General features: G+C 36.7%; 2 protein-coding genes and 1 pseudogene across 2 annotated transcripts; 1 reads left to right on the top strand and 2 right to left on the bottom strand.

The window, feature by feature from the left end:
* Positions 1-12,468: 12,468 nt before the first annotated feature.
* Positions 12,469-15,836, top strand: LOC149828806 (uncharacterized; annotated as a pseudogene).
* An 18,506-nt stretch (positions 15,837-34,342) lies between these two features.
* Positions 34,343-36,939, bottom strand: LOC149828805 (photosystem I reaction center subunit VI-1, chloroplastic-like). The gene is made up of 3 exons (XM_090017736.1): positions 36,653-36,939; positions 36,266-36,404; positions 34,343-34,648 (listed from the first exon to the last, which is right to left on the bottom strand). The coding sequence occupies exons 1-3, from the start codon at positions 36,934-36,936 to the stop codon at positions 34,469-34,471; spliced, it is 603 nt and encodes a 200-aa protein (XP_089873862.1). The 5' UTR covers positions 36,937-36,939; the 3' UTR covers positions 34,343-34,468.
* Positions 36,940-38,556: 1,617 nt separating this feature from the next.
* On the bottom strand, positions 38,557-48,747 carry LOC149828804 (aspartate aminotransferase, cytoplasmic-like). The gene is made up of 12 exons (XM_090017735.1): positions 48,513-48,747; positions 45,766-45,837; positions 45,494-45,555; positions 45,323-45,406; positions 44,032-44,131; positions 43,834-43,954; positions 43,154-43,317; positions 42,063-42,200; positions 40,729-40,850; positions 40,556-40,650; positions 39,595-39,715; positions 38,557-38,942 (listed from the first exon to the last, which is right to left on the bottom strand). Exons 1-12 carry the CDS (start codon positions 48,729-48,731, stop codon positions 38,855-38,857), a joined length of 1,386 nt encoding a protein of 461 aa, XP_089873861.1. The 5' UTR covers positions 48,732-48,747; the 3' UTR covers positions 38,557-38,854.
* Positions 48,748-72,089: the final 23,342 nt, after the last annotated feature.

Raw genomic sequence — 72,089 nt, 5'->3', positions numbered from 1 at the left:
AAATTGTTTTTTTAAGTTATCATTATAAATAGGTTAAGAAACCTAAGGAGAGGGGTTCTTCTCCTTAAGAGCTGCTGCCCCCCCTTCTTTCCTCCTTTACTTTCCCAACATGGGGAAACTCTCTCTCTGTCCCTCTTTCTTCTTCTTTCTTTTTTTCTTCTTCTCTTCTCTTCTTTCTTCTTCCTTCTTCCCTTCTTCCTCTCCACGTGAGTTTCATGTGCAGTAGCCATCTGGCATCACTCCTCACATTGTGGGCAACCTCCGGGATGCAACACCATCATAGGAGAGATCAGCTCTTTTCTCAACCTAATAAAAAATCAGGAACCGCAACCAGTAAGTTCCTTCGTCTACCTCTTCTTTAGATATTAGGGTGTCTTACATGTAGATCAGATTTTTTTTTAAAATTTTTCTTGCATATTTATATCTACTATCTGAGATTTTTGTGTATTAAGATTGTTTAGGATCATTTAGAATCATTGTTTTATGTTTTAAAATTTTATTTTTGTCAAAAAACTCTTTTCTTCACCGACAAATTTTTTGTGTTAGGCCTGAATTTTTTAGTCTGATAAACAGACTGTTCCACCCGATCCAGAAAGAGTTTAAGACTAAAATTTTAGTATGTGTTAGTCATACGTGTCTAGAGTATTATTTTCAAATTTCAACACAATCCGACTAGGGTTGGGATTTTATTGCCATTTTACCGATGCTGGTTTTCTAGCTTTGCAGAAATCTGACCTCCAGTTTTGAATTTTTTGGTCTAAAAAATAGATTATTCCAGTCGATCCAAAAAGAGTTTAAGGCTAAAATTTTAGTATGTGTTAGTTGTATATGTCTAGAGTATTCTCTTCAAATTTTAGCTCAATCCGACTAGAGGTTAGGATTTTATGACCATTATACTGAATCCAGTTTTTTGGCCTTACAGAAATCCAACTTTCAGTTTTAGTTGCAACAATTTTTGAAAATTAATTTTATTTTTTATTTTTTTTAATTAAGTGTCTTGGAGTGTATTTGGTGAGTGTTTAGTGTCTTAATTGAGTTGATTTTTATGTGTCAGGTGCTCATTTTCTTTAGAAAATCAGAATCTAAAGTTAAGTTTTGAATGCTTAAGTGAAGTCTAGTTGAGTCTTTGTCGAGACACTAACATAGTATAAAAATAGTTTTGTCTTTCGGGTTTCCATTTTGTGTGATTGCAGGTAGTGGCCTTGATGAGCACCAAGGTGGTTGAAGTGGATGTACTAAAGTTCCTTGCACACAGGTTGAAGGAAGCTAGCTCGCAGCTATATTTGGAGTTTTTATAGTTAGGGCATTAGACCATTTCTATCATTTTTGGGTTATAGTTCATTTAAATTTTATTTCTACTTGTACTTTTGTAATAGGCTTTGTGCAGTTTGCTTTCGCATTTTTTTTTATTTTTGAGGCAATAAAGAGTGTGATTTATTTGGAATACTTGTTCTTATCTCGTTCCCTGTGATTCAACCCAGACTTCACCACTTTTGTGTGAGCCAATTATTTAGATTTGATGTGCGGTTTACACTTGATTTTTAATAAAAATATCTTTTAAAATATTTTAAAAAAAGTAGACACCAAATTTTTGGTGCCATTGCCATATAACGGCGATTAAGGTCTAAGTATTCACTTTATTGCCTAGTGTTTGTTCACATTTACCTATGATTGCTAGTTTGTTTTGATTTATTACATAGGATTATTTAGTTTACTTTCTTGTTTTATATATTAGGAGTGTTTAAATTGATTTGGTTAAATTAACTATGATTGTTAGATCCACGCTTGGTTGTAAACTTTAGGGCTATTTTACTTTTGTTGTCTGGCCCACCTAAATAGGGTACCCAAACTATAGGTGATCGAGCATCTAGTTTGATTATTGTTAAGATAACTCAATTGTTGCAAGTGCGTAGTTGCGTATTTATTTGCTTTAGTAGCACTTGCTTTGCGTGTTTTGGCTTGATTGCGCTTGTACATTAGGTTAGGTAGAAAGCCTTTAGGACACGTGCCACATCGGCTCCAACTCAACGGTGTATGCAAGGGCAACACTCTCTAGGCTTTGAGCTTTTTGATCAAGTCGATAACCCTGAAGTAATCCTCAAGAGATCCTGTAGAGCGAAACCCATGGCGGAAGATCCTGCCCAAATCCGTCCTTTAAGGGAGTACTTTGTTCCTACCAAGTATACTCCCACCTCCTGCATTGCAAGATCTAACGTAGAAGTGAACTAATATGAAATCAAGGCCATTGTTATTCAAATGCTCTTATCCTATTATGGCCTTAGCAACAACGATCCCTATCGTCATCTCAATGAATTCCTAGAGATATGTTCCATTGTTAGGATCAACAACTTTGGAGATGACGCACTTAAGCTAACCTTATTCCCATTTTCCCTCAAAGACAAACCCAAGCACTGGTTGAAGTCTCTGAATATGGTTTAGATTGCCACCTAGGATCAGATGCAAAAGAAATTTTTGAAAAAATATTTCTTGATTGGTAAAACGAATCAATTATGGAAGGCTACCACCAATTTTAACCAACTGGAGGAAGAACAATTTCACGAGACCTAAAAGAGGTTAAAGGATCTTCTCAGGAAGTGCCCCCATCACCAGGTGCCTAAATGGCAACTGGTTCAGTACTTTTATGATAGGATGATGGAGAAGAACCATCAAATGGTTGATGCAGCCTGTGGGAGTATGTTTATGATCAAGAGTGAGGATGAGGCATGGACGCTGTTTGAAGCTCTGAGTGAAAACTCCATACACTATGCTTCCGCTTCACGAGCAAAAAAGGTGACACCAATGCCTGAGGTCCAAAAAAAGGGGATGTATGAAGTAGGAGCCTCCCTTGAGTTACAAAACAAGGTTGATATTCTTACCCATAAATCGGATTAATTATTGTCAAGCTCCTAACCAGTGCAGCAGGTGTGTGCATTGTGTGCTAGCCCAGCACATCATGTGAATGAATGTCTATCCGCGCCGCACTATCCTGAGTTTGTTCAGGAAGATATTCAGGTGGCATAGGATTTTGCCAGACTCGCAAACAATCCATTTTCAAACACTTATAACCTAGGCTTGCGAAACCACCCCAATTTCTCATAGAGAAATCCATAAAACCAAGCCCTCATTCTAGTCTAGACTTAGGCTCGACCAGATGGCTACCAACAAGGCTACCAAAAACTCACTTTTTTTCCTAGTCAGCCTTTGTTTATCTAGGCCCCTCACCCAAAGACTTCAATAAGTCAATCTTTTGAGGAGAAGCTCCTTTAAGCCTTTTCAGATATAAAGGCTAATCTGAACTCCCATACACAGTCGATAGCGAAGCTTGAGACTCAAATAGAACCGTTGGCCAAGGCGTAAAGCAGGCACAATGAGCGAGCTTTACCTAGTTACCCTGTAGTCAACCCTAGAGGTAAGAAACCCATGCACTTTGGCCTGCATATGACAGAGACTCACCAAGAGCAGGCCAAATCTGTTATGACCCTACGGAGTGGGCAGAAGTATCACCCTATCGAGGAGACGATTGTGGAACCTAAGAGTCAGACTAATGACCAGTCAAACTCTATAGAAAGGCCCAAGGAAAGTGGCAAGGCTCCTCAACTTGAGCCATCCACTTCGTATATCCCTAGAGCCCCCTTTCCTAAAGCCGTAGAGAAGCCCAAGTCTCTTGGTAAGCAGGGAATCAAGATGCAAGAAATACTTGAGTTATTCAAGTAGGTACACATTAATCTTCCCTTGCTTGATGCCATTCAGCAGGTTCTCGCCTATGCGAAGTTCCTGAAGGAGCTTTGCACTCAGAAGACAAAGTCTAGGTCTAATGTACCTAAGCGAGTTTATCTCACAGAGCACGTGAGTACAGTACTTCAGCACTAGACTCCACCTAAGCTCAAGGACCCAAGGACCCCCATTATTTTATGTGTCATAGGGAATATCACTACCGAGCATGTCCTAATCAATCTTAGGGCAAGTGTTAATATCTTGCTGGGTTTCTTTTATAACACATTTAGGATTGGGGGGATGAAGCCTATACTAATGACCCTACAACTTGCAGATCAATCCATAAAGGTCCCACGAGGGATTTTGAAGATGTTTTGGTCAAGGTGAAGGACTTTTACTTTCCCGTTGATTTCATTATTCTAGACATGGAGGGCATGGATCATGTTAGGCAGATGCCCATTATTTTGGAATGACCTTTCTTGGCTACAGTTAATGCATGCATCAATTGCCACACTTGGGCCATGGACGTGTCCTTTGGCAACAAAAAGATAAGACTGAACATCTTCAATGCTGCCATGGTGCCGACTAGTGAGGATGCTTGATTCTAGGTAGACATAGTCCAGGACCTGGTTGAAGTTGCACCCCTTTGGACGTTGAGCGGTCCACCTTAAGATAAGGATAATGAATTGCTCAGAGAAGATAGTACATATATCATGAAAAGGTTATTGGTCTCACCAGGCAAGCTTAATTGGACCTGAAAGTTTGAGCATCTTTCGAACCTGGCAGAGAAACCTGTCAAACCCTCAGTACAGTATCTGTTTGAGCTTGAGTTGAAGCCTTTATCGACTTCACCCAAGTATGCCTTCTTAGGCGACAAACAGACACTACCCATGATTATTGCTGCAGATCTGATGAGCACTGAAGAGCACCAATTGCTTCAAGTTTTGTAAGAGCATAAAACAAAGATAGGGTGGTTCATGGTCGACCTGAAGGGTATGGACTCGTCCTTCTGCATGCACAGAATCATAATAGAAGAGGGTGCAAAACCCTAACACGAAGGAGGTGGTAAAGAAAGAAGTGGTCAAGTGGTTGGACATAGGGATTATATATCATCTTTGACAGTTAGTGAGTGAGCTCGACTTAGGTTGTTCCTAAGAAATCAGGACTCACCGTGATCATTAATTAATGAGAAAGGGAATAGTGTCCCAATGAGAACCACTATGGGGTAGCGAGTTTGCATCGATTATAGAAAGGTGAACGCTATAATAAGGAATGACCACTTTCCATTGCCATTTATTGACCAGATTCATGAGCGACTCGTAGGCCAAAACTATTTATGTTTCTTGGATGGATATTCAAGATTAGGGGTGGCAATCGGGAAAGGTTGGCGGGTCGGGTTGGCAGGTCAGCATACCTCAACATGAACCTGACCCTTTTATTAAACAGGTTGGTTGTGGCAAACATAAACCCGATCCATTTGTTAAACAGGTAACCCAACATGACACAATTAACTCATTTAATAAATGGGTTGGGTCGGGTAAACGGGTTGGCGGGTTAGCGGGTGGGTTGGCGGGTCGGGTTTGAGTAAACAGGTTGGCGGGCGGGTCGGGTAAATGGGTTGGCGGGTCGGGTTTGGGTAAACGGGTTGACCCGCCCACCTAACCCGTTTATTAAACGGGTCAACCGGGTTGGCGAGTTGGCATACCCTTAACACGAACCTGACCCGTTTAATAAACGGGTTAGGTGGGTCGACCTGTTTACAACATGAACCCGTTTAAGCCAAACCCGAACCCGGCTAAGAAATGGGTTGGCAGGTTGTGTAAGATTTTGCCACCCCTATTCAAGATACAATTAAGTGACCATACATCCCGAGGACCAGAAGAAGACCACTTTCACCTGTCCTTATGACATCGTCGCCTTTAGACGTATGTCATTCGGGCTTTGTAATGCCTCAGCTACTTTTCAAAGGTGCATGATGGCCATCCTCTTGGACATGTGGGATGACATCCTAGAGATTTTTATAGATGATTTTTCTGTATATGGTTCTTCTTTTGAGGATTGTCACAAAAAGCTGACTCATGTACTTAAACGATGCATGAAGACAAATCTGGTGCTGAGTTGAGAAAAGAGTCATTTCATGGTAAAGAAGAGCATTGTGTTGGTACACATTGTATCCAAACATGGTATTGAGGTAGACAAGGCAAAAGTGGATTCAATCGCCAAACTTTCTCTGCCTACCTTAGTGAGGCAAGTGTGATCCTTTCTTGGGCATGTTGGCTTTTATAGACGGTTCATAAAGGATTTCAGTAAGATTTTCATACCGTTGTGAGCATTGCTAGCCAAGGAGCGGCCCTTTCATTTTGATGAGGATTGCATGAAGGCATTCTTAACTCTTAAGAATGACTTGATTTCTGCCCCTATTCTCTGGTCTCCAGACTGAGTATTGCCCATTGAGATCATATGTGACACTTCCGATTACGCAGTGGGAGCCATTCTTGGGCAAATGGTTGATCGAAAGTCATATGTCATTTACTATGCCAGTAAGTCCCTCTCTGATGTTGTAAAACCCAAGATTTTCTTGATAATTAAAATGAATATATGATGGAATTGATGTAAATATGATTATTATTGTGCATTCCGGATTTTCTTTATCTTCTTGAAAACCTTGAATTCATGATATTCTTGATTTCCTTAAGTTTCTTGGTTTTCTTGATTTCGATGAATTATGAATCTTTGTCTTAAGAAATGAATGACATTTCAAGAATAATAAAAAATGATAAATTGTAAAGATTTTATGAGTTTGATGTGGTTTGGATCTTGAATTCTGGTTCTTTATCCAAAATCTCTATCTAGATCCAAGTTGGATCTGAAGTTTAATTTGGTTTGGATCCAATTCAAATTGGTATTTGGATCCAATGGATGTATTTTGGACCCTCATAGGGGATGTTCAATGTGGATCTCCATTTGGATCCATGAGCCCATATGGATTTCATTAACCTTTAGTTTTAAATTTATAGTAGATTTAATTAAGAAAAATAAAGAGGAGATAATTAAAGATTTTAAATTAAATATTTCTAAAGTTTTAAATAGAGGGGATGTCCCACACATCTAGAAGAGTCCACACGTGTTCCATAGCTAGAATTAAAGGTTGAAAAGTCAAACTTTATTCTCTCACAAAGGAATAAAATATAAAAAAAAATCAAAATAATTAATAATTAGGAGTCTAGAAGATTGTTTTTTTTGGAATGGTCTTCTCTCCCTCTCCACACATTTTTGGAGAGGGAGAGTCCAGATCTGATTGATCTAGGGCTGAGAAGGGTATTTAAACACACCCCTCTCACACGCCCCTCACTTTTGAGAAAAAAACTCTCTCTCTTCTTCTCTCTCTTTTTCTTTTTACTTCTTGCTTGTGGTTTCTTCTCTCCTCCAAAACATCTAGGAGGCTTGAAGGACCCTTGTGCAACCATTAGATCTATACTTAGTTGTTGGATGGTGGTGAAATAGGAGTCAGATTGTTAATTTTCTTTGTTCTAACCATAAAAATCTATCATTGACAAGATTTATATAGCCAATGTTTTTTACATACTTGGATCATGCATGATTGAATTATTTTGATTTCCAACAGCATTGAACTTATTTTTGATCTGTTCTACATATTTTTTTGGTTGAAAAAATCATTTCTTGAATCAAAAAACACAAATAATAAGTTTTCCCTAAAAACAATTTTGAGGAACATACGAAATTAGGGCTTTATTGTTATTATATATTAGATCTAATCATAATATGATTTTTTATAGTGTGATGATGCATACATTTTGCTTTTTATTCATACTATTTTATGCATGATCCAGTTGAAAATTTTGTTAAAAACCCATTTTTATTGTTAGTTTCAAGAAACTGCATTGAAAATAAAATTATCAGAAAATTATGTATTTCAAAGCTTGCCCTATGTTTAATATTTTTTTTATTGGTTTAGGATTTTCTTAATTGTAGTTTAGTTAGATTAGGTTGTAATTAGCTAATTGTAATTAGTTTAGGAATAGTTATTTTAGAGAAACATGTTTTTCTAAGTAGAGCCCTTTTTGGAAATTATTGAAAATTCTTTGGAATTGTTTTGAAAAAATTGTTTTAACCTAATTATAATAATATAAATAGGATTCTTTCAGCATGAGGTGACATTTTTCCCTCTTCTGAAAAAATGTCCTTTTTACTCCCTCCCTCTCTTCTCTCTCTCCCTTGTCGATTTTTGTCTCTTTCTTCTTCTTCTTCTTCTTCTTCTTCTTCTTCTTCTTCTTCTTCTTCTTCTTCTTCTTCTTCTTCTTCTTCTTCTTCTTGCTTTGAACCCTTCATATCGTTGACAACCTTTTCTTTTTATCAGGGAGGCGTGTGTTCAGTTGGGATTAGCCATCTTCTCTTCTCATCCAATCCGTTGAAATTGGATCGTCAGGTTTGCTTCTTCTCCCTCGTTTCACCGTAGCTTTAGGTTTTGCATGGCATAAAGCATAGCATCACATCATCTGCATATTTAGATTAGTTTAGTTTAGTTTTCTTGCATCAGAAAAAAAAAATATAGATTTCGTATTAAGTAGTTCAACCATTTCTTGATTTAAGCATAGGATAATGTTAATTTAGGTAGATCGTTAGTTTTAATATAGGTTTGTATATTTTGTTTTCTTGATTCTTGATTAGTTTTAGATTAGTTTAGGATTAGAGTTAGTTTAGAAAAGTCTGCAGCACAGCTTTTTTGTATTTATTATTGTTTTTAGATCAAGTAAATAGAATTTGTTTTTTTATTAGCCGATTAGTTTTTTATCATTTTGCTGAAATCGTGTTTTGACGTTAGGTAGAGCATAGTTTCTGTAATTAAAGAAGTCTGAGTTAGTTGATCAATACCTGCCATCAAGTTAGTGAAGATTAGTTTTTTTGGTTAGATAGATTTGTTATTAGATTAAAAAGAAAAGAAAAAAAATGGTAGAACATAGTGTAGTTTTCTTCTTCTTTTTTGCAAGTAGTCAATTAATGTGGATTCAATTGCTGCTTTGTTTTACCAGTTAGTGCTTTATTTCCAGAATTGGAGTAGTCACGTTAGAGTCAATGTTTGTGCATCCCAGCGTTTGATGTTAACCCAGTCTACGTAGGAAAGTAACATAGCAGATCTCTTTCGTATTAGCGTTTTTCTTGAGCATAGGTTAGATTAGTTTTTATTATTGCATAATGTTATAGTTAGTCTTTATTATTCCCAATATGCATTAATTAACCTAGGGTTGTGTGATTCACGTAAGCTTGTTCAGTTTTTATATTTCCATCTGTAAGTTAGAATTAGATTTAGTTTGGTAATAGGAATAGCTGATTCTTTCTTTTTTTTAGTTTTTAGTCCATTAATAAGTAGTAAGTTAGGTAGTTTTATATGGTTTCAGATATGTTATTCGTTTAAGATTTCTTAATCCATATAGCATCTTCCATTATGTCTCAGTCATTAGTTAGTTAGTTTTTTCTTTGTCTTGCATATAGATTAATAGTTTTACTTGATTCAGGTTAGCCGATTAGCATACTTTATTAATAACCGATTTTCTTTCTTAGTCTTGTTAATTTTTAATTAATTAGTTTGTTATGTTCAGCTGATTGTCTTCTTGATCTTTAGAGTTAATTAGTTCTTGATTTCTTGAATTAGTTAATCATTAGTTTGTTACAAATTAGTTTCTTGATTTGTTAGTTAGGTTGTTTTACTATTTTGTCTTTTAGTGTTAGTTTGTTCAAAGTTAGTTTATATAGTTAATTTGTTTAATGTTAATTAATTCATGTTTTTGTGATTTTTTCACATATTTGCCTTTGATTTTCACATAGATTTCTTTTTCTACTTGGTGTTTTGTGTTTATGTTTTTGCAGGGAAGCGTGTAGATGTATGGTGAACCCCTTTTCGTACCCCTAAAGTACCCTCTGACATCCCTAAAAGGTCCCCTCAAAAGTTTCCTTAGGGAGCCCTCAGAGAACAAAAAGAAAACATGCCTACACATAGAGGGACTAAAAGACTCGAAGCACTGAAGCCTTTTCTTTTCTTTTTAGATTAGGATTTTATTTCATTTAATTGGGTCTATAATAAAACTATTTAATTATTTGTTTAAGTCCTCTACAGGGGCAACACTCTTAGTTAAATTAATTAATTAATTGCTTTTTATTTTTGGCAATAAAGAGTAGTTAGTTGTGTCTGAATACAAAGTATTTCCCGTTCCCTGAGTTCGACCCAGACTCCACCACTCATGCGAGCTGGTTTTTATTCTTTGGTGTATGGCTTTCACATTGTTTTTATATAAAAATATTATTTTTAAAAATTGTTTTCATAAAACTCACACCAAATTTTTGACACCGTTGCCAGAGAACGACGATTAATACGAGTATTCACTTTATTGCCAGTGTGTATTCTTGTTTTACTTAGGCTGCTAGTTTACTTTATGTTTATTGTTTAGGTTGCTTAGTTTAATCCTGCTTCATATTTAGGATTGTTTAGTTTTCATTATGTACTTAGGTTTAGAACCACGTGCTTGCGAGCCCTAGATACCAACTTACCTTTTCTGCATGGCCCACCTATTAGGATACCCTTAGAGGTGACTGTGCATGATTGGTATCGTACTCATAGTTTATTTTCCCCATACTATCTGTTTGGGTGCAAGTGTGTGGTGTGTGTTTATTGCTTTTTAGTTATTTTTATTTTACCTACTTTGTGGTTTGTTGTGGTTTGACTGCACAGAGCGTTAGTTAGGTAGAAAACCAGTGTCTTAGGATGATTGATGCACTGATCTACCCTCATGTACATGTAAGGGCGATGCTCGCTTGACCCCGAGCTTGCTGAGTTAGTTGAGGACCCTGAGTCCCTTATTAGGAGAGCTCATCTATCCGGCCCCATGGCTCAGGATCAGCAGTTAATCCGTCCTCTCAGGGAATACTTCATGCCCAATACTTACACTCCTGACTCCTGCATTACGAGACCTGATGTGGGAGCAAACTATTTTGAGATCAAAGCCAGTGTCATCCAAATGTTACCATCCTTTTACGGCCTTAGCAACAAAGACCCCTACCGTCATCTCGATGAATTCCTCGAGATCTACTCTATGAAGCGGATCAATAATTCCAAGGATGATGTATTGAGGTTGACATTGTTTTCTTTCTCCCTCAAGGACAAAGATAAGCATTGGCTGAAGGCTCTAGATACGGTTCAAATTACCACTTGGGAACACATGTAAAGAGAGTCCCTCAAGAAATATTTCTTGATTGGTAAGATGAACCATTATCAAAAAGCCATCACCAGCTTTTCACAAATTGAGGGAGAAATATTTTATGAGACGTGGGAGAGAATGAAATATTTTCTCTAGAAGTATCTTTATCACTAGGTGCCGTGTTGGCAACTAGTGCAATATTTTTATAACGGGCTGACTGAGAAGAATCGTCAAATGGTCAATGTTGTCTGTGGGGCACTTTCATGTTGAAGAGTGAGGATGAGGCATGGGCTCTATTTGAGATCCTAAGTGAGAATTTGATGCATCACGCTTCAGCATCACAAGCTGAGAGGGCTATACCTGCCCCTGTTGGAGCCAAAAAGGCTGGTATCTTCGAGTTAGGGAAGAACCTTGAGTTGCATAACAAGGTCGACTTGCTAACCCAGAAATTGGATAAGTTGTTGTTGATTCCCTCCCCAACCACGCAGGTGTATGTGTTGTATGCTAGCCCAGTACACCATATCTTTGACTGTCTCGTGGTGCCACAGTACCCTGAGTTTGTCAAGGAACAAGCTCAGATGGCATAAGGTTTCGCCAAGCCCATATCGAACCCATATTCCAACACTTATAACTCGGGTTGGCCTAACCATCCTAATTTTTCATGGAGAAATCCACAAGTCGAACCCCCCATCCCTTCCCAGAACCAACCCAGGCAAGGCAATTATGCGTCTAGTTTTTAGAGACCTAGTTACCCCCCAGCCCAGCCCTCAGATAGCCAGTCTCTGTCCCAGAAGCCTGCTCCTAGCCAGTCCTTTGAGGACAAGTTGTTGCAGGCGAACTTGAGTTCCCAGCAAAACTTGAGACGCAAATGGGACAACTCGTCGAGACGCTTAGCAGGCAAAGTGAGGGGGCATTACCTAGCCAACCGTTGGTTAACCCTAGGGGTAAGAAGCCGATGCATGACCTTCACATGACAGATGCCCATCAAGAGCAGGCTCAAGCGGTTATAACTCTTAGAAGTGGAAAGTAGTACCAGCCAAGGGAGGCTGCAGAAGAAAGCAAAAGACATAGTGAACAACAACCAGTCCCTATTGTCATACCTCAAGAAAGCGAGAAGGCTCTCCCATCTGAGCCTTCCAAGTCCTATATCCCTAAAGCCCCCTTTTTTGAGGCGTTAGAGAGACCAAAGTCATTCGGCAAGTAGGGAGTGAACATGAAAGAGATCCTTGAGATATTCAAGCACGTTCAGATAAACCTCTCATTGCTAGATGTCATTCAACAAGTCCCTGCATACACAAAGTTCTTAAAGGAGCATTGTACGTAGAAGAGAAAGTTGAGGTCCCATGTGCCGAAGAAGATCTATCTTACAGAGCAGGTGAGTGTGATGTTATAGCATCAAACCTCACCGAAGCTCAAGGACCCAAGGGCTCCTATTATTTTGTGTGTCATCGAAGACATCACTATTGAGCGTGCCTTGCTCGACCTTGGGGCAAGTGTGAATATCTTGCTGGGTTTCTTTTATGACAAATTTGGATTGAAGGAGATGAAGCCAACACCCATGACTCTGCAGCTGGCAAACAGATCGATCAAGGTCCTGCGAGAGATTCTTGAGGATGTTTTGGTCAAGGTGGAAGACTTTTGCTTCCTTGTTGACTTTATCATCTTGGATACGGAGGGAGTGGATGATATGAGGCAGACCCCCATCATTTTAGGTCGCCTCTTCCTGGCCACCGCCAATGCATGCATCAATTGCCGCACAGGCGCTATAGATATTTTATTCAGCAACAAGAATATGAGGCTGAACATTTTTCATGTCGCGGTGGGAAGTGCAGGCGATGAGGCTTCTTTCAAGGTTGATCGCATTCAAGACCTCATAGAGGTAGAGCATGTTTGGATGTTGAGTGATCCATTTCAAGAGGAGGTTGATGCATCACTAGAGGGAGAGAGCTCGAGATTGATTGATAGACGATCAGGTGAGCTGATGTGGACCTGGCACTTTGAACTGCTCCCTGAGTTAGCAGAGAAGTCAGCCCAACCTTCCATTGAGAGTCTGCTCGAACTTGAGTTAAAGCCCTTACAGACTTCGCTCAAGTATTCCTTTTTAGGCAAAGATTGGACTCACTTTGTCATTATTTCCGCAAACCTAACTGACACTCAGGAGTGTCAACTTTTGCAGGTTCTGCATGAGCATAAGGAGGCGATTGGATGGTCAGTAGTTGATCTGAATGGGATAGACCCCTCCTTTTGCATACATCAAATTATCATGGATGAGGGTGCCAAGCCCTCAAGAGAGATGCAAAGGAAGTTAAATCCTCATATGAAGAAAGTCGTGAAGAATGAGGTAGTCAAATGGTTAGACGCAGGGATCATTTATCTCATCTTCGATAGTCAGTAGGTGAGCCCCACCCAAGTTGTCCCCAAGAAGTTTGGGCTCACCGTTGAACTAAATGAGAAGAGAGAGAACATCCCCATGCAGACTACTACGGAGTGACGAGTGTGCATTGATTATAGAAAGTTGAACAGTGCAACACAAAAGGATCATTTTTCGTTGTCATTCATAGATTAAATTTTGGAGAGACTCGCAGACCAACATTATTTTTGTTTTCTTGATGGATGTTCAGGATACAATCAGGTGGTTGTTCACCCCGAAGACCAGGAGAAGACAACGTTCATTTGTCCATATGGCACCTTTGCATTTAGGAGAATGTTGTTTGGGCTCTACAATGCCTCGACAACATTTCAACTGTGTATGATGGTGATCTTTTATTATATGGTAGATAACGTCCTTGAGATTTTTATGGATGATTTTTTGGTTTATGGCTCTTTATTAGATGATTGTCTCTAGAAGTTGTCGAGAGTGTTGAAGCATTGTATGGAGACAAATCTTTTGCTTAGCTGAGAGAAGAGTCATTTTATGGTGCATCAGGAGATTATTCTTGGACATATTGTGTCCGAGAAAGGGATTAAGGTCGATAAGGCCAAAGTAGAGTCGATTGCTAGATTATCTCCACCAACCTCTATACGGTAGGTGCGTTCATTTTTAGGGCATGCAGGTTTCTATCAGCGGTTCATCAAGAATTTTAGTAGGATTTCTAGACCGCTATATAACCTTCTGTCAAAAGATCAGCTATTTGTTTTTTATGATGTCTGTCTGAAGGTATTTGTGTCTCTAAAAGCGGCTCTGACCACAACCCCCATTCTTCGTTCCCTTGATTGGTCTGTGCCTTTTGAGATCATGTGTGACGCTTCTGATTACGCGGTTGGAGTCATTCTGGGCCAGAAGATAGAACAGAAGTCTCACGTCATTTATTACACTAGTAGGACCCTCTCTGATGCTCAAATGAATTTTGCCCTTGAGAAGTTTCATTCATATTTATTAGGCTCCAAAGTCATCATTTACTCAGATCATGCCGCTCTGTGGTACTTAATGAGTAAAAAGGATGCCAAGTTGTGCCTTATTTGTTGGATTCTTCTGCTATAAAAAATTGATCTCGAGATTTGAGATAAGAGTGGCTACGAGAATCTTATAGCAGATCATCTGTCCAGATTGATCGTGGAGAGATCCACTGATCAAGGACAGATTGATGATTCCTTCTCGGATGAGCAACTTCTTCGTATCAAGCGTTTGTTCTAGTTCATGCATATCATCAACTTCTTGGTGACTGGAGAGTTCCCTACGTATTAGAACCAGAATGAGAGAGATCACTTTTTCTTGCAGGTGAGACATTATTTTTTGGAGGATCCAGAGTTGTTTTGATTATGTCCTGACCAGGTGATTCGGAGGTGCATCTCTGAGGAGGAGTATAATTTTATCCTTTCTTTCTATCATTTTATGGCCTGTAGAGGCCACTTTTCTAGTCGAAAAACCGATGTGAAGGTCCTCTAGTCTGGATTTTAGGGGTCGACACTTCATAGAGATGCTCACATTTTTTATCGGAGGTGTTATTGTTGTTAGCAGACATGTAGCGTTTCCAAGCATGACATGATGCCACTGTCGCCCATTCTTGTCGTAAAGATTTTTTATGTCTGGGGCATCGACTTTATGGGCCCCTTCCCGCCCTCGTTTGGCTTTGTTTACATCTTAGTAGCAGTTGATTATGTCTCCAAGTGGGTCGAGGTCGTGACTCGAACCAATGATCATAAAGAGATGCTTTGATTTATCAAGCATAATATCTTTGGTAGGTTCAGTGCTCCGAGAGCGATGCTTAGTGATGGCGGTATGCATTTTTGGAATGTGCAGGTTGCTTCCTTATAAAGTATTTTGTGTATCACCGGATTGCTATACCATACCATCCACAAACGAGTGGTCAGGTCAAGGTCACCAAAAGAAATATCAAGCGAATTCTTGAAAAGACAGTCCGACCAAACCGCAAGGATTGGTCCTAGCACCTTGATGATGCATTATGAACATATAGGATTGCTTTCAAGACCCCGATTGGCATGTCCCTCTACCGATTGGTTTTTGGGAAGCCATGTCATCTCCCTGTTGAGTTGGAGCATAGGGAATATTGGGATATCAAAAAGTTTAATTTTGATATGGCCCAAGTTGGTGCATAGAAGAAATTGCAGATGAGTGAACTTGAGGAGTTGTGAAATGAGGCTTACGAGAATGCCAAGATCTACAAGGCTCGAACAAAGCATTTTCATGATCAGCATATTTTGAGGAAGTAGTTTGAGCCTGGTCAGAAGATCTGGCTATATAATTCATGTCTCCATCTTTTTCCAGGGAAGCTGAAGTCTAGATGGGATGGCTTGTTCATAGTATGAGAGGTGTTTACACATGGAGCAGTTGTTATTTTTTATTCTCGTACGAATGGGACCTTCAAGGTCAATGAGCAACGGCTGAAGCCTTATATTTTTTTTGTCGTGGTTAGTCAAGACATCGAGGTCATTGACCTCGTAGATGAGTGAGGCAGCACACAAGGTTTGTATATTAAATTTTTAGGATTAGATTTTTGCTTCTTTTCTTATTTTCTTAGGATGTATTTGTTTATGTCTTGGTTCATGAGTATGAATGATAGACCATGTATGCATTGCATTTGGTATATTTTTATGAGTTATCTACATTGAGACAGGTGAAATCTCTACAAAGTCATTCACATGCTGCATCAGGTAAGGTTCCACAGTGTGGATCAGGTGACTTCTACTCCTTTTCTCCCATTTATTTTCGTTCTTATATGTATTCACTCAGTTTCATGCAAGCATGGGGGAGTGTCACTGAGGACAGTGTCATTCAAGTATGGGGGAGGGTATAGTTTGCACACCTTAACTTTTTTTGTCTTTGTACTTGTACTTTTGATGTCAACTCATAAAAATTGAGCTTTTAAGGAATGAGTTTGATCTTATATGAATGCTTTACACAATCTAATGTTTTTAAAGAATTTTTAAGCCCCAAAAAAAAAATCTGACACTGATCTAGAAAAGCATGGTTATTTATGTAGATTTCAAAGAAATGATGATAGATGCATGTTAGAGTTTATTTTGAATCATAAGTATGAATATGCACAGTTTTATCTTTTAAAACTAGCAAATGAACAAACATTGAAAATAAGAGCTCAAAAAGGAAAAAGCACATACGTTTAGTTGTTGATGTCTTTGTATTCTCCAGTAGCTGGGCTCAGACACAAGTTGAAGTGTTTGATTCTCGTGTTGAAAAGGATAATGAAGGAAATCACTTCTATGTCTAGTTGATATCTGTGGCCTATTTTATTCGAGCAAGTAGAGCATGCGGGGTGTTTACACCTGGTGCCCTAAAGCCATCTGGTTTGGGAGCCATCGGCCCGAAAACCCGTTACATAAACATTATAGAGAGCCTAATATATGTTGACATTGCACATGACAGAGAAGCAAACTATAAGTAAAACTATGAAAATTGAAGGTCTAGTGACTTGAGCAATTAAGTCTGAGGGATACTTTGTATCTAGTGCCTTAAGGTCGTCTAGCCTGGCAGTCACTGACCCAAATCTCGTTATAAGAGCCATGAAAACTGAAAATTTGAAATAGTGCTCAACAAAAGAAAGATAGAAAAAGTATGAAAATTTGAAAATCAAGAAAAAGAAAAGAACATAAAAAAAAAGTTCACTGCTTAGCAGCAAATATTGAGAAAACCTATGCAGAAAACATGAATGAGGATTAGTAAATAATGACATGCACATATTTGATTTTCTAAGAATAAATCATAATGATGATGATATTTAGAAAAGTAAAAGAAAAAGTTTTATTCTGTAATGGTGTGTAAACGACTCTAATCATGTTTTGATAATGTAATATCATAAAATATTTGTGAAAACAAACTACTTAACTGCCCAATGATTTGTGACTGAAATTTTTATACATACATGACAGAGATGTTTGTGGGTAGCATCACTGCAAACCCTCACAAGACCTTACTCGTCCACTAGGGTAACCCAGGGGTTTAAAGGGCATGTTGCATATGCTAAATGCAACCGTAATTCCTATGAAAGTGAGTTAGGTTTTTGTTCGAGTTAATTTTTTATTTTTGCTTTTTGCTTCAGTTTGCTCGAGGACTAGCGATCGATAAGCATGGAAAAATTTGATCATGCAAACATTTTGCATTTTATTCATACTATTTTATGCAAAATCCAGTAGAAAATTGTGTTAAAAACTTATTTTTATCATTAGTTTCGAGAAACTGCATTGAAAATAAAATTATCAAAAAATTATGTATTTCAAAGTTCGCCCTGCGTTTTTTGATATTTTTTTATTAATTTGGGATTTTTTTAATTGTAGTTTAGTTAGATTAGGTTGTAATTAGCTAATTGTAATTAGTTTAGGAATAGTTATTTTAGAGAAACATGTTTTTCTAAGCAGAGCCCTTTTTGGAAATTATTGAAAATTTTTTGGACTTGTTTTAAAAAAATTGTTTTAACCTAATTATAATAATATAAATAGGATTCTTTCAGCATGAGGGGACATTTTTTCCTCTTCTGAAAAAATGCCCCCTTTGCTCCCACACTCTCTTCTCCCTCTCCCTTGTTCTCTCTCCTTGCTGATTTCTCCTCTTTCTTCTATTTCTTCTTCTTCTTCTTTTTCTTTCTCTTTTTCTTTTTCTTCTTGCTTTGAACCCTTCTCGTTGTCGACAACCTTTTCTTTTCGTCGGGGAGGCGTGTGTTCAGTTGGGATTAGCCATCTTCTCTTCTCTTCTCATCCAATCCGTCGGAAGCGGATCGTCAGGTTTGCTTTTTCTCCCCCATTTCACCGTAGCTTTAGGTTTTGCATGGCATAAAGCATAGCATCGCATCATCTGCATATTTAGATTAGTTTAGTTTAGTTTTCTTGCATCAAAAAAAAATATAGATTTTGTATTAAGTAGTTCAATTGTTTCTTGATTTAAGCGTAGGATAATGTTGATGTAGGTAGATCGTTAGTTTTAATATAGGCTTGTATATTTTGTTTTCTTGATTCTTGATTAGTTTTAGATTAGCTTAGGATTAGAGTTAGTTTAGGAAAGTCTGCAGCACATTTTTTTTTTTGTATTCATTATTGTTTTTAGATCAAGTAAATAGAATTTGTTTTTTTATTAGCCGATTAGTTTTTTTATCGTTTTGCTGAAATCGTGTTTTGACGTTAGGTAGAGCATAGTTTCTGTAATTAAAGAAGTCTGAGTTAGTTGATCAATACCTGCCATCAAGTTAGTGAAGATTAGTTTTTTTGGTTAGATAGATTTGTTATTAGATTAAAAAGAAAAGAAAAAAATTCGGTAGAACATAGTGTAGTTTTCTTCTTCTTCTTTTTTGCATGTAGTCAATTAATATGGATTCAATTGCTGCTTTGTTTTACCAGTTAATTAGAGTAGTCACGTTAAAGTCAATGTTTGTGCATCCCAGCGTTTGATGTTAATCCAGTCTACGTAGGAAAGTAACATAGCCGATCTCTTTCGTATTAGCGTTTTCTTGAGCATAGGTTAGATTAGTTTTTATTATTGCATAATGTTGTAGTTAGTCTTTAATATTCCCAGCATGCATTAATTAACCTAGGGTTGTGTGATTCATGTAAGTTCATTTAGTTTTTCTATTTTCATCTGTAAGTTAGAATTAGATTTAGCGTGGTAATAGGAATAGCCGATTCTTGTTTTTTTTTTGTTTTTAGTCCATTAATAAGTAGTAAGTTAGGTAGTTTTATATGGTTTCAGATATGTGATTAGTTTTAAATTTGTTAATCCATATAGCATCTTCCATTATGTCTTAGTTATTAGTGAGTTAGTTTTTTTATTATTATCTTGCATATAGATTAATAACTAGCTTTACTTGATTTGGGTTAGCAAATTAGCATACTTTATTAGTAACCGATTTTCTTTCTTAGTCTTGTTAATTTTTAATTAATTTGTTTGTTATGTTCAGTTGATTGTCTTCTTGATCTTTAGAGTTAATTAGTTCTTGATTTCTTGAATTAGTTAATCATTAGTTTGTTACAAATTAGTTTCTTGATTTGTTAGTTAGGTTGTTTTACTATTTTATCTTTTAGTGTTAGTTTGTTCAAAGTTAGTTCATATAGTTAGTTTGTTTCATGTTAATTAATTCATGTTTTGTGATTTTTTCACATATTTGCCTTTGATTTTCTCATAGATTTCTTTTTCTGCTTGGTGTTTTGTGTTTGTGTTTTTGCAGGGAAGCGTGTAGATGTGTGATGAGCCCCTTTTCGTACCCCTAAAGTACCCTCTGAGGTCCCTAAAAGGTCCCCTTAAAAAACCCTTCAGGCTTTCAAAAGTGCCCTCAGGGAGCCCTTAGAGAACAAAAAGAAAACATGGTCTATACAAAAAGGGACTAAAAGACTTGAAACACTGAATCCCTTTCTTTTCTTTTTAGATTAGGATTTTATTTCATTTTATTGGGTCTATAATAAATCCATTTAATTATTTGTTTAATCCCTCTGCAGAGGCAGCACTCTTAGTTAAATTAATTAATTAATTGCTTTTTATTTTTGGCAATAAAGAGTAGTTAGTTGTGTGTCTAAATACAAAGTATTTTTCATTCTCTGAGTTCGACCCAGACTCCACTACTCATGCGAGCCAGTTATTATTCTTTGGTGTCTGGCTTTCACATTGTTTTTACATAAAATTATTGTTTTTAAAAATCATTTTCATAAAACTCACACCATAGTGTTATTCATGTATTAATCCATATCAAGTAAGATCAAACTGAAAATAATCATATTCTAAAGGATTTATAATCTTAAAAAGGGTTTTTACAAAATCATTTTTTGAGAAACCTAAAATTGTGAAGTTTGATATATATTTTTTGACCAGTTTTAGAAATAAATCAATAACTCTATGAATACCAGTCTGAAAAATCTAAATAAAATCATCACGATCATCTAAACATTTTGATCTTAAATTTAGAGTTTTGCTTCACTCATTTTGGATAAATATTGTTGAAGTCATGCTCGTTTTAATAGAGTCCCAATTTTTGGCCATGTTTACATGATGATTTTGTCCCATTTTTTATAAAAGTTGTAAACGCCTTTGAAAAATGACTCCAAATATTTTATAAAAAATTTAAATCAATCTTAATACATGATAACAAACTGTGTAAAAAGGGTTTTGTCAAAAAATGTTCTGTATAAATTTCAAAAAATACCTTAATCTAATTAAAATCTTGTGGATTACTAATTCTGGATCAAAGCTCTATCAGAACAGGGTTTTGTAAATGATTTTAAGTTATTTTTATATTCATTATTTTTTAAAACGGTTTATTTTGTTGTATTCTTAACATGTATAGGTAGTCATGGTAAAAATACCAAGATTTTATAAGTGTACTACTATTTTTCACAGATTTTATAAAATCGGGTCACCAGAGATCCGAATTTGCCCAAGAAACTTATACTTATTTTTATTTAGCAACATGTAAGAGACTTATGATTTTAATATATTTTTTTAACATGTATTGCATATTATTACTAATTATATGTCATATTGCATTAATATTAATGAGATAGACATGTGAGAAGATCTGAACTAGACGTTTTCGCATTATTTTACAAATATATTATTCTGATTGATTCCAAAGGCATATTCAATTGAGATATGAATTGATTATAGTTTGAATAGAATGAATTGAGTTTAAGTAATGTATATTCATCTTTTTTAAGCATGATTACAATTGAACGTAACTAGCAAAATGTGGGTTTGTTCGGTTTAGGCTTGAATCTGGGAAAAAAAACTATGTGTTTTTAGTTACGGGCCTGTTGTAGTGAGTTCTTATGTGTATACTATCATGAATATTTTAATTAGGTCTAATATGATTTGAGAACTGAAAGGTCAAGATATTAATTAGAGTCATATTGATTTGATCGATAAGGGTTTATGGAAGCTCTTATCGAGAAAGTCGAGTTTATGGCTTTGATTATGTTTTGATGTTTTCTTTAAACTCTTCATAAATTCAGTTTTAAATCATATTAGATCTTATATAAATATTTGTGATAGAGATAATGGTGAGATTTATTGTTTATATACATGTTGCGATTGAGATTTGTGGATTTGTTCAAGTATGGCAGTTTGATCATGGAGCTTTTTATGATAAACAGATTATGAGCATGATTGTAAATGCAAAGCATGTGAAAAAAATGAATATGAGCATGTTAATGTTATTTGATATAGTCCATATATGCGGATGCAAAATGAGGTATATGTGATATTACTGCAGGTTTATTCATAAATATTTGAAATAATATGATATTGCATGAATGAATTGTTAAATAACATGTTAACATGATTCCTGATTTTGAGGATGCATGTTATGCTTTGATATGCGGTATTGTTAAATACATGTAGGAATTATGAAATCCCACAGGGTTTGAAGGCCACTTGGTGTGCTTGCTGAAATTAAAATGATTAATGGTTCCATAAGAGGGAACAATGAGATGGGAGTACACTAGCCCAAATGGTAGTTGCATATGTTACCTATAGCTTAATTTAAAGGTACCCTGTGATAGCTCTTCCGGGTATGCCTTGTTTTACTGAGGTATGTTGAACCGGTTGCTTGACAGTGATCTACCTTAGAGAGGGTAGAAGGTATGAAACTCTCTAGACCTTATTATTTTGAGTTGCAAGGAATAATACCTCGACAGTCCTCCAGCTAGAGAAGTTAGGGGGACCAAGACTATCACTTTGTCCTAGGTGGGCAGTTCCAGGGTACTTCTGCAGAAGTGAGTGATCATGATCATCGTATGACGCAAGCATCACTCCCCCAAGTAGAGTTCTCTCGGAGCAGTCATTTTCTCACATGGTTTGGGCTCCGTCGTTAGAGGGTATGACTCAAGGGGCTTCTCGGACATAATAAAATATATAGCATAATAAACACTCGAGATAGTCAGCCTGTTTTGGGTTGGTCTACGTCATACCCAAGTAGACTAAGTAATTAAGAGAAAACATAAAATACTTGCTCACATTACTTTACTGTACTTTACTTTACTTTATATTATTGCAAATTATTCTTATTTTCTAAAAGTTAATAAATTCATTCACATTGATGTATATCTTGTTCTCATCTGGAGTTGATGTTAGCATGCTTAAGATTGTTATTCCATACTTGCTTATAAATTTTGAATTCGTGAATAGCTTGCAGAAATTTTATATATGCCTTGTTGGTAATTGATGCAAACTTTGAGATTTATATCAAGCAAGCTCTATATGTTGCATTTTGCATTAGCTATGTGAATTTTAGTACGACTTTTCAAAGTCTCATTCTTTCAATATAAAATATTTTTCAGAAGATATGTGATGGCTAGAACGAGTGCAGGAGGCTAGAGAGGGGTAATGCACACTGATGTTTTAGATGATTTCAAGGGATTCTTATTTCATTTAAATTTTAATACTTTTTTATTAGTTAAAGGACTATTTAATTGAATAATTAATTATTAGTTTAATTCTGAATTTTAATTACTTTATACATAATCAATTTCTATTTGGGTATAAGATGGTAGTAGTTCTTATAATGTAATTTGTCTCGAGATTTAGCCAAGAAACCAGTTTATGAAATTGATTTTCAAAATCAATATTTTTTCGTTGTGTTTACTTACATGATAATAACATAAGGATTTTGTCATTTGGATGCCTTAACTTTGAATTTTGTTCTACGGAGCTACTAAATGCCGGTGCATACGCAGGCTGACTCCCTAGAGCTTAATTCGATTAAGGTGATGTCAATGATGAAAACTTGGTATAATAATAATTTCTGTTATGTAATAGTTCAATCAGATTCTTTAATGGTAGTTTTGTACTAGATCTGGTACTAGGAGGCTAAGACACGCATGTGCTTATGCTCAAGCGGACGGTCTAGTGCTCGGTATGGTTGGAACGAGTCCATTGATGAGACTGTTGCATTATTACTTTTTAGAAGAAAAAAAATCCTGATATTTTTGGTTTGAAATTTGTCGAGCCATTACAGATGCACAGTTGAACTACACTACCACGGAGAAGGAACTCCTGGCCGTAGTATTTGCATTAGAGAAGTTTTGGTCATATCTGCTAGGCTCCAAAGTCGTTGTCTACTCAGATCATGCCACTTTGCGGTACCTGATGAGTAATAAAGATACAAAAGTGTGACTCATCCGATGGATTTTTCTATTATAGGAGTTTGATCTCGAGATTCAAGATAAAAGTGGAAGTCAGAATGTAGTAGCAGACCATCTGTCTAGACTGGTTGTAGATCCGTCTATTAATCGGGGACAGATTGATTATTCATTTCTGGATTATCAGATCTTGCATGTCAAGCGTCTTTTGTAGTTTGCCAATATTACAAATTATCTCATGATCGGAAAGCTCCCTGTGTATTGGAGCAAATCTGAGAGAAATTAGTTTATGGTGCAGGTAAAGTACTATTTCTGAGAGGATCTAGAGCTATTCAAGCTTGGAGCAGACCATGTTATTTGGAGGTGTGTCCCAGAGGAAGAAGTCGAGTCCATTCTAACCTTTTGTCATTCCCTGCCATGTGGAGGTCACTTTTCCAGTAGAAAGACCGCTGCCAAGGTCTTGCAATCTGGATTTTGGTGGCCCACATTGCATAAGGACTCGCATGAGTTTCATCATAGATGCTTGCGATATCAGCAATTAGGAAACATGTTTAGGAGAGACATAATGCCCTTAATCCCCATTTTGATTGTTGAGATTTTTTATGTCTGAGGGATAGACTTCATGGCCCCTTTTCCACCATCATTTGGTTATATGTATATCATTGTTGCGGTGGACTATGTCTCCAAGTGGGTGGAGGTTGTGGCTACCTGGACCAATGATCATAAAGTGATGCTTCTTTTTATTAGGCACAATATCTTCAGTAGGTTCAGAGTTCTACGTGCCTTGATTAGTGACGAGGGTGAGCACTTCAAGAACGTACAGGTCGCGTTCCTTCTACGAAAGTACTCGGTACATCATAAAATAGCCACCCCCTATCACCTATAGACTAGTGGTCAAGTTGAGGTTTCCAACAGGAAAATTAAGAGGATCTTAGAGACGACGGTTCAGCCTGACCCCAAGGATTGGTCCCCACGATTGGATGATGCTTTGTGGGCCTATCAGACCACTTACAAGACCCCCATTAGCATGTCTCCCTACTGTTTGGTATTTGGGAAACCATGTCATCTCCCTATTGAGTTGGACCACAGAGTCTATTGGGCAATCAAGACTTTTAATTTTAATTTGGCCCAGGCTAGCAAAGAACACAAGCTACAGCTGAGCGAGCTCGATGAGCTACGAAATGAAGCATATGAGAATGCCAAAATCTACAAATCTCAAACTAAGGCCTTCCATGACAAGCATATTCTTAGAAAGGAATTCGAGCCTAGGCAGAAAGTTTGGACTTTCAATTCATGACTTCAACTATTTTCAGAGAAACTAAGGTCCAAGTGAGATGGCCCGTTTGAGATCCTTGAGGTATTCCCGCATAGTGCAGTAACTTTGAGGGATCCCAAAATGGGTGGGGATTTCAAAGTAAATGGGTAAAGATTAAAGCCCTATATCTCAAGCCTCACAGATGCACAGGACATTGAGTCCATTAATATGATTGACTGCAAGGGCTAGCAGTCTCTTTGTCTAGCTGTCAACAATAAATGCAGCACTTTGTGAGAGGCAACTCATGGTAGATAGAAACAAAATTTCTTTTCTTTTTATTATTTGTTTTTGTCATATATATACTGACTACTCACCTTGAGTTTTGAGTGTTTATGAGCATTTCAGGTGAAGTAGGTGGATTTAGCAGGGTCGCCATGGTTAAAATAAGCAATATGAACTCCTAAGAGCATTGGGCAGACCCAATCGTATCTTGACAAATAAACCAGTCATATCTATTCCTTTCTCTTCTGTTGCTTTCCCTCATAGTGTCTATTGTCATGTGTATGTCAGTCTTATTTTTCCATGTCATACCACTAAGGACAGTGAATTTCACTTATGGGAGAGGGTGTGATACATTTGAAGCATGCTTTCCATTTTATATGTTGCTAAAATTCACAGTTAGGTTCTAGGATGCACATTTGAACTTGTTTCATTTTTATGCTAAGGGTTAAAAGCAGGTTAGACATTTTGAACACCCATGATCTTTCTTAGACAAATCGGATTGGAATTGAATGTCTGAATATATTTATAAGATTGTATGCTCTAGAGTGTTAAAGTAAAGAAGGTTATGACCCCTTAAAAAAATATAAAAAAAAGTGTGAAATACAAGATAAAAATATAGAGCATTGTAGACCATAAAGTTGCATGCATAATAAGTCATTGTAAACACCCCAAATTTTCCTCCTCATTCAGTATTCATCCATTTCATGTGTCATTGCTTATCATTGCATGAATTCAGCATATCATTTCATTGCATTGCATAGCATTGCATGTCATTACATCTCATTTTCGAGATCTAGCACTCATGTTTTCAAAATATTCAATCCAGATTTGAGTTTTAAAACTTTTCTTTCAAAAATCAATTTTAAAACCTGGGTTTTTAATCAACATTGTGTCATTTGCCAACCCCCAGGACCTTATATTTTGAAGTATTTTCTCATAAAACAATCTGGATTCATTTCAAACTCAATTTCAATTGATTTCAATTCTCAGATGAGACCCATTTAGGTGGTGTCGCTTCTGGATTCCTTCATTTATCAAAAATCTCAAAAAATTTAGAGTCCTAATTGGATCAGGACTCTTTTTCCAGAGTCCTAGTCGGATTAAAACTCTACTTTTCACTACCTTTTTACCTGTTTTCGGAGAAAACCTTTTAAAATCTTCTGTTTTGGCCAAAATCTTAGAGTCCTAGTTGGATCAGGACTCTTCTTCAAGAGTCCAGTCGGATCAGGACTCTTCTTCAGAGTTTTAATCGGATTAGAACTCTAATCTTTCACAACCATTTTCAATCAAATCTTTCAAAATGAGTCAGAAACTCAGAGTTTTAGTCAAAACAGGACTCTGTTCAGAGAGTCCTAGTTGGATCAGGACTCCGATCCTGATTTCAAATTTTGAAAGAATCTTTCAAAAATCTTTTCATCTATCAAAACTGTTGCGCTTTTATCAAAGAATTTTAAAATTCTGAGGTTTTATCTCAGAGTCCTGATCAAATCAGGACTCTACCCCAGAGTCCTGATTGAAGTAGGATTCTATCCAAAATTGATTTTCTCACTTCATTTTCACTGGTTTTCAAAAGCTTTGCTTAAATTCCATCACTTATCAGAAAATCCAACAATATAAGAGTCCTAGTTCAATCAGGACTCTGTTCTTAGAGTCTCAGTTGAATCAGAACTCTGATTTATTCCAATATTTGTTATTATTTTAACTGTTTTCACAAGTTCTTTCAACTGTTTTTCAGAAAATACCAAAAAAATCTAGAGTTTTAGTCCGATCAGGACTTTGTCCCAGTCCAGTCAGAAGTCTGTTTTGAAGTCTATTTTTATTCCATTTTCATTTGTTTCCATTCGTTTTCAAAAAAATTAGGTCATTTTGCAGAGTCCAGTTAGTTCAGGACTCTATGTCAGAGTTCTGATCTAGTTAGGAGTCTAACCCTGGCTGTATTTTCTGACTTGTTTCACCATTTTCTGATAAAATCTTTCAAAAACCTTTCATTTGGCTTTTTAAAATCTAAAATTTCAGAATCCTAAGAGTTCAGGACTCTAACTCAGAGTTCCAGTTCGCCTGAGACTCTGTTTTCAAAAATCTTGAATTTCAATTATTGATTTTAACCCCTTTTCAAAGTTGTTTTAGTGTTTATTTCAAAATTTGCAAAAATCGATGTGGGCCCACTCAGTTGGAACTATATCCAGAGGGGTTTTGACCCAGTTAGAACCCTATGTCATTTCAAAACTTTTAATTTCAAGCTTATTTTTGAAAATCTTTTGAAAACTCCTTCAATTTCAAGTTTTAAAATTGCTTTTTGAAAAACTCAAGTAGGGCCCACTCGGAGTGGCGCCACATCCGAGTAAGTCAGGGCTAGACTAGGGTTAGTCAGTGTCTTGGTTAGTGTTAGGGGTTTAGAAGAGTTAATATCATTTTGAAAACCCATTTTGAAGTTTAGTTTTTAAAACTAGTGTTTTTAAAGGTTTTTAAAAAACCAAATGTGGAAGATGCCAAGTGGCATCACATTTGGGGGTTTTCTAGGTTTAGTTAGGGGCTAATTAGGGATTAATTAGAGTCCCACCTAGGCTATAATTCTCCAAAAAATTGTTTCCCTTAGTGGATTTATTAGAAAGAGTCCTGAAAAAATGAAAAACCTCTTAATTAACTCTAATTAAGGAGGTTTTGAAAACCTATAAATAGGGGACTTCAAGAGGTCAAAAGGGGCTCTTTTTCTCTCAAATTTTCGTGGCCTCTCTCTCTTCTCTAGCACCTCTACCTTCCTCCATTGCAGCTGCAGCCCCAAGGTGAGTTTATTTAATATTATTTTTTAATTATTTTATTAGTTTTTTATGATTTTTCAATAGATTTCACCATGAAAACTCTTGTGTTCATGGATTTAACCATGGATTTCATCCAAGAACCCCAAAATCGACCCAAGAAGATGATCTAACTCAGTTTGAGGGTGATTTCAAGGATTCTAATCCATTAGAATCGATGAGAGGTACGTTTTTCATATTCTTAACCGACGAAACGTGAGATTTACCCGTTAAATGGGTTAAATCCATGATTTCAAAGGTGAAAGCAAATTCCAGCCATTGATTCCATGATTTTTTATTTATTTAATGGTTTATTCATGTTTATGTTACGTCATATAGCATAGAAATAATTTTTATTTACTGTTTTAATGTTTATTTTATTGTTTTTCATTAGTTAATGCATGTTTTCTCAAGTTTATTAGATTTCTGTGTGTTTTTTAATTTAGAACAAAAAAGAGCATGCTGTTTCGGATTGAAATATGTGTTTTTAATTTCTGATTTTTTTATATGTGATGCATGCATATGTGATTGAACTACTGTAAAAAAATCAGAGGTTTTGGATCTCGGGAACCCTGTCAGAAAAATCGGACATCGAATCGGGTTTTTAAAACTTTAAAATCGTTGTTAAAATCAAGAAGGTAACTTACTGTTATGATATTTTTCTCATCTTATATCCGATTTTTGATCTGTAAATTGACATGTATTCACAATGATTAGATATATCTACTGTGAAATTTTGGAAATTTTTAACTACTGTTTAATATTTTTCCTCTGTCAGAGACTCTGATTTTCAATTTAAAACTCGTTAGGGTTTACCAAAACCCTAATCAGACTTGTGTTGTTTATAAATCCCAAACCATAGATTTGATTCATAATCTGTAAAAAGTGAGTATTATTATTTTTCTGTCAACTATTTACTGTGAAAATCTCAGATATTTTGGAATAGCACTGATATTTATCCCAGAATTTGTAATATGCAGTGTCTGTTTTAACTCATGTTTGGTTTGCAATATTCAAGCCCGGATTGCCGGAAAGGGATCTCCCTGATCCTAAGTGCTTTTTCAGATCTGTAAAAAGGAAAAGTTCTGTTGTTCTGTCTGTTTGGTCTCTGTAAAATTTCATAGATTTTAATGGAGGTTTGACCCCTAGTTCAGGTCTTGGACTGAGACTGGTTGATGAACTAGGTCAAAAATAGCATATTTTTAGGGTTTGATGCTATTTTCGGATTAAATTACTGCCAAAAATTTATTTTTATAATTCCAATCCACTATTAGGGTTATAATAAGTGCAGGTACCAAATTTGATGAATTTTGGAATCTGATTGATGGCTGAATTAAGCAAATTGCAAAACAGGGTACCCGAAGAATTCCAAAACACTGCAAAAATCACAAAATTTGTGATATTCTTGGATTTTTGTGTATAAGCATATATTTTTAGGGTTTAATCATATTCATAATCATATTAGGATGCTTTAGGTTTAATTTGATGTTCATTTGATTTCATTTAGTACATAAAACCTAAGTTTTACCAAAATATTTTCTAAAAACTCTGATTTCAAGGCCATAGTCTTGCTATCGGGGGCAATTTGGTCATTTAACCTAAATTTCGAAATCCCTAACCCTAGTTTTCATATTTTTAATCATGTCATAACATATTTAGTTTGATTTATTTTCATTTGAATTTCAAAACTTGCATTTTATCAAAATATCTTTCTGAAAACCCTAATTTCAAGGCCATAGTCTTGTTATTAGGGGTATTTTGGTCATTTTGACCCCAATTTCGAAATTTCATATCTTATCTTCCTTATTTATTCAATTTTATTTCATACTTTATCATTTTGATTTAAGGGAATCATGGCAAAAAAAAGGCTTATATCTAGCAAAATCCAGCAATTTCCTGATATTGCTGGATAAATCTAGAAAAGCCAACATATCATCACTAACAAAGTTTTCTAGTTTTGCAGGTACATTGAAGACTTTATTTTTCATGTATTTAAATTTCAATAGTGATGTAAACTAAATTAAACTTTGGAATAAGAATTTACATTTCCTGCTTAGCTTAGACATCATTGCATATAGTTTATTTTTTTAAAATAATGTTAATGTGTGATGGATGATGATTCATGCATATTCAAACTCACTATGGTTTACACGAATGGCACATACACTAGATTTTATGAAGTTTATAAACTTTGTGAAATTCGTATTTATGGCCATAGTCAGAATATGAAGGATATCTAGATTTATGATCTTCACATTAGCCACATTCAGCCTACACTCTTAGGCTAATTTCAAAATGCACTGCATTTCTCAAAAATACAAAGAGTTTTTCCCAATTCCTCAAAATCATATTCATTCATTTCATGAATTTTCCAATTCCAATTCCAATTCAAATTCCAAGTCAAAGGAATCAAATTCTTCAAAATTTCCTAAGTATTATTCAAAAATCGATTTTCTCAAAATATGGATTTTCCAATGATATTTCAAGTATTTCCCAAGTTCCAAATTCGATTTTCTAAGTTAGATTTTCAATTTCAAAGTTTGAATTCAAAGAAATCGAGTTTTTCAAAGTTATTTCACATTTCTCAAAATCGATTTTCACAAAATCCTTATATTTCTTCAGAAATCGATTTTCACTTTCTCAAATATAGCATCTCAAAAATAATTCACAATTTTCAAAGAGTTTATTTTCCAAGAATCTTCCAAATATTTTTCAATCTTTGAAGCAAACATCATGTTTTCAAATGTGCATTTTTAGAAATTCATAGCACATGCCTGATTCTTTGTGCATTTAGGAATTAGAATATGGTTTAGACAAGTTGAACAAAGCAAAGCATTTGATTGATCCTTGGTTCAATTACCCCTGGTAAAGGCGCCAGGAACGGTTGAATCTCGTACCGACAGGCGAGTCTCATTCTTCGGAATAATCCCGCATTTTAAAAACGGAGGCGAGTTATTTTCAAAATCTTTTTCAAAGGTCAGTTTGACTCGCAAAAAGTAAAAATTTTGCGATGATAACAGTCATGCAATCGGAGTAGCTGGGTTCAGGCACTCTATAAAGTGTTCGCATTCACGCAAAAAAAGGAACAAAGTGAAACTAAGCATCAGGCTTAGTCAGTGGTCGTGGTCTACTTAGTTCGAGTAATTAAGTGTGAGGAGTGCTCTGCACTTGGTGTCCTAAGGTCGTCTGATTTGGGAGTTGTTGGCCCAAAGCTCGCTACATGGACCATGTAGAAAGCCTAAGAAACACTGACATTGCATAAAGCATGGACGAAAGTATATGTGGCAAAAGAAAAGGGTCAAGGTATGATCAGTTGACATCAAGGTGTCTATATGAGGGGCATATCTGAAACTACTTAAGCATTCAATTGTATTATAATCTTTATGAGTATATGATAAATATTGATTTTAATTACATGTGTCTTAAGGTTTGTGTTGTGGTGGCTAGTCATTATATTTAACAAGCTCCAATAAAGCATAAGATGAATGATGGTGTAATGTATACTCTATGGACCTATGTTTTGAATTAAGTATACACAGGGTGTGGATGTTTGTGAGTAGCATCATTGCAAACCCCCACGAGACCTTATTCGTCTACTAGGATAACCTAGGGGTTTAAAGGACTTATTGCATATGCTAAATGCAACGGTGATTCTTACAAAAGTGAGTTAGGCTAGTTAGTTGTTTTGATTACTTTATTTATGATTTTTGGTAGTTTAGAGTAGTTTTCTTGAGGACTAGCAAACATTAAGCATGGGAGAATTTGATCATACGTAAATTACATATATTTTTATATAATGTATGCATGAATTTCATTGATTTTAATGTTAAAATACACATGGTTGAGGAATTTTGGTATGCAAGGAGTTTTTGGTGCGAATTTCATCCAAATTAGGTGCATATTGAGCATTCTAGAGTTATTTTAAAGCAGTTGGAGTGAAGATTTGGAGTCAATATCTAAATCTTATATGCTCCAATCTCAAATCCAACTGGGCAAAGGTTAAAAAGTCTAAAATATCTCTCCACATGGGACACCACCTTGGAATTGTTATGAAATAATGGTATTTGTAGTGTAGTTTTAGAAAAAAGTATTACTTTAAGTTATCATTATAAATAGGTTAGGAAACCTAAGGAGAGGAGTTCTTCTCCTTAGGAGCTGCCCCCCCCCCCCCCTTCTTTCCTCCTCTTCTTTTCCAACGTTGGGGAACTCTCTCTCCCTCTTTTTTCTTTTCCCTTCTTCATCTCTATGTGAGTTTCATATGCAACAACCATCTGACATGACTCCTCACATTGTGTGAAACCTCTGGGATGCAGCACCATCATAGGGGAGATCCACACTTTTCTCAACCTAATCCAAAATCAGGAACCGTTGTCGGTAAGTTCCTTCTACCTCTTCTTTAGATTTTTAGGGTATTTTGTATATAGAGCAGATTTTATCTTTTTTATTTTTCTTGCATATTTAGATTTACTATCTAGGATTTTTTATGATCGTTTAGAATCATTGTTTTATGTTTTAGAATTTTTTTTTTGCCAGAAAACTAAGTTCTTCATCGGTCAAATTTTTTGTGTCAGGCCTGAATTTTTTGGTTTGATAAATAAATTATTCTGGCCGATCCAGAAAATGTTTAAGGATGAAATTTTAGTATGTGTTAGTTGTATGTGTTTAGAGTATTTTTTCCAAGTTTCAGCTCAATCCGACTAAGAATTGAGATTTTACGAACATTTTATCGAAACCAGTTTTCTGGCTTTGCAGAAATCTGACCTCTAATTCTAAAATTTATGGTTTGATAAATAGACTATTTCGGATGATCTAGAAAAAGTTTAAGGCTGAAAATTTAGTATGTGTTAGTTGTATGTGTCTGAAGTATTCTCTCTAAATTTTAGCTCAATTCGACCAGAGGTTAGGATTTTACGACCATTATACTGAAGCTGGTTTTTTAGCCCTGTAGAAATCTAACTTTCGATATTAATTGCAGCGATTCTTGAAAATTAATTTTATTTTTAAATTTTTTAAATTAAATGTCTTAGAGTGTATTTGGTGAGTTTTTGGTGTCTTAATTGAGTTGCTTTATATGTGTCAGGTACTAGTTTTCATAAAAAAATTGGAACCTAAAGTTAAGTTTTAAGTGCTTAAGTTAAGTCTAATTGAGTCTTTGTCAGGTCACTAACATAGTATAGAAATAGTTTTGTTTTTTGGGTTTTCGTTTTATGTGATTACAGGTATGGCATCGATGAGCACCAAGGTGGTTGAAGTGAACGCACTAAAGTTTCTTTTACAAAGGTTGAAGTAAGCTAGCTCGTAATTATATTTGGAGTTTTTATAGTCAGGGCATTAGGTTATTTCTATCATTTTCAGGTTATGGTCTTTTTAAATTTTATTTTCACTCATGCTTTTGTAATAGGCATTGTGCACGTTTGTTTTCATATTTTTTTCTATTTTTAAGGCAATAAAGAGTGTGATTTGTTTGGAATACTTGTTCTTATTCTGTTCCTTATGATTCGATCTGAATTTCATTACTTTTATGTAAGTCAATTATTTAGATTTGGTGAGAGATTTACACTTAATTTTTATTGAAAATATCTTTTAAAATATTTTGAAAAAAATTTAACACCAGCAGGCAAAATCAGGTATACCCCATTCAGTATGCTCCTAAACCTACGGTAGACACAAAAGCTTGAGCACGATTCTCTTTTTATGGTGGTTTAAGTTAAAGTAAGTTGATATAGCCTTGTGCTTTATTATTATTTTTTTTTTAATTAACATGGATTAAAAAGTTTCTTACTGATAAAAGGTACATTTTCTCTTTCTCTCTTTATTGATATTATTATTATTAATTTATGTATATTAAATTTGTGCTTCAAACATATATTTGGGTTAGATCATACCTAAAATCAGATAGTACTTGACATAGTCTGCTTGCAAAATCCATAACTTTGCAACAATATATTAGAATTAAATGATTTTTTATGCGTTAGAAAGCTTATTCAATTCTATAAATTTTATTTTTATGCCAAAAGCAAATTTCTCTATTTTATATTCAATCTTTCATGTCAATCAAAGGGTTTCTATTTTGGCATATTCAGTTGCTTATTTAAATAAGCTTGATCTTATTTATGATTTTAACTAAAATCATATTTATGATTATTGGTTATAATTATATATTTATTTTTCATTGCAAATATCTATTATTTGAAATTTGATTCATTTATATAAGCTTAGATATTTCATTTGATTATTTATGATCATATACACTAATTTAAAACATTGATTTGGTCAGAGAGATTTAATTTGCATATTTAAATTAACATGTCATATGAATCATGTATAGAGTGTATAACCACAAGAAAAACTTAATTGTGAATCTGAAAGCCTCCCTCAGACAATGTTTTCGTGCAAGATAGTGTGGGAACAGGTTGTTTCTCGAGAGGAGCACCTCTCGTACTAAAGGCACTTCTCTTCCCACTCCATGAGACAAACATGCCTTTAGTAAAAAGGCAACCTTTTGGAAATCAGAAGAAACCAAAAATATGGAAGCTACCATTTCAAGTCGGTGCATATGGGAGTTCGATTTAATTTTCATCAACAAAGCTCAAAGAAGTTACAAACATACATGGAGCCCAAGGGTAAGCTTACATAGATTCAACAAGAATACAAGAGGAAGTATAATGCATCAAGGGGTTCGATTAGATCTTGCCACGAGGACCAAGCTTAGGTGGCAATTGAGGGCCCTTCTTGATGGGGAGTATGTCACCCGTGGCTGTCGAACTGAGGTAAGCCAGACTAAAGCCTCCACCCAATATCAAGAACTTGAGCAACAAACCTCTCTTGGTGAACGGAGCAGCAAATGTCTCAAAGAATTTGCTCTGCATGTCCCCAAACCAGATATCAATAAGTGTCCAACTAAAATTTCATCACAGAGGCAATGTATGTAGGGCTGTCAACGGATCGGGTTTGTATCAGATACCCGATCCGATCTGAATCTGAATTCTCGGGTATGGGCATAAAAAGTGCCAACTCAAATAATATTTGGGTCGACCTGAACCCAATCCGAGCAATATGCAAGCTGGGTTTGGGTCATGATTTTTGTCAGATACCCTACCTGATCTGAGTATTTTATATGTATTTTTAAAAAAAATTATGCATTTCCGGGTTCAGGATTCCATTTTCGTGACTCAACAAAACCCAAACCCGGCAATTTGTTATTTTGGCAGGTTCAGGTATACCCTGACGGTTGGATGACAGCCCAAAATGTATGACTATTGTTGAATTCATGAAATAAAAATCATGTTTGGCTATTGACTTCCACATTCAAAGAGAATGAGGAAAATCCATTCCTAACCAATTATAACAATGACATTTCTTTAAAATTTGTGGAATATGGATTGTGCATTTCATGCAGATGGGAAATAAAAGCTTAGAGCTTGTGTTGACTCCAAAATTGTCTGGTGAGATGGGTGGTTCATGAGTTGGGGTGACTAATTTTGACTAAGTAGAGATGTTTTTCTTTGGTCCACTCGAATACAAAGCAGAGGAACATGAGAGTCCATGCTTGTCAAGGAAATTGAGAATATGAAAATCCATATTGTTTTCCATTGATCAAGGGAGCCAAAGGAAGACTATAACCAAATTCTCACATTTTTCCAAAGCTGTCCATCATATCTTGGTCCAAACAGCCCACAAGGGCTCCACTCATCTGTTAGGGACCACTTGTGAATGTCACCAAGTTGATGGGATGTCACAAGTTCAAAACCGAGATTGGTTAAAGCTAACCATCTCCTCTTTGTTGAGCCACATACCAATAAGCAGGTCCTAAGCCATTGGGCTCGGCCACTGTCCGAATGCTTATGTCAAAATGAGCCTGTGAGTCGGTCAACTTGATCGAGCCTTCCTGTGCTCGACTTGATCAAGCCTGTGAGTAGGTCGGTCGACTTGTCTATCTAAGGCTACTACAACCTGCTTTGTGGTCACAGGTTCAGCCTTGGCATGACTCGGATCAAAGACTCCATTCGCTCTATCAAAACTTAAGTGCTCCCACTAAGCTACTTTTTCTTTTTCTTTTTTGATAACCAAGGAAAACTCTTACTGAGAATAGGGTCACTTAATGGGCCCGACTCCTGCAAGGTAAAACTCAGGGTTAAGGACGTTGCAGGTTCAAAAACCAATGGTATAGTTGTACAACGGGTAGGGGTCTGCCTAACCCCAGCTTGCCTTCTGAAAAAAAAAATCCCGGTTGAGGACACCACCACCCAACCTTACGTGCCCCATGATAAAGCAACAGCAGCCCCCATGGCACCAAGGGAATTCGATCCTGGGCCTTCAGCCTGACACAGGACCTGGCCGACCACATGGGTAACTACCGCGGTGGTGACTGAGCCTCTTAAGCCATAGTCGACACGAAACATATGCTTTACATGTATAACAATGCTTAATTCCGGAATGGGGGGACAAGTAAGGCCGTTTTGTGCGTAGAGCAGACTTGCCTGCAAGGGGTTGTAGGGAGAGGGTGCGTCGGAGCCGTACAGGTCCCATGCTCCGGTGGTGTTACCCAAGTCCTCGAGATCGAAGTAAACGCTCTTATCCCCGTATTTTGCCACTGTCCTTAAGCCGAGTCCACCGGATCTGCAAAATTCCATATGTAAACTACGCTTAGCAGCAACTCTAGAGTTGGGGAGTTGCAGCTCATAAATCTGGTGTTTGGATGAGGGAAAAGTTGCAAAACGAAGTATTGCAAATGACCACCCTAACAAATCTCAGCTTTACAACGCCAGATCGAACAGTCGACCATTGGAAAGCCAGGTCTTGAGACGTTCTTAACACCATTCTGACAAACAACACTGCCAATACCAGTTAAGTTAAGCCTATCTTACCTCTGGTGCCTGGACTTGGGCAGGCTCACGCGGGCGGTGGGAACTCTAACGCCATATAGAGAGGTGTTGCCGAGGCCCTTGACGGCAGCAGGCTGTGCAGTAACAGCGCTGGTGGCTAGAGAGGCCATTGTTGTTGCTCTTCTTCCCCTCCTTGCACGCCTTGTGATAATCCTCGTTTCCTTATTCACACAGTCCTTTTGTGCTTGCTTGCCAGACTGCCATGTGGCAGATTTGATCTTGGGAAATGGATGGCAGTTTGCCAATACGAGTTTTACACGTGGCATACCTTATCTTACCCAACGGGATGGAAGGAGTAGGAATGGCAGTGGACCGGGGCAGGGGACAAGATCTCCACCCCAGCCCCATTTCAAAATCCGAACCTCCATCCCCCACACGGGGATGGATTTTAACCTTCACCCTCACCTCCATCCCCGTTTCATGTCTGCCATCCCCAGTCCAAACGGGGGCGAGGCGGGGTGGGGCCCGTTTCCCCTTTGTCTATAGTCATCCCTTGAAGGATTGGGGATGGGACGGGGCTGGGCAAGGCCGGGATTGAGATGGGGGTGGAGGAAAGCGTAAGTCCATCCCCACACGGGAATAGATTTTAACCTTCATCCCCGCCTCCGTCCCCGTTTCTTGCCCTTCAACCCCGGTCCAAACGGGGCGAGGCAGGGCGGGGGCCCGTTGTCCCCCGGTCCACTGCCATCCCTAGGAAGGAGGGGTTTGGATGAGGTGCACTCGTTCTTGGGCTCATTTTCACGGTTGGCACGGACCCAACGAGAGGATCAAGTCAACCAACCAGTCAGTAGTCACCAAGGTATGGACGGTAATGGTGTTTGGGAAATCAAATTTACAGCCTTGTTCATCACCACCAACTAATGGGTATTGAATATAAAAATTATATCAAAAGAAAAGAATGGCAAAACAAAGGCACGCAGAAAGGATTTTGGTTCTCAAAGATTTTTCCTTCTCATGCATACTTGACGCTGGCCCACATGGGCTCAGCTCACGTGGTTAGAAGCGTGTATCTTCTCCAACATCCTGCATTAGAAACCCCCGTGTGCACCATGAGCAGGCTTGATGTAGCGGCATTGTGGGTTTACTGCCGAACAGGAGGTCAGTCTGGGTAAGGCCCACCTGAGGCCTACTCATGGGCGAAACTGGGTGAATCCGCCATGGAGAGATCTTACAACCTGGCAGGTCCATCATCATAAAAACAAAAAGAGAAAAACAATCCCAAGCAATGTCACCAGGTTGTTGACACGATGTTACAAGTTCGAAACCCACAAGTGGCATCCCTTGCCATAAGGTCGAAAGTACTCACCACCGAGGCGGTATCCCATGTGGTAAGCAGGGTCCTCTGCCAAGCTGAAGACCCAGGTTCGAATCCCTCTACCACATGGGGCTTAATCCAATATAAGTAGGGGTCTGCCTAACCCCAGCTAGACTTTTAAGAAAAAAAAGGTCGAAAGCACTCTCAGGTAGGCAAGGAGTGACCTCAAGGGCTTTACCAACTGAAGCAGCTAAAGTGGAAAATCTAAATTAAAGTGTTTTTTTTATAGTCAAGCTGGGGTTAGGCAGATCCCCTACCCGTTCATTAATCAGTTAAGAAGTAAACCTTGTACAAAAAAAATGACCCTTCTAACAGAGGGTGCCAGTCTTTGGGGGTGATCTTTCCATGTGTAACTCATCCCCGCTCTAGCTAACTTAGCTAAAGTTTTTACATGATCCAAGGAGAGCTGACAAGTGCATTAAAACTCCAGTATCGTAATAACCCTGGAGTGAATGCAGCTTATCCGCATTGCTTGCTCAAGCCAAAAAACCAGCAGCAGAAGTATTACTATAATTCACAACATAGTCTAGGGCAAAAACATCTAATTACTGTTCTTGTTTTACCAACCAAATTTGTTAAAGAAACAATATCTTGCGCCATTTCTTTTTGGATGCACTGTGTCCATTACAGAAAGTTTCCAGAGGCAACCAACAGAATATAAAAGTGCATGCGGTAGATAACTCAAGCAAGCGCAAAATATTTCCAGTCAAAATCGATATACTGCTTATCCTATGAGGTCTAAATGGCAATGAGAAAAACCAGTCTGATTTCTCTTCTTAATAGTTAATCGCAAGAGCTTCAAAAAGGTAGGAACCTCGGGCACAGAGCGAACATACCCTGCCTTATTGACCCAAGCAGTTCATTCACGATTAAGCGATACTCTTTGTGACTGCAGCGTGTATAGCATCAGCAAGATGAGGAACAGTCCTTGAGCTCAACCCTGCCATGCTGATGCGCCTGCACAATGCAGCATGCCGAAATTGAGTCACTACAAACAATAAAGCATCTTAAAAGAACAAAAATTATCCCAGTTCTTTCCTTTTTTTTTCTTTGAGGTGAGGGATAAAGTTTGGGTTTTCTGATCCAGTCGAGAACATTTCAACATTTGTCCCAGACAACAAGCCTGAAACATTATTAAAAACTGACAATCGCAGTCTAAAGAGTTTCTGTGCAAAGGTTCTCCACTTGGTGGAATAATGCAAGAGTACTTGAGCGGTAGTTCTAAATTTATGGTTTTTGAGCAAACTCTACAAGAGATTTCAAGGGTCGGTCTCTGGGAATGTTTTTCTTGCAGCTGCCTGTATCCCTTTCCAGTTACAAGCCTGCTCAAAAAGCAGAATGGAATCCAATGTAACACAGTTTTTACTGTGTTTTTCATAATATACTACAAGGGCAAAAGTGGGGTTTCCTCATCTTTTAAGAGAATTGTTGGGGAAAAAAAGTAAACTGGAGATAACACTAGATAAGTGCTGAAAATCATGAATCCCTAAGACAGACTATGTTCAACGCTCTATCTTGGAGATCTATACACAAATGTCATCTAAAAAAATGCTACCATTTGTTATCATACAATAAAAAGAATGCAAAAATAATCCCATAGAATGCTTACCCATCTGATGTCATGTAAATGTGGTACTCCCTAGTCATGAATGCCACCTGTTCGGAGTTTAGTCCTGTAAAAGTGAACATGCCAATCTGTTTGACAATGTGACTCCAATCACCAGGAGTACCTGCCATGAAATACATACATTTTCAGAAGCAATCAGATATTAATAGTTTTATCGTTCAAAGAACAAGGTTAAACTATGAAGAATATTATCTGGATGAGCACCTACTCCGATACCTCCTCGACAATCAGAAGAATGGACCAAATGAAACTACTTTCAGTACAAAATCATTGAATCTTACCTCTGAATATAGAAGACTGTAAAATTCAGACCCTACTTAATGGCAACTAACTACCAGTTTACCACTATAACACAGGAAAATCCATGTGTTTACCAGTTTACCACTACTTGTGGCCCACCAAGAGCTGTAAGCATTAACTACTCCTGTACAAGCATGTGCACATGCATCTGTGTCTGTCTGAACCCAGAATTACCAACATTGGGGTAAAATTGATAAGGTAATTTGTCTAAACAATTTTAAAGGATGGCTCTCTTAGGAAAATAGCAGCAACATTTTCAACAGAAAAAGAAATTATAAAAATCCTGTGAAAGTGAACCATTTATCCCTTGACACTTTAAAATGACATGGTCTTCACCAATGTTCACAGACCTGCAAGCACACGCACGTGCACAAGCTCAACCAGGAAAAAGTGCACCCACTACAAAGATCACATTCTATGAGCATGCTACCATCATATAAACAACAAAGAGAGTCAGGACACCAAATTCACACAGCACACTTGGCCAACTAAGACCATGGAAACTTTGGAAGGCTCCGTACAGCACAAGATTTCCTGATACTACTAGAGTGGATTGCCTTTCAAGTTCAAATCCATTTGACAAGTTAGCCAGAAGTTTTAGACCCTTGCTCAAAACAATGAGGAAAGAGCAGCAGTAGCATACCCCTTTCACGTAAAGCATCAAAGAGCTTCTGACGCATGCTAATGATCCGATCAGCCATGGCTTTTAACTCGACCGTCCACTGATTATACATTTCACTGTCATGGTTTCTGTAAATTAGATTTCTGACTGCAATTAGAATTAGAAAATAATTTATCAGGAAATATCTTATTTACCTGTTTCCGAGAATAGTTGCCACAATGGAAGCCCCGTGAATTGGTGGGTTAGAATACATGGGTCTGATCACTAGTTTCAGCTGACTCTCAACCCTGATGGCAACAGCATTTGACTTCAAAACCTGAAAGAGGAACTCCCACAGGTAAGACATAATGAATTGGTAAAGTGCAGCTCCTAAGCATGTGACAATCTAGATAGTCATATTCTTCCAGCAGACGTATATACAAGTAATTAAAAAGTACACTACTGACTTGAAGTCAGCACCTGAAAGTCATTGAAATCCTCAGATTCAGACGATAAAAATAATGGACCAGTCATATTCACTGAACGAATAGCTCCAACATACAAGGGAACAGAAAACTAAAATAAAGCCAATTGATACATAATAAAACACAACTGCAGTTGTCAAAACCCACATGTGGATTTGTGTCAGGTGAAACTTTACACAGATGGCATCATCAAACTCTGCCCCCTTATTTCACAGACGTATATACAAGTATTTAAAAAGTACACTACTGACTTGAAGTCAGCACCTGAAAGTTATTGAAATCCTCAGATTCAGACGATAAAAATAATGGACCAGTCATATTCACTGAACGAATAGCTCCAACATACAAAGGAACAGAAAACTAAAATAAAGCCAATTGATACATAATAAAACACAACTGCAGTTGTCAAAACCCACATGTGGATTTGTGTCAGGTGAAACTTTACACAGATGGCATCATCAAACTCTGCTCACAGACGTACATACAAGTATTTAAAAAGTACACTACTGACTTGAAGTCAGCACCTGAAAGTTATTGAAATCCTCAGATTCAGACGATAAAAATAATGGACCAGTCATATTCACTGAACGAATAGCTCCAACATACAAGAGAACAGAAAAACTAAAATAAAACCAATTGATACATAATAAAACACAACTGCAGTTGTCAAAACCCACATGTGGATTTGTCTCAGGTGAAACTTTACATAGATGGCATCATCAAACTCTGCCTCCATAGATATTGGTCTTGTAAAATACAAATGAGAAGAACTACACTGTTTTTTTGGTCATGCATAGAAAATAAAAGTTTCTTTTTATGAGTTCATTACATCCAAGGTAATGACCATGGACAAAACATGTTAACTTCTCAAAGATATTCCCTTTTTGATAGTAGTCTTAAACAATGTTTTAAAGACGAAAAGGAAATTGTGGAAGAAAATCAAACCAAAACATTTATGGAAAAACACAGGACCCTACTGGCAACATCTACCACAGCCAGCACATGCAAAATGGAATACGAACCATCTGTTAAGTAATTAAAAATTAAAGGTCCATCAGTCTTACAATGCTGAGTGCTCCAACACGTTCTCCATAGAGTCCCATGTTCTTTGCATAACTTTGAGCAACAAGACATTCACCTCCATCTGCAACAAACATGCGAACAGACTGTGCATCTTCATCCAAGCTTCCACTAGCAAACCCCTGAAAAAGGAAATGTTTCTCCAGTATAATGAGAAGTACAAGGGCAACTGAGAAAATTGATTCGGCCAAATGAAGAGGTAGAAAATGAATGAAGTTCTGAAAAATTCTATGAACCCTCATTACATTTAGAAGACAATCAATCTTCACGTCCTTATAAAAAGGAAAACAAATGAAAAAATTCTACTGTTGATTAAGAAATGTAAATACCAGTGAAATTATGGAGCATAGTTGCACTGGTACTCAGTACACCCTAGCACATCGTGTATTGGGTGTACTTGTACTGGTACAGAAATCATTTCGGAAACCACAAATGGAAGTACCAGATGTTCAAGAAACTCATCACAATTACTTGGGAAACTCATAGAATCTCCAGTATGAGCTCACTTCCATTATATCACAAATAAGTACCGAAACTTATTCCTATTAAGATTGTTACATGTAAATAACAATGTCATTACTATAAAGACACTATTTTTCAATAAGCCTTGTAATGTTATGATATAGAAAAGTTAAAAGTATAATAATGTTTGATTAAATTTGCATGTTTAGCTATTTTCATTCATAGGTATCTTTATGAAAACATATACAGAAATATCATTTTATGATGTATTAATTTTTTAGAAACTCATATTTGATTATTTTAAAAATTGTATCAATGTTTAGTACAAGCACATATCAAATTTTTTTGAAATCATACTAGTATGCATTTCAAGTAAAAACGTAGCTGAAATTTCTTAAATCCTCACGTACAATTACCAATACCTCATATTGTACCAATACCCATATTAATTTCTGGCAACTATGTTCTGGAGTACATTAGCATAAAAAGCTAAAATTGTTCCAAAGTTGTAATAAGCTTGCCTTTAATAATTAGATAATGACAATCAACCTTTAATCCTTCTTGGAAAAATAACTAATAAAAGATGATAGAATAAGTTATTCTAAATATTCACCTGATAAGCACTATCAAAGAAAGGTAATAGCCCTTTAGCTCTGATCAACTTCCTGATTTCTTCCCACTGGGCGGAAAGTGGATCAACACCAGTTGGATTGTGGGCACACGCATGGAGAAGAATGACAGACCCAGATGGAGAAGCATTGAGATCATCAAGTAGGCCTGATTGACATTTATAGAGACCACCATGAGCACAGGAAGATGCTAGGCCATTAGAAGAAAGTGAAAATTTGCAAACAGACATGCAAATGGTGGATAAAAATCATCATAACTTCATATTTATCATAAAATATTTAAAAAATGACCCAAACACAAACTCACAAACTGTTATACATTTCCAATATTATATCACTTCTACTTGGACTGAACAAGTAAGAACTATATATGCTGAATGGCAGAAAAGGCACATTCTAGATAAGGTGAGATCGCTACAGTGACTTGTGTGACAAAGGCTTCTGCACCTAGCTATGCCGGTTTTGCTCAATTCAGTCAGTCAGTAAGAGTGCTTATTAGACATAATTTGGGCCAAACAGATTGTCCATCCCAGTAAACTGGTAATTACAACTATACTTGTCAACTATTAAACAAAGAGAAAATCAATTAGGGAGGATCATCCATGCCCCATATATCTAATAAGATAACCCCGGTTAAAGACTAAAATAAGAAATAATACTGTACCTTGAATGTCCAGCCCACGAGTAGAAGCATCATAGTACCGGTAAGTCTTCACAGATAAACCTGCCATAGCAAAGACTTTTGGGTGGTTTCCCCATGTTGGTTGTGGAATGTAAATGGTACGCTGCAGAAATGTATATTGCATTCAAATGTCAAAGATTTCTGTTTAATCATTCTCCAAAAGATATTCATGAATGGTACCTGGTGATAGTGTTTTGCCAAAAATTCAGCGCCAACCCTCAGTGAGCCAGTACCAGATAGACATTGCACAGTGGCAACCCTCCCCTCCAGAATGGCCGGGCTGTTTTTGTGAAGGAAAGGCATGATTATTTATATCAACAATGTTTAAAAGGGAATAAACACACCGGCTGAAAAGGAACATTAAGTACATAGCATCCTTGCTCTTTGTTCTAATATATATATATATATATATATATATATATATATATATATATATATATATATATATATATATATTCGATCTCACTTTTATGATTGGAGTGTTGGGGGAACTAACTAAAAGGTCCAAATTATAAGGAAATTACACCAAAAGAAAAATGCCTAACATTTTCATATTAGGAGAAGCTAAAACAGAATTCTTCTCGTAGAAATAAAGATGTTGCTTTCTTTCTCAGATGGCTGTTAGAAAAAAATAATAATAAAATCAAAGATGGGATGCTTATTTAGATCAATAATGTTTAGAAGGGATAAAACATTAGCTGAAGAGAAAAGTACATAGAATGCTGCACATGTCTTCTTCATTTTCTATTAAAAACTTTTCCACTCTTGGAATTGCAGTTTTACGGAACTAAATAATTGGTCCAACATATATAAATGGATAAATTACACCAATTTCTATAACAGAAATGACAAGATAGAATTCTTCCCATAGAAAAAACAACTGATAGGCAAGCTGGGAGTGGGGGATAACCCTGTGGGATTCGAACAGGAGACACCTTGGTTATGATATCTCATTTGATCCCTCTTTGCATAGAAATTAAGAAATGCATTCTTAATTAATGTTGGCAAACTATATGCATTTATACGTGCACAAGGTAGTATTCCAGTCAACAAAAGGAGATAAACATTATCAAGAAATGATAAAAAAATCCAAGAAGACATAATAACCAACATTTCCATAAGTGCCTGCATATACCAAGTACAATTTTAAAATTTAACAGCAGTGACACTTCTCAAGGCTAGGACGTCAATCCCTTTGTTTCATTGAAACAAAGAGTTTTTATATTTCTGACAAAAACACAGTGCTTAACCAATCCCAACAAGGTATTGTTTGACAAGAACACCAGTAAGAGAAGAGAAGAACATAGGTACTGCATCTACATGGTCCTTGTTATAAAATTCAAAAAAACAGAAGGCTCCAAAGAACCAAAGAAGCACCAAGAGCCAAACCTAGAGAAAAAGCAATCAAGAATGAAGCCTAGGGAAGCAATCACAGGAACAACTTTTTCCTTTTAATTGGAACGGGCCGCACCTGTCAGAGCCAAGAATGAGCTTGGCACTTAATTTATTGAAAGCTGCTAATCCAGTAATTGGAAGATACTCCTTAACACGAGAACTGGAACCATGAAATCTTATGTTAATGCAAGAAGTATGAAATTACCAATACATAAAATACAGAGCTTTTTGAAGTGAAGTCCATCACCTGTCATTTACTAAAAGCTGCTCAGCTTGCCTCACAACGTTCAGAACGAGTGGCTTCCCTTCCTACTCTCAGACACAAGATTGGCATGAAAAATGAGCTAAAAGAAAGGAAATGGGATTGTCCAAACCAAATTAAAATTTTGCCTATTTTTCACATATTTGTGTACAAAGGAAACTGGTTACCATATAAGCATAAAAGGTAGAAATTTCATCTTTTTCCAAGCAGAGAACTAAAAGCACGAATAAACACAAAAACAAAGTCAAAGCCTGTACCTCTGTCCGGTAAGCACCAACTCCCAAATTTAGTTTCAGAGGGCTGGGGTCCTTATTGTATGCAACAGTCACCTGATTGAAATTAAAGGCACAAACAACTTTAAAGGGAGAGGACATGAAAAAGAGAAAAAAGGAAGTCTGTGCAAGTGCAGGTGCTTCATAATCTAAAATCATAATACATTAAAGATGCATATGCACATGAACAGACAGAAGATGGATGCAACTTCTTTTATTTTACATAGAAAGGCCAAATATTACACACTGCAGCAAATTACTTCATCATCTTCTGCTTCATATTAATGACCAAGAATTTCATCCACATCACCTCCACAGCTAACTCTAAGAAAAGAACTTGCATGACTGTGGCCATAACCATCACTTTGGGCCTTTGGAATACGTTTGCAGTGAAAATACGATGCAACAGACTATACCAGCCTAATAAATTGACGACCTAAAACCTTGTATTCTTGCCTTTCACTATGCATGGCAGAAAAGATAAAGATAGACTAACATCAAACAGGTGCCCCTTTTTCACCTAGCCAAACTTTTACTCTCTACATTTTTGTTTTATTAGCAGGCACGGGGACCACCTAGTCAAAATGAGCAAAATGGCACCATTTCCTCTTATCGTTGTGGAATGCTTCTAATCACAAACGCAGCAATGATAGATGTTGCAGCCAACCGCCAAAATTAACTGCATAATATAGGATTTTTCACCCTCAAGACATACATAATCCTAATGTGTATTCCCACAGATCTATTTTTTAAACAAATCACATAGGTTAAGAAGGATGAACCATCTCACTTGAGTCACAAACAGTGGCGTAGCTAGGATTCATGTGAGCTGGGGGGGGGGGGGGGGGGGGGGGGGGGAAGGGGTGTAGGAAAAAAAAAACTGGTTTGATAGTCGAGGATTCGGGGGCAGCGCCCCCCAAAAATTTTTTTTTTTGAGATAAAATAAAAAATGGCTACAATTATTAATAAAAATCTATTTCATATGGACAAATCAAACTATTTGCTGCAGTCAGGACTGGGCTGGGCTAGATCTGGGCTACAAAAATGGATAAAAATCTATTTCATATGGAATCAGGGCTGGGCTAGGACTGGGCTTTTAAAAAAAAAAAATTAACTATTTCGGGAGGCAGGACTGGGCTACAGCCCAGTCCTGCCCCCCCCCCCACCCCCACCCCACCCCACCAGCTCCGCCTATGGTCACAAATGAATACTCAAATCAATCAGTTGTTACTAAGATGATAACAGAAGCTCCACAAAGCTGACCACGGTTAGCAAACAAAAACCAAAAGTCGAGGCACTCATCTCTTTATGAAACTCTCTTATAAATCAATTCACATCAGAAGCTACGGCATATCTCTATGCACTAGGTACCAAACAACGATTCCAAAGAGTTTTCACTGGACTTTTTCAGGAAACTCTCAGTGACGACCTCAGAGAAACTCAAGGCCTTGGCAAAACCAGAACTAACAAAGACAACACAATGAGAGTGAGCAAAAAAATTCCCAAGGTAAAAGCAAAACTGAAAAACGTAGAAAAAAAATTCCTCGCAAGTTAAAAGTAGAACCGAAGACACTGATACATGGTAAATAGACACAAAATGGTAAAAAGGCAGTACTTGATAATCATCGGTATCACAACATTCTTTGAACTGAACAGCATCGAATCATATTAGTTATACTTGGCTTCCCTTTCCAGATTTAAGAAACTAAATCGAGAATACAACAAAAGAGGAGAGATAGCGGAAGGAAGACGTAAATATCGATTTATGTCGACGATAAGATATTTAACAAAAAATGCGAAAAAGATAATATTAGACCGCAAGTAAAACCGGACGGAAACAAACAAATGTTTGATAACTAAAATTGCTATGCAGGAAAGAAGACGAAACATACACGTCTACTAAAACTGCCACAAAACAACAGGACGACTTACTCAAATACGAATACGAATAAAATAAAAATAAAAAGAATTAAGAGAGTCGAACCGCTTGTAGAGACTGACGATGAAAAAGGGGGGGAAATGAGAGAATAAGCGAACAAAAGAAAAAAAACAAAAAATGAGTACGAAGAGCGCTAGAAATTCGAGATCATTCCCTCTCCGAAAAAAGCAAAAATCTGCAAAAATAAAAAAATATATTCCACAAAATGATAACAAATTTCTGGCAATGCGCCGTAAAAACCCATAAAATTCGGGTTTTGCTCCGTTCTAGCATAGCGCAAACAGACGATCAATGAATAGTCACGTACAGAAAAAAACAAAAGCGGTGTAAGATACAGAGGAGAAGATCTACATAAGATCAACTAATAATAGCAAAAGATGATCGGGAAAAGAAAAAGAAAAAGCACGAGGGACACTCGATATACATAGAAAATCCAGTTTTTAACTTAGGCGAAGAAGGAAAATGCAAGATCATTCTCTACCAAAAAAAAAAAAGAAAATTTGTAAAAATGAAACAATATATTCCACAAAATGATAACAAAGGCAACGAGCCGTAAAACCCCATAAACTTCCCGATTTTCTCCGTTCTAGCATAGCACAAACAAGCGATCAAGAAATCGCCAGCTATAGAAAAACAAAAGCTGTATAATACACAGAGGAGAAGATCTACACAGGATCAACTAATAATAACAGAGAGGCACTCGATCTACATAGAAAAATCCGGTTTTTTAAACTTAGACGAAGAAAGAAATCGATCAAGATGAAGATCCACCGAAATCCGGAGGAAGGCTCACCCCGAGGATCGAGTCTTCGGGAGCCATGGGGATGCTCTCGAAGGAGGAGACCCCATCGACGCCGGAAGTTGCAGACATTTCGACGGAGCTATGACGGTTGGAGGAAAGAGGAGACGGAGACGATGGTGCGAGGTGCCTGGCGATTGTGCTCAGTCGGCGGTCCGCGGGATGGACGGGCGGGGAGTCAAATAGCGAAACAGTGAGCGCCTCCTGGTCCATATTTTCTTTCTCTTTGACCCCCTGCGCAAGGAATCAAGGCACAAAAAAAAATCCAAAAAAAAAAAAAAGAAATTAAATAAACTTTAAATAATAAAGTTCTTTTTATTTTGAGGAAAAACGAGCGCACGATTAACCACACCGCTTTATGTAGCAGGTGTCATGCACGTCGTGGGGCCCATTGATGACGTGGAAGCTGATGAGAAGATCAGGTGAAGTGGGCCCCGCTGAACCCAGGAAAACGCTGAAGTTGCGGTTTATTCAGACGATGCCGTGACGCAACCGGAAGCTGGCCACGTGGCGCATGAAGAGAGAGAGAGAGAGAGCTGCAACTTGTCAATGGTTTGGATTCTGTTTGGATGCGGGTCGTACCCGATTATTTGGTACACTGAAATGACATGGTTTGATTATTACGACACTTGTTCGAAATTAGTTATTATGAGCATGTTTAGCAATAAGAGAAACTGCAAATGTCATTAAATACTGAATATGTTATTTGAAAGATCTCACGTTAATTCGTCATTCTAAGATTTACCCTCATGTCTAGACACCACTTAGGCTTCTTACAATTTTTATTCTACTTTATGGGTTATGGGCCCCACAATATAGAACTGAAATCTACACTGATCCAAGTGTTTAGTGGACCAAACATGATCTGCCCGGATAGTCACCTGGATCTCTATGGTGATTTGGATCAAATTGAATCTGGTTCATGTTTGACCTAATGTGAAGAAACCAATTAAGTAGATGGCCTGGATCTCCCACTCTATCATCCCCACACTCCACATGCTATTGAGATTCTGGTAATTCCTATTTTCCATTGTTTTTCTGCTTTCTTTGATTTTCATGGTAACAGAGATATATGGTGTCCTTGCACTTGCACTTAGGATGCATCAGGGTCAAATTAGAGATCTTCGGATCTCTAATCCAAAGAACTAGTTAAAAAAACTCAGATATTAAATCCAAGGTAATCAAACGCATCCTACGGGTTTAATTTGGTTTTGATTTTATAAAAATAGGGTAAATAAGTTATGATATAAATGCACATATATATGAGATTTTTTTATGAGAAACAAGTTATGATATAAGAATAACTAGATTCAGATTCAAGAATCATTATGATCCAAACTCAAGATCCAATCCAATTGGATATGTAGTTGAGTTTTTTTTTAAAAGAATTTTGTTTAAATATAAGTTTCCATGTTTCAAACGCTTCTATCAAAAGAATGCATTTTTTGCTGATTTTTTAAAAAAGACGAAGTTTCAATTGTTTTTTTTTTCATTGTTTTATTAGAATATGGGGAGTTTTGCTAACTATGATTAGGACTTAGGAGGACCGTTATTATGTCTGATTGGATTGGGTTTTACCTAATGTTGTCTGTATCAATTTCAAACCTAATCCCATTTTCAAATCGATTTAGATAATTGGCCGATTCAGACTCAAATAGAATTGAGCTGAATTGACCATTTTTTTTCTTCTTCAATATAAAAAATCATTACAAATTAAAAAGATTATTAAAATATTAAAACTGACAACACTGTTTTTTATCCTAATCTGCTTGAACTCTACGGGATACAACGAGATTGGATTATGATACTGGTTCAAACTTGGTTAGGAGGATCGTTATCAGATCGAATTGGATTTAAAAAATACTTAAAATATATATTTTCACTTAAAGATACATATAATATGCTAGATCATCATACTAAACCCACTTAACTCGAATCAAGTTCATTGCAAACAGAGTTCTCATTTGACTCGAATCAAGTTCATTACAAACTGAGTTTTAGAATAGCTTAAAACTAAAAAGCAGGTGTGTATAGGTTAGCCCCGGGGGGGGGGGGGGGGGGTGTAGTGGGACGGGGCCTTGGCTGCCAAACGGGCAGTCAAGGTTCGATTCCCATGGGTGTCACCCCTCTGCATAAGCCAATGCGTAACATAGACCTTGGGGCAGGGGTCCTAGCCTCGAAGTTTTACGTTGCTGGCACGATGACCATAGGTATGGCAGGCTGAGCCAACATGACTAGGTCTTCATATTGGGTGTGGTTTCTTTGAGTTATAAATCCAAAACAAAGGTGTGGATAGGTTAACATTCCCAAAACATCGGGTTAAGGACAAGACTAGATTGGACTTCGGCTGCTAAGCTAGCATTGTAAGGCGATCAAACCATCTCAGCTCAAGTTGGTTCGGTGCACCCATTTGGTCATGGTCTCTGTCACAAGGACACGTTTAAGATGACTTGCCAACATTATTTTAGTATTATTTCAATATTTTTGACACTATTTAATAATTAATATAGTTTTATCAATTAAAAAAAATTTTGTGTCCTGTGACCTAACTTTCCAAAGAAAAAAAGTGTATTGGTGACTTGTGTCTACATCGAGGTCGTGTTTACGTGAAAGTCTTTTTACATTTCATTGTTCTTTTGTATAGTTAAAATTGATTTCTTTTTAGAGAAAAAAGTCAGATTTGTTTTGAGAAGCGCCCCAGCGGGATCGAACTCACGACCATTTATTTACAAAGTTTCCTAATCAACATTGATCCTTAAGATTACAATTTTTTATTTTTGCTAAAGATCTTGCTTGATTAGGACTCTTATGAGAACCAAGACTTCAGTAGGACTTTCCATAACAATGGGACTCTTGAAGTCATGTGGATCCTTGAGTTGTGTGAATCTTGATCTTCAACATTATATGTCATGATCTTGTCAAGATTAATCATGACTTGAGAACAAGGTTTATTGCATAGGCGCAGCAAGGGATATAAACGGTTCGGATGTAGCCAATACCATATCCAACTAATCGGATGGTGTTGGCTAAATGGATTTGAATTTGGATGGTGAAAAGCTCATATCAGATATGCTTTGTTAAATATAAACAGATTCAGATATCTATCAATTTTGAATATTTATCGATTTCGATAATCGATTATTCCTTCATGCAACATCATATACTACAAAATCAATTAGATTTAGGCAATCAAAAATAGTGCTAGGGTCTTCTTGGGCAATCAAGTGTTATCATCCATCTCCCACTACTATCAGCAATGGTTCGACCCCTCCCACCTGTTCAGCAGTTCCATTAATGGTAACAGTCTCCCCATAATCTCTGAGCAAGAGAATTTTTTCTTGCAAGCCCCTTTCATCATTATTGAAATCAAGGTTGCAGTATGAGAGTTGGCCCACATAAAGGCCCTACACTACAAGAAAAATGTTAATTAACGATGAAAATTGACGACATATTATTTGCGTTGCAAAGTTGTGATGGCTTAGCGAGAGAAAGGTAGTCATCGCTAAAATTAAAATTTGTTGCGGACTTAGCGATGGAAACATTTTGTCTCAAACTTCATCACTAATTAGCGACGGATTAACGATGAAAAAGTTTTGTGTCAAGCTCCATCACAACATAGCGACAAAAGTTTTTCGTTACTACAAAAATCGTTACTTAGCAACGAATTTTGACACGAAACTTTTCTGTCGCTATTTTTCGATATAAGCTCGTCTAAGCCATGACATTCTCTTTCTCCTCTCTCTCTCTGATTTCCACCAAATCGGGTTCGAACCCTAACCTTCTGCCTTTTCCTCTGTCGGTCGGCCCCTTAGCAGACGGCGGCTCTGTTGCCTTCGTCGGCCCTCCCTGCATCTGGCTACCTGCCGCCGACAGCCCAGCCTGAATCCACCCCTTGTCTGCACGCCTCTTGCTCGTCTATTGACGCTGACGCCGACGTCGATGACCTCCTCCCCCAGGTATGTCTCCTCCCTTCCCTTTTTCTTTCCCCTCATCTCTCTCTCTCTCATTTTGCCCTCTGTCACCCAGTGGGCCGGCGAAAGGGGTCGGGACCCCCCCCCCCCCCCCCCCCCGTTTTTTGTTTTCTTCTTGGTCTGGTAGGGGCCGATGCCATCAGCCCCTGCCTCCTCCTTTTCAAGAGTCGTAGAGGCCTTTGCCCCCCCCCCCCCTTTCTTCTTGGTCTGACGGGTGCCATCGGCCCCTGCGTCCTCCTTTTCAAGAGCCGCAGGGGCCTCTTAGTGCTAAGCATCACATGCGGTTAAAAATAAAATGCAAAAAGAAATAAAAAAAATACAAAGGCAATAGCATGCAAATCGGGTAAATACCCGTGGTGAGTAAGTAATGCAAGCGCATCACAGGTTATTTAATTTCTTGGATGCAACAATTTTTTATTCACACACTCACTTAGTTGTGGATATCCAAGACTGCTTTGATGAAGTTCGGAGATCATGCTGAGCATGATTTTAATGTATGAAAATAGAAGTGCTCTTATTTTTGGAGTTCGGATTTCATGCTAGTCATGGTAGTAGTTAGTGGGATATTAGAGTGTGTTTGTTGCAAGTACATATTTGACATTATTTTGATATGAATGATTTGAATGTATTGCAATGTTTGATGTGACTGTATACATGCTTACATGCAGTTATTTTTAATTTGATTATGCCTTTCATGTGAAATTGTATCATAAAAACATGCTTCAAATAAATGTATCATGTAATGAATGAGTTTGCAAATGAAAATGAATGATAAGTTATCAATGCTTCAAACATGCTTCAAATGATTGATTTTGCACATGAAAATATTAAGTTATCATGCATACATCATTGTTCTTGTGATTGAATGACATCATATACTTTAAATGAATGATTTTTCATATGAAAATATTAAGTTATCATGCATACATCATTGTTCTTGTGATTGAATGACATCATATATATATATATATGTGTGTGTGTGTATGTGTGTGATATATATATCAAATCATTACAGCTACCATGAATGCATGATAAATTTGATATTTTCTTCATCATAGCATTCTTATGATTCTCTTTTAACTGGTTAGGATAATATCTGTAACATCATAGGACAAAGTGACTGCAAACCATGAATGGATGTACCGTAGGATAGTTGATAATGAGGTATAGCTTGAATATATGAATGGTGTTGATAGTTTTATTGAATTTATAACGGCAAGTATCGGTACAGTGGATCCTATAGGTCGGATCAGGTGCCCATGCACGATGTGTAAGAACAATTGATTTGTAGAACCGCATGGTGTTAGACATCACCTACACAGGAAGAGTTTTTTGAGTGATTATCAGAATTGGATGTTTTATGGTGAAGAATTTTAGAACAATTTTGACGCACGAGTGGATGTGATGCACGATAATCCATATGAGGATTTGATATTTGATGTCGTAGGACCAGAGTTGGGTTCTGTTATGGATCCTAGTGATGTACCAAATGGGGTAGAGGAAGAAGCAGCAAATAATGAAGCTAGTAGATTTTATGATTTATTTAGAGATGTTGATAAGCCACTTTAGAATGGTTGCGAGAGTCACACTATCTTGTCTGCAGTTATTCAACTACTGAATTTGAAGTCCGAGTATAATTTGAGTCAATCATGTTTTGACCGTCTGTGCTCTATTATGAAGAGTATGTTGCCCAAAGATGAGAAATCGCCACAAAATTTCTATCGTGCGAAGGTTATGGTCAATGCTCTAGATATGGGGTATCAAAAGATAGATGTTTGTCCAAATCACTGCATGTTGTATTTCAAAGATCAAGAAAATAGTTGATCATGTCTGTCATGTGGGCATCCTCGGTTCAAGCCAAAGACAAGAGGCAATGGTAGCACGAGGTCAAAAGAAGTGTCATATAAGTCGTTCAACTATTTTCTTCTCACCCCTAGATTGCAACGATTGTATATGTCTTCGAGAACAGCTAAACACATGAGATGACACACAAATAAAGTTCGACATGATGAAGACAAGATCATGCATCATGTTGACGCGGAAGCTTGGAAGCATTTTGATCGTACTCATCAAACCTTCATAATGAAAGTGGGAAATGTTAGGTTCAGTTTATGTACAGATGGATTTAATTCATTTGGGGGTAGATCAACTTCATACTCGTGTTGGCCAATATTTGTCACCCCATACAACCTTCCTCCAAGCTTGTATATGAAGCGTCAAAATCTTTTCTTGTCTCTCTTGATCTCTGGTCCGACCTCTCCCAGCCAAAATCTTGATATATATTTAAGGTCATTGATTGATGAACTAAAAATACTGTGGGATGACGGTGTTCTCACGTTCGATGCCCACAAAAAATAAAACTTCAATATGAAAGTTGTTGTTATATGGACAATCAGTGACTTCCCTGCATATGGTATGTTATCTGGTTTGAGCAAACATGAGAGGTTGGCATGTCAATACTGCATGAAAGATACAAAATCTTTTAGATTGACGTATGGAAGGAAGTCGTGCTGGTTTGATTATCACCGTCGATTTTTACCCAGCGACCATCTGTTTCGTCGACAAAGGAATGTGTTTTGAGCAGGCACAACTGAAATGGAAGGTCCACCTACAAGGTTGTTTGGCATAGAGATTTTAAGACGATTGTGATACTTTCTATATGGACTGACAGATGCCCGTAGCTTGACGCCCTTTCTTGGATTTGGGAAGGATCATAATTGGACAAAGAAATCTATTTTGAGAACTAGCATATTGGTCAACCTTATTGATACGACATAATTTGGATGTGATGCATGTGGAAAAAAATGTGTTTGATAATATGTTTAATACAGTAATGAATGTCAAAGGAAAAATGAAAGATAATTCAAAGACCCGTATGAATTTAAAAGTAATATGTAAAAGACCAGAATTGAAACTCAAAGAGTACAATGGCAAAGTACTGAAACCAAAGGCAAGGTACGTGCTTGGACCAGATCAAATAAAGCACGTATGTCAATTGTTGAGATAGTTGAGATTTCCAGATATATACGTCTTTAACATTGCTCAGGCTGTAAAGATAGATGAGGGACAATTATATGGGTTGAAGAGTCATGATTATCATGTCATTATGCAACAGTTGATTCTCCTGGCATTCCATGATATGTTAAACAAACCTATATGGGGGGGGTATTATCCGAGTTGAGTAAATTTTTTAGAATATTGTGCGCATCGAAAGTTGTAGTATCTGAGGTAAAGAATCTCAAGGATTCTGTCGTCACTACTATTTGTCAGCTAGAGAAAATATTTCTGTGAGTATTTTTTATGTTATGAAACATGTGATCATACATTTGCCATATGAATTAAGGGTTGGTGGTCTTGTGCAATATCGGTGGATGTACCCATTTGAAAGGTATATTTTTTTAATATTTTTCTCTTCAATTCTATTGAGAAATTTACTGTATTATGAGATGTATATTGTTGACAGATGCATGTTTGACCTCAAAAAAAGGTTTGGAATAAAGAAAGAGTAGAAGGTTCTATTTGTGAGGCATACACTTTAGAAGAGATTTCAAATTTCTCATCTATGTAATTTGAACCTCACATTCCAACATGTTACACTTGCCCACCTTGTAATGATGATGGAGAACAATTTACTGTAGCTGACAAACTGTTGATATTTTAACCACTTGGGCATGCCTTTGGCAGTTGCCAGTCAAGACTCTTGGAAGATCGAGAGCAAGACGCAGCACAAATCTATATCTTTTTTAATTGCTCAGTGATTGACTCCTACATCGAGTAAGTATACTTAATATGTAACACTAAGTTCTATACGTGCGTACATGGTTCGGTAATTTAAATATTTGTTAAGTGCAGACGATTTGATCTGGAGTTACGAAGAGAACTTTCATATCTCACTGATGCAGAAGTACAGAAAGAATATGAATATAAGTTTGTAGCATGGTTGAAAGAGTTGGTAAGAACGATGACATACATTCTTTTTGTGTAAACAACAATAAGTTACTTAATTGGTCGTGATCACAGACATTGTTTATGCTTGTAGGTCCGCCATGGTGATGTTAATGATCAAGAAATTTATGATTTGCAAAATAGTCTGACCAAAGTTGTGCAATGTTACAACGGGTACATCGTAAGTGGTTATCGATTCTATACAAAAGACTACGGTGTAAACAAGTCAACGATAAATAGTGGCGTGTGTGTCAAGGGCAGCAGCTACGATGAAAATGAACATGACTACTACGGTGTTGTAGAAAAACTAATGGAGTTGACTTACTTAGGCATAAATAATAGGGTAACTTTATTCAAGTGTCATTGGTTTGATCCCACAGCAATAAGAGTCGACAAAGCCTCAGACATTATGGAGGTGAATCATAAATCAAGGTTTGGAACATATGAACCATTCATATTAGTCTCGCAAGCTCAACAAGTTTACTATACTTCATATCTAAATACAAGAAAGTCAAATAAAAATGAATTGTGGGCAGTTTGCAAGGTGAAGTTTAAACTATACCCCGAATATGATCAGTTACAGGAAGACAAGATTGCTAAAGAGGGTGATTACTATCAATCAGATGATATGTATGACTTCTTTTATGGTCACGATGTCGCACATGGTATGCATATCATATCTTCATTGTTCGATGGTACACGTATGGAAGAATGTGATCCAAATGATATACCAAGTAGATGGGCGCCCAATGAAGTAGAAGAAAAAGAGGAGGAGGAGGAAAAAGAAGAATATGAAAGTCAAACAAGTGATGAGGAAGCATACTCGAGCTAGTGAAATACATCTTGTAATACATACCTTATGTTTTAATGCATTGCAATGATTGATGTTAATGATTTAAATTATTTAAATTATTTAAATTATTTGAATGATTTGAATGTATTGCAATGATTTGAATATATTGCAATATTTGAATGTATTACATGAAGTTATTTTCGATTTGATTATGTATCCATGAAGATATAGAGTTGTGTAACTGATCCAATTGTATTGCAAGTTAAGGATAAGTTATCCATGATTAGCAAGTGATGTCATATCTTATGTTTTAATGTATTGCAATGTTTGATATGAATGATTTGAATGTATTGCAATGATTTGAATGTATTGCAATGTTTGAATGTATTGTATGAAGTTATTTTTTATTTAATTATGTATCCATGAAGATATAGAGTTGTGTAACTGATCCAATTGTATTGCAAGTTAAGAATAAGTTATCTATGATTAGCAAGTGATGTCATATCTTATGTTTTAATGTATTGCAATGTTTGATGTGAATGATTTGAATGTATTACAATGATTTGAATTATTTGAATATATTACAATATTTGAATGTATTGCATGAAGTTATTTTCAATTTGATTATGTATCCATGAAGATATAAAGTTGTGTAACTGATTCAAATAAAAATTTTATTTGTTAGAATATGGTTCATGGAGGTCACAATGGTAGAGCATCCAGTGGTAGCCAGTCTTAGCCTTCATCTTCACGGGCTGCTTCGATAGGTATATCATTTAACTAATTGTATACTTGATTAGTTTAAATGCGCATTGTGTGAATTTCTAACTCATTTTTCTATAGATGATGTTTCGCCTGCACATGACCCACCTACACCAGTTGTTCATAAAAGTCATGAGACAATGCTGGATGCAGGGTCTTTTCAGTCTAACACACGATGACTCATTCAAATATTATATATCGATAATCGGCCGTAAGTATTTCATTTTCATGTATCCAATACTTATCTTATAAATTATGTATATCGATAGTTAATGTGTACCAATTCATGTGCAGCGTGAGGTTCGAGCCAAAAGAAGTAATACGAGAGATTAGGCAGTCACTAGTTCAACATCTACTAGGACCGGTTGCTCAATGGAAAGAGTACCCGAATGAGGTGTTGGACAGATTATGGTCTTTATTCATGGTTTATAATCGTTTCTCATAGCTAATGTGTTTCATATTTAATTTTTTGTTATCATCATGTATACTAACTTTCTGAAATTATTTGTAGGTTTCAAATCGCTTTGCGACTGCGATAGAGGAGCAAGACGCGAGGCGGCGTGGCAGAAGGTGTCTATCAGTCGATTTGCAGACATGCTGCACAATATGAAGACTGCGGCAATAAAAACATCTGGTAGGATAGATGATCCATCCATGGCCCTCCTACTATCAGGTCAGCTTTTTGGGATGCAATGTGCGACAAGTGAGAGGGACATGAATTTCAAAACCGCTCAACGAAGGCTACACAAAATCGAGCGAAGATGCCCGATGCCCATCTACACACAAATGGATCTAGGACTTTTGGGAGCCACCTAAAGAAAATGGTAACTCATCAATATATATTGTCAAATTTATAAGTATTGTTGCATACCTTTTAAATGATTTTTTTATCATTTAACCTCGCAGGAAGCAAAAAAAGAAGGCATTGTGCCTTAAAAAGATGTGTTTGTTGAAACACATAAACGTAAGAGCACGGAAGAGTTCCTATCAAAGTAGGCGAGAATGACAATGATATGTATTTATTGTATTAATAAACATTGTAATATACAAGTTATCATAAATATTGTAATTCATAATTATTAATCCATATTGTAATCATTACTTTGTAGGAGTCATACGAGCAACAGATGGTAGAGTGATATGGCGATGACTTCACTCAGCATCCGGCTTTTGATCCTGCAGCTTGGGTGACTGCAACCGATAAACCCCAAAGAGTCGTGTGTTTGGGTTTGAGAGTAATATGAATACCTCACCAGTCGTTGCCTCCTCCAGCCATGGCTCTCAGAGTTCTCCCACCAGCATCAACTCCAAGCGTCCGATTGACCCGGCTAATTCTTGGGATGGTATCCGCCAGCTTGTTAAGGATACAATACATGACTATTTACATGAAGCAATTTCCAACGTTGTTCGTAATGAGTTATGCAACTTTTTTCAGGACAGAAGAACTTCGTCTACAGGTGCCTGTCAGGTATGAAAGTTTCATATCATTTGTTTTATGTCGTTAGATTTCAAGCTAGTATATGCATAATTTCATCACATATGAGCATGAATTTATCACTATGAAAGTTTTTGACTGCCTTATAACACATATATGCATGATTTCATCACTATTAAAGTTTTTTGACAATATTAGAACACATATAAGCATGATTCCATCACTACGAAAGTTTTTTTACTACCTTAGAACACATATATGCATGATTGAATCACCATGAGAGTTTTTTGACAACTTTAGAACACAAATCTGCATGATTGAATCACTATGAATTTTTTTCTGTCAGCCTTAGAACATATCTTACAATAAAAGATAAGATTCAGAACGAGGAGATACGTAAGAAGGTATGCGTTACACCCATTGAAAATAAGATGAGAGAGAATCGTTTACGGTGGTTTGGACATATTCGGCGAAGGCCTAATGATGCTCCAGTTAGAAGGATGGAGAAATGGGAAAATATATTAGTTAAAAGAGGTCGGGGTAGGCCTAGGAAGACATGGATGGAGGTGATAGGAAAGGATATGAATGCTTTGAACCTCACCGAGGACATGGCATTGGATAGAAATGATTGGAGGAGAAGGATTCATGTGGAAGACCCAGAATGATTTTCTTTTTTGGTTCATATCGCCGACCCCAATTGTTTTGGTATGAAGGCGTAGTAGTTGTTGTTGTTGTAACCTTAGAACATATCTAAATTATGTTAATGTCCTTCACTTTATTGCTAGCTAGTCTATGTGTAATTCACTCATGTTACTTTGATTACCTTAGATTAGGTGCATTGCATATAATTTATTTTATTATATTTTGTTTATCAATACTAACCTTTCTTTTCTCATGTAGGATGTTGTAGATAATCAGCGTAGAGGAGTTGATGGAGGCATGGATGAAGGGGCAGATCAAGACAATGAAGAAGATGATGCACAGAATCTTGGCGATGATTAGATTCATGTATTGAATTTGTTGTACCTTCTTGTTGTTTCAAAAGAAACTCTTTGTAAATGTTCACTTGTAAATAATTAGAACTTGGCGAGGATTATAGTGGATCAATAAATTGTTTCAGCTGCTTCGTATATGTATTTTTTATGTGTACTTTATTTTTTATATACAGGATATATAAATTGTATAACAAGAAATTTTTTCTAGATATTTATATTTTAAATAATTTTTTAAATTTTTTTTTTATTGTTTGCGACGGATTAGTGATGGATAATATTCGTTGCTAATTAGTATTGACGTCCAATTTAGCGACGGATATTTATCCATCGCAAAAGTGAATTGATCGATGTTTTGCGACGGATTTTAATCTATCGCAATTCTGACGCTACAATAGCGACGAATTTGTATCTGTCGCAAAACCAAATCTCCGCAGATTAACGACGACCTTGTGACGAATCATGGCATTAGCTAATTCATCACAAATTAGCGACAAAAGTAGCAACAGATATTTTTTGTTGTTAATTAGCGACTAGGAAATTATGATGAAAGTTATCCATCGCTAATTCGTCGCTAGTCCATCACTAAACTGTTTAGCGATGGATTTGCGATGAATTAGCGATGGATTACGACCGTCGCTAATCCATAGATTTCTTGTTGTGCTAAGCTATGATGGGTTTTCTCTTCATTTCTTTAAATTTTTTCTAGGACACCACATCCCCTGACCTCCTGTCCCTCTTTAAAGAGTTTCATAGGAACGATATGATGCTCGAGTTCTTTAACATGACCTTGTTAGTGTTGGTTCTGAAGAAGTTGGGGGCCATTGACATTTGGGACTTTAGGCCTATATATCTCATACTATTTGTTTATAAAATAATTGCCAAAGTCCTTGCCAATCACCTTAAGAAGGTCATTCATAAGATTGTGGGGGGCACCAAAAAAACATTAATCTCAAGTAGAAGGATTCAGAATTGCTCTATCATGGCTACCGAGATTGTCCACAACATCTCCCTCTCTTGCAAGCCACATTTCATGCTTAAATTGGATTTCTCTAAAGCCTTTGAGACTATTCTGGCCAATGGATCTATCGATAAGTTCTTTAACATGCATTGTGGCCTTTGCCAAGGCTGCATGTTATCTACATTGTTCTTTGACATTGTTATGGAGGGGCTGGCATCTATGTTCAGACATGCAGTCCAAACTCAGTTCCTCCCATCTCGCTCCTTCTATGGCCATGAGTTTACTATCCTATAGTATGTCATATTTGGAGAACCTGCTATGATCAAAGTGACCATCATTCATGAGTGCTTTATATCACTTTTTGGCATGCACAACAATGAGGCAAAGTGTTCCATTGTTATCTTTAACTCTGCCAGATGGTTGAGCTTTGGGGCTTCTATAATTTTTGGGTTCCCTTTGGGATCACTGCCATTCACCTACTTGGGTCTGCCGCTCGCTTCATCCACGGTATCGACAAATCTTTGGTAGCCGGTTATTGATTGGGTTTCTACAAAATTGCTGTCTTGGAGGGGACACTGCCTCTTGTTCATGAGTAGAGTCACCATGATCAGATACACACTCAACACAATCCCTGTCTATTTCATGTATGTTTACGTTATAAGAAGATTGAGTGCCAACTCTCTAAGTCCATCAAGCATTTCCTTTAGAGTGGCTTTCTTTTGTATAGGAAGAAATCACTTGTTTGTTGAGAGGTAGTCACCCTCCCTAAATTGAGAGGTGATCTTGGCATCCATCACCTCAACTTCTTAAATATGGCACAAATCTGCAACTGATGGTGGGATATTGCATTTGATGACAAGGGTTTGATCTCATTTCTTAAAGAAAAATACACCTTAAATGGCCCTATTGATCAATGGCAAGCTTCCCACACTCGTCAACATGGAAAGGATAGTTGACGTCTTCCACTTTTTTGTTGAGTGCATCTCTGCTAACCCCAATCCTATGGGTAAGTATGTTTGGACTTGTGCAAAACAAGGGGACTTCTTGGTAGGTGTCCTGATTCAACATCCAATGCATAGTCTCATCAACCCATCTTTCTTCTTCACAAACAATACAGGTGCACTCCAAGGTGATACATTGGGTCTTATAAAACCCTTATCCATTAAATTCCATAATTCTTTCTTCAACTCAAGTTTTGTTGGTGTCATCCGATAGGGTGCTTTAGAGATAGGTGTTGTTCTGGGTACCAATTTGATACCAAACTCTACTTCACGTGATGGAGGAAGTCCAGGCAGTTCTTTTGGAAACACATCTGAGAATTCTCAAACAATCTCCAATCCTTCATTTGGTACTGGTTTCAGATCCACTACTTTCACATTGACTAGGAAAGTGGTACATCATTTCCTTATATATTTCTGGGCCTTTAATGTGGAGATGACTCAATTCTTCATAAGAGGTCTTGAGAGTCTGAATTCTACTCTTAAGCATCCAGGTCGGGACAACATGACCTTTCCCTCATAACACATAACACATGCATAGTATTACGTACAACCAGTCCATACCCAAGATCACATCATACTCGATCATATCTAGCATGATTAGATCAGTAGGTAGACTGTGCCCATTTAACTTAATATTTACATCAGATACATATGTTACACACATCGAATTAAAACCCATAGGATTATATCAATCCAAAGCATGATTTAGTAGTTCTATGTGTACCCTAAGTTGTTTTGTAAAGTCAAATGAGATAAAAGAATGTGTTGCATCGTAATCAAATAAAGCAAGTGTCACTTGTTCTGCGACAAAAATTGTACCTTGAACCAAGTTGCTTTTCTTCAAATGTTTAGCAGTAGTAGCATAAACTCGCCCCTGAACCTTCTTCTAGCTAGTCTGGTGCTGCTATTGCTTTGTTGTTGCATTCCTCTAGTGGTTTGTCCTTGTGTATCTGGTATCCTCTTCCGGCAATTCTGGTCGTAATGACTAACTTTCCCATAATAGTGGCAAGTGCTCATGTTATAGGAACATGGTTGTCTTGGATGAAAATAATTGCACTTTGGGTACAACTGGCTCTGCTTCGATGGTGGGTGGTTCCCTTCTTGTTGTTTTTGCTTCTTGTAGGGAGGTTGCCTCTTTCCTTCGATGGATGGTGGCCTACGGACTCCACCCTTACCACTAAACTTGTTGTTGTCCCTTTTTTATTTTTTTCACTCCTTACTAAGACTAGTGGCCGCTTCTATGATGTCACTAAAGGAATTGGGTCTGCTGGTTGTGACCCGATACCTTAAGTTGCCCTTAAGTCCCCTTACGAACTTACTTTCCCTAGCCTTATTGTTGGTGAATAGGTTCGGGCAGTAGTGCTCCAGGCTTCTGAACTTGGTGGTGTAGTCCACAGACTCATGTTGTCCTAAGTAAGTTACAAAAAATCTTGTTGCTTCCACTCCTGAGCATGCAGAGAAAAATACATCTCTAGGAAGACCTCTCTGAATTTAACCCAAGAAATCAGTATTGTTCCTATGCAACAGACTTCACAAACTGTATCCTACCACTTTTGTATGTCTCCCTTCAACCAATAGGTGTTGAAGTTAGTCTGTCGGTCCTCAAGTATAGGCAGGACACAGAAAGCTTGCTCGATCTTCTCAAACCAACTCTCGACCACCTCGGGATCGACCTTTTTTGAGTAGGTAGGTAGGTAGGTCTAATTTTAGGAAGTTTTCATAAGTCACATGTCCGAATTATTTTTGGAGGTATGTGTTCATTGTTTGTGTCAGATTATTGAGAGCTTTCATAATGAAACATCTATATTCCTGCCATTCGTTGGCATTATTGTTGTTTGTGTTCACTCAATGGTTTATCTGTCATATTAGTTAGCTTTCATAATAAGTGCAAATCATCACAACTATCTATCACCAAGATATTATTATCAAATTTCTAAACTTTATTGATCTTGATGAAAGTATGTCATTAAATCAAGTTTGTCTTATAAAAATATTATCATAAAAAAACTTATTTATCACGAGTTTGTTCATAGACTCATATTAACTACTAAAAAAATCTCTATCTTTTACGGGTGTTGTGAGTACATCTTGAAGTACTCCCTTGCATTACTGTGCACCTTTGCTTTGGTGGGTTCTCGTCCACTTTCTTCACCAATGTGTCTGAAAGGAAACGTCCCATCGAGTAACTCAAGATGTTATTGGCAAGAGTTGTCACAACAATAGACTTCCTATCTACAACCTTCCTTATTTGGAAATCCCAGATAGTGTGGTCCACCTTACCATAATGGAGAAAAACCTCCACGTTATGGGGGTAAGTCTGTCTCTCGAGGCAATGATGGCACCACCAACAACCAAGTCTTGGTTGAGTCCAAGACTTAGCTACAACTTTGGAGTTTGCACTTTTCTAAACTATCAATTGTAGATCTCGTATGGCAATAGCATGTTGTTGTACTACCTCCGTGAAATCATGTAGGGCCTTAACCAGCTCGTCCATCTGGGTTTCCAATGCCACCTAGGAGTCACAAAAAAACAAAACTAAGAGTAACTTTCTACTTACAGAGTGTTGCTGAGTTGCTTGAATGGGCCATGAATTATATTTTCCTAAAACATGGCTCTAATACCAAGTTGTAACGCCCCAAAATTCATCTAATTTTTTAAGGTTTTTTTCTTATTTAAAAAAAGAACACAACGAAAATAATCAAAGTGAAGTTAAAAAAATCTTGATCAATTACAGATAATTTCACATTTGACAAAGGTACTGAAATAAATACCAATTAACCAAATTTTTAAAGAGTTATTGCAGCAAGTTAACTAATAATGTTTGAACAATTAAAAATCAACCCAGATCAACAATAAAAATTGTGATATTCATGACTCCAGCCAAAGCATCTTGCAACAACTCCCGCTCAATCATCTTGAACTATAAAATGTTAATATTGGGAGTCAAACTTCACAAGTCTCAGTAGAAAATCTCTTTCCAAGGCAAAGTAAATTGCCAATCATATAAGAGCATTCTGAAATTTGAAACAGACAATATATTTATTTAAAACAGTTAATATCTAGCTCAAGCATTTTAGAAACCATATTCAAGCATGTATGTACATCTAAGTGCAAAAAAGTAAAGTTGTATAGGAATAATTATGTTTCACTTGCTTAACCCCTTATTGGTACACGCAGTTTGAATATGTCGAGACAAATGAGATCAACCAGTGGTCTATTTTTCTTAGATATTTTAATACTTTGGATGACTATTTGAATCAGATCTCTAAAGGGGTGGTATAATGACCAAGCGATAACCTCTAAAGGCTGAGATAAACAAGATGCATCAGACTTCTACAGAAGGTTCAGGACCTACCAACTTAGGATAAATTTTGGTACTCTGGGTCCCCTAAACTCTATGGTTGGAGGACCATCTAGCCATTCTCACACACATAGCTTAGTTTCAAATATTATATATTTCAACAACAATAACCCAATAAAGTTTGTACCACCTATCCTCTCTAAGGTAACCCTAGACTGGATGGGTATCTATTTCTTTTCTTTTCAATTTGATTTATTCAAGTTTTCTGTACTAGCATCTCTTAGGCAAACCAAGGTTTCAAGAACCTAAGTACCACTCTGGGTACAGAGTATTCTAGCCTATAATACAAGAATGTAAACTACATAAAAGAGGTAGTCAAGAACATTTATATTTTTATTTGGGTATGTTCAGAGCACCCATCCAATGAACTTGTGGTGTATTAAAACCAACAAGTACTGGAAACAAGTCCCAGTATATTTAAACTAGTTGGGCATTTTATTAAGATTGTGTACATGCAACTTATCAATTTAGATGTCTTGGCCATGGTACCCCGTAGGTTGGTTTTGACCCAGCCCAGTTTCGGGCAATCACACCAATGCACGCAATGCACCATTGAATAATGGTATAAATTACTCATGTCACATATAGAATGCCATAAGTGCTTATGTGGCACTACAAGGGTTTTGCGAAACCTCATGCACATTTTTTTTTATCCCATACTATAAACAGCATTGGCGCCCAACACGGGTGCAGCGCACCCTGCCATGCCATTCTACTTGGGTGGGTTAATTGACCTGGCCGATCCAGTCAGACCGACCACTAGGCTGGTCTGACCTACAGGCCATGCGGTAAAGAAGGAGGTGAACTAGGGTCATGTGGGCCCTAGTTCAATCTCAAGTACTTTCACACACAATAAAAATATATTTATATTTTATATATTTTTTAAAGAAAATAATAGACGTGTGTGTATGCGTGAGTGAAACACTAAAGTAAGACTATCTATTTAACAAACATGAAACACAACTCATGAACAAAAAATTCTAAACCAACGATCAACATGGACAATCATCCTGGATGAACTTCTAACGTTCATTATCCTAGACCCCTATATATATATATATTCCTTAATCAATGAATAGATCAAAACAAGAGAATATACATATATATATATATGTGTGTGTGTGTGTGTGTGTGTGTGTGTGTGTGTGTGTGTAGTGTCTATTCTCCCAAATAACACCATTTACACTAAGCACAAGATCATGAAGAAGTAGCATAAACAAAATTGTGAGACCCAAATATCATATTCTCTTTATTCATAACCACTCAAGTCACACATCCGTGATTCGATTTCGCCTATAATTTACTATCAACTCACTGAAAGATGAGAGTTGATTAGCACATTAGATCAAAGACAATATGATCTTACACATTGTCTCCCCACTCACGACCCTTCATCTAAGAATCCTACCTCAAAGTATGCTTAGAGATCGAACACGTTCTTGATTGTGCGCACTATTCCATTAAGCCCTCTGAAACTCCAACATTGGCATTCCTCCCTTAACAATATGAGGTGTGTGTGTGTGTGTGTGTGTGTGTGTGAGAGAGAGAGAGAGAGAGAGAGAGAGAGAGAGAGAGATTTTAGGAGGCCCTATTTAAATAGGGCCTCATTTAATATAGAAAGGGGGAGGGAGAGATGCATGAGGTTCCATTATGGTGTCTCTTCCTCCTCCACAAGGTAATTAAGTTAAACTTTGTCTCTTTTTTTTCCTTAGAGAGGAGGGAGAGGCAATTCACCTTTCCTCTTCCTCTCATAATTACAAAAAAAAAAATGAGTCTACCAAAGGTAGTCTCTCATTCAAGTAGGAGGGGCCTACTAGGGAAGGCGAGTCACCCCTTGGAATTCTTCCTACTAAAATAAATTAAGATATTATTAAAATTTTAAAATATTAATTAAAACCTGAATCTAGTTTTTCTATTTGATCCTGGATCCAGATTGGATTCAATTCTATTTGGATCAAACCCATTCCATATCCAACTCTAAAGTAGATTTTGGATCCTCTTGAGATCCAGATTCAAATACCAAATCCAACCACTTTCACTAATGGATTTAAGATCTTTTTGAGATCCATATCCAAATACTAGATCCAACCACTTTCGATAATGGATTCTGGATCTAACCGAGATCCAGATACAAATTTTAAATCCAAATAGATTTTTAATTATGAAATTCAATTTCAAGTTTTAAATTCCTCAAAACCTTTAATTTCACTCAAATGGACAATTTGAATCCCATTCATTTTATATAAAATTAAATAGGAATTTAAATTCAAAAATTAAAAAAAAATCTCTTTTATTTATTTAAATATTTTATAAAAATTCACAAGTTTTACATTGGGGGTCAACAACGACCTTCCCCCACTAGGGAATACTTGCACGACGTGGCCTTGGTGGCACGATGTTGTTGTTGAACTCAGGTTGTTGTTTCAGAGGGGTGTGAGCATCGCCTTCTCTTTGAAACTCGAACAACAATTGCTTATGTACATTTGTTGAAGAGCATTATGGTGTCGCATATAGGAAAGATGCATAAAGTCATGGCTTGGTCTAGGTCATTGTGCATGATGTGGTGCATGGGGTCGAACATTTGTTTAGGCAGTTGCACATAGGGTGGTGCGTAGCGCTAATAATCGTTTTGACAGTCGCAAAAAAGGGTTTAAAGCATATTGGCTTGATAGGTTGTTGTTGATGGCTAAGTGAGTACACTGGAGGCCTTTGCAATGTCATGAAGGGGTGATTGCAAAGTCTACAATATGGGGATGTTATGAGTGGTTTCAGGACCAGATGGAAAATGACTTGTATCTTTGATTGTGTTGTCGAGGAGTATCGATCAACACTTGCTTGGGGGACTCGACATCGTGCATTGGACCATGGGCATGTCGTTAAGTTGAGGATGTTGTGGTGTCAGCATAGGGAGTTGCAAAGTTATTAACTCTTGTGTAGGGACTTGCACTTGCTGGGATGCGATGAAGTGCCTGGGGCTAAGGGATGCCTTTATTGGAGTTTGGCGGTGGGTTGAGCAAACCATGATACTTTGTTTATTATGTTCTAGTGATGGTTGGAAGAACTCTAATTGAAATGGTCGGTCATGCTTTCTTCTGAGCGTTAGTTGAGATAGTCCTAGAGTTTTCAAGATTGTAACACTTGAGAATTTTCTAATAAATAAAGATAAAATATATTTCAAAATTTGGTTTGAATTTTAACTTGGAATTTAATTTGAATTTGAATCTCAATTTGATTTAAATTCAATTTGAGGTTTAACTTGGAGTTGAATTTTAATTTGAGATATAATTTTAATTTAGAGTTGAATTTCAATTTGAGGTTTAATTTTAATTTAACTTGGATTGAATATGAAAACTTGAACCATAGGGTGAGACACCCCTCTATATGGACCCCTCTTGGATCAAAGAGTCCAATATGGAAAAAAGACTCTATCTAGTCTAAGTTAATCCAAGGGGAGGGGGGACGTCTCCACCTACTTTTCTAAATCCTATACTTAGTCTAAGTCAATATAGCTAATTAGTTTTCTTATTCTATTAAGAGACCCGGTTAGTTAATGTGTTTGATAGTTTCCTTATGGTGTAAGAATCCTAATAAGCTAGGATTTACAAATTAACATGAAATGCAAATATAATTTAATTTTGGCTAAGTCTTAGAGGGAGTTTCCTTAATCAAATTAGAAATCAAGGAAAGCTATTAAAGTAGGCTTTCCTACCTCCTCCCTATCACACAACCCTCTCTTTCCTATTCTCTCTCCCTCTCATGCCCCTACCTCTCTTTCTCTCTCTCCCTCTTCCTTCTTCCTCCCTCGTGCCCCTCCTTGGAGAAGAGTTTCTTTGAAGGAGCTAGTAGTGGTTTGGTTGCATCTCCTTGGTGGTGCATACGTAGAAGTATTTATTGGTGAATATGATTTTGAGAGAGTTTTTGATAGATCTAATATTTTGAAGGTAGGTATATTGTAACTTTATACATGTGTATAGTACTAAGATACATGAGCATGCAATGAGATGATCATCAGATGTGTATCAACATGTTTATCAACCTAGAATCACATAAACTCTAATATGATTTTGAGCAAGAAAGTTTTAAAAACCAAAATTCCTTTTTTGGAAACCAGTTTTGAGAAAAACATATTTTTTTTACTAAAACAGTTGATTACAAATATATATTCATGATATTGTTGTATTTTTGTATTTACAATATAATTAAATATTTGTGTACATGAATTTGATGTGTTTTTGATAGATTAAATAGTTGGATGTATTCTATTGATGTTTTTGTTGAAAAATCATAAAGTTCTTGGTTGATTCTTGAAAATCTGCATTAGATTATGTGTATTTTGATCTGACTAGTGAAAAACTTAATTTTGGTTCAGACATATAAAAGCAATCTTAATGCAAATGCTAGACTCAGATAAATCATGGTTTGGGAGATATGCCTTCTGCAAGTCTACACATGAATCATGTCCTGACATAGAGTCTGTGAAGACAGTTTATTTTTATAAAAAACATATCTCCCGAAATACTTAAGATATGAGGTTAAGATTTTAAGGTATGTTAGTTTATATATAGAAGAAGACGCAGTTAAATCTTGAAGGTTTATTCCTTATAGTTTGAAAATAAAAATTTATGAAAGTTCGGTCCAAAAGTATGGAGAAATTGATGGAGATGTAAATCATAGGATAAAGGTTAGGTGGATGAAATGGAAAAGTGCAACTGGAGTGTTGTGCGATCGTAGAATGCCATTGCAGTTGAAGGGAAAGTTTTATAGGATGACTATTAGGCCTGCTTTGCTATATAGTATGAAATGTTGAGCTGCCAAGAGACATCATATTCAAAAAATGAGTGTAGCTGAGATGCGTATGCTTAGATGGATGTGTGGAAATACAATAAAAGATAAGATTCAGAACGAGGAGATACGTAAGAAGGTAGGCGTTGCACCCATTGAAAATAAGATGAGAGAGAATCGTTTACAGTGGTTTGGACATATTCGATGAAGGCCTAATGATGCTCCAGTTAGAAGGATAAAAAAATGGGAAAATATATTAGTTAAAAGAGGTCGGGGTAGGCCTAGGAAGACTTGGATGGAGATGATAGGAAAGGATATGAATGCTTTGAACCTCACCAAGGACATGGCATTGGATAGAAATGATTGGAGGAGAAGAATTCATGTGGAAGACCCAGAATGATTTTCTTTTTTGGTTCATATCGCCGACCCCAATTGTTTTAGGATGAAGGCGTAGTTGTTGTTGTTGTTGTTGTTGTCAAAAACCTATAATTTTTTTAATGTGTTCTATCAAATAACAGAAACAATAGATATTACATAATTTTTAGCTCTTTGGTGTAATCAAATTTAATTCTGGGTTTTTATGGGCTTGAATCAGACATATCAAGTCACTCACAATAAAAAATACAGTAATTAATTTGTTCTATATGATTTATGACTGATTTTGCATTGGAAAGACAAAATTTAACAAGACTCTTCTATAAACAAAAAATAGTTTGTGCTTACATAATTTTTAATTCTTGATCTTTAATAAGTTAAGGTCTAGATTTTTGCATGTGTGCAAATAACATGTGTGAGAATCTTACGTGAAAATCCCAGAGCCTAAATCATTTTAGATGATTTATAACAAAATTTATATTGACAGATAAATTTTGTGTTAACAATCCCGAATTGAAAAATTGTGTTTGAATGCATATCATAGTTCTAAAAGTGAACCAGATGAACATGACATAGTTTCAGAAGTGAACCAGATGGATACATGATATACTAATGTACAGTATGTGAGCCTATTGAGGCAGTGTGATTGTGCCATCACTTGTGAACATATGTTGAATGTTATATTGTAAATTCTTGTCATAAAGTTATAATATGTTGCATGATGTATTAATGTACAACATGATGTTATGACATGCAGCATGATATTATAATGTGATTATAATATGCTATAAGACATAAAAATATATGCATGCACATGTGAATGCTCATGAATGAACTTGTGGTTAAAAAAAAACTAGTGTGGTGCTATAAATGCATGCATATGTTGTATGACATATGATGATAATGTGTTGTAAGGTATAAAAAATATGCATGCACATGGGATTACTCATGAATGAACAAGTAGTTGAAAAGAACCAATAGGTGCTAAAGGTTCACCAAGTTATAAAAAATATATATGCACATATAACATGAACATACCCTGGAGCGATAGATGATGATATAAATGTTTAACTGGTTTAAAGGCACTAGGATATTCTAAATGAGTTATCAACATAAATAAGCAAATAAACTGTGTCACTACCATGAATGGGTAGTATAATTTTCATGTCATGAAAAATAATGTAAAAAGCTAC

This window comes from Nuphar pumila, chromosome 9 (assembly GCF_984573655.1).
Source record: "Nuphar pumila chromosome 9, dmNupPumi1.hap1.1, whole genome shotgun sequence".
Classification (NCBI taxonomy): domain Eukaryota; kingdom Viridiplantae; phylum Streptophyta; class Magnoliopsida; order Nymphaeales; family Nymphaeaceae; genus Nuphar; species Nuphar pumila.
The sequence above is the reverse complement of the archived record's forward strand: the minus strand, read 5'-3'. Positions and strand labels throughout refer to the sequence as shown.

Bases quoted from the DNA above. Each gene is read 5' to 3' on its own strand.
- LOC149828805 (XM_090017736.1), bottom strand. From the start codon at position 36,936: ATGCCACGTGTAAAACTCGTATTGGCAAACTGCCATCCATTTCCCAAG. The intron at 36,405-36,652 runs GTAAGATAGGCT...GGAATTTTGCAG, and splicing joins CCCAAGTCCAGGCACCAGAG to ATCCGGTGGACTCGGCTTAA. The intron at 34,649-36,265 runs GCAAGTCTGCTC...GGGGACATGCAG, and splicing joins CTCCCTACAACCCCTTGCAG to AGCAAATTCTTTGAGACATT.
- LOC149828804 (XM_090017735.1), bottom strand. From the start codon at position 48,731: ATGGACCAGGAGGCGCTCACTGTTTCGCTATTTGACTCCCCGCCCGTC. The intron at 43,318-43,833 runs GTACAGTATTAT...AATGTCAATCAG, and splicing joins TCGTGGGCTGGACATTCAAG to GCCTACTTGATGATCTCAAT. The intron at 38,943-39,594 runs GTAAGCATTCTA...TGCATTGTGCAG, and splicing joins ATTTACATGACATCAGATGG to GCGCATCAGCATGGCAGGGT.